This window comes from Phascolarctos cinereus, unplaced genomic scaffold (genome assembly GCF_003287225.1).
Source record: "Phascolarctos cinereus isolate Bilbo 61053 unplaced genomic scaffold, phaCin_HiC Scaffold_4;HRSCAF=312, whole genome shotgun sequence".
In the NCBI taxonomy this organism is placed as follows: domain Eukaryota; kingdom Metazoa; phylum Chordata; class Mammalia; order Diprotodontia; family Phascolarctidae; genus Phascolarctos; species Phascolarctos cinereus.
The window spans coordinates 497687107-497759195 of NW_027555847.1; the positions used below are offsets into that span (position 1 = coordinate 497687107).

Genomic DNA, 72089 nt, shown 5'->3' on the forward strand with positions numbered 1-72089 from the left:
TTTAAGAGATTGCAAATTTCTCTTAGGAGTCTATGAAGTGATTCAAGGTTTGATGCAATCTGTAAAATGTCATCCATACATAGGAGTACCATCCCTAAGAAATCCCCTTAAGCTTAGAATCTACACTGCACCTCTTCCACAATGGTGACAAATACTTTCGGTGAGCATCATCTCCCTGTTTTGTGTCTCTCTTGATATTAATAATTAGAAGACCAATAGCATTAGGTCTTGTTATGTCTTTCAAGGAGTCGGTATATATTTTTTGTATACGCACAAGAGAAAACTTATGGAGAGAGACTTTGAGGAGGTAGTTTCACTTTAATTTTAATTTACATTGTTGTTGTCATTGTATGTACTGTTTTCCAGGCCTACTTTTCTATTTCTCAATTCATTCAAATCTTCATGTAGTTCTCTGTGTTCATTATATTTGTCATTTTGTACAACACAAAGATAATCTACTAGAAGTACAGCAGATAGAGTGCTGAGCATGAAATCAAAATTACCTGAGTTTCAATTGTGCCTTAGTTATATGACCTTGGGCAAGTCACTTAATATCTATTTGCCTCAGTTTACTCAACTCCAAAATGCGAATAACAAGAACACTCGACTTTCATGGTAGTTATGAGGATCAAAAGAGATAATATTTGTAAAAACTGATTAGCATAGGGCCTGGCACATAGAAGGTCTTATATAAATAATTATACCTTTCCCCACCACTTCATCTATTATCTTGGTGTACCATGACTGTTTAGCCATTTCACAGTCAATGAGCATCTGTTTACCATTTTTTGCTGCCACATGCAAACAAAAATGCTGCTATAAATATTCCGGTGTATATAAAGCCTTTATTTTTTGTCAGTGACTTCAGCATCTATGTCTAGCAGTGGCATCTCTGGACTAAAAAGGTATTGATAATTTAGCTACTTTATTTTTATAATTCCAAATTGTTTTCCAGAATGGCTGTAGTCATTCACAGCTCCAAATCAATACATTAGTTTGCCTTTCTTTTCACAACCCCTCCAACATTGACTATTCCCATGTTTTGTCATACTTACAAATTTCCTGGGTGTTAGGTGAGACCTCAGGGTTTTAATATGCACCTTCCCTTATTATTGGTGTCCTGGAGCATTGTATCATGTGGTTATTTGACTGCAATTCTTCTGAGAATTATTTTTTCATATCCTTGGATCACTTATCTATTAGAGAATGGGTTTGGGTCTTATGTATTTCTTTCAGTTTCCCATATACTTGGTATTCTAAACCTTTATCATAGGTGTTTGATACAAAGATTTTTTTTCCCTCATCCATTTCTCTTCTTATTCTAGATATATTAATTTTATCTGTAAAAAAAAAAAACTGTCCAATTGTTTTTTCTGATCAAAATGATCTTTTTTTTCTTTTTGTATTGTTTCAATAGTCCTCTCTACCACAGCTATCAAGGTATATGGTTTGTTTCCCTTCTATATGTGGTATCATCTTTAATATTCAAGTTGTATGCCTATTTTCAATATATTATATAGCATAATATATTGTTCTAAGCCAAATTCCTGCCAGATTGTTTTCCAGTTTTCTCAGAAGTTCTTCTCAAATAGGGAGTTAGTTCTTTCCTAAGTAAGCTGTATTTTTGATTTGATCAAACACTGGATCAATTTCCATTATTCCTGATTCTCCATTGCCTAGTCTATTCCATTAATTGACTTTTCTATTTTCAGTCAGTACCAAATTGTTTTAATAATTGTCACCTTATAATATATTTTTATGTCTACATGTGTTATATATCCCTTCATTTCTACATTTCTTCATTATTTTCCTTGGTATTCTTGCTTTTGATTCCTCAAAATAAATTTTTGTTTTTATTTTAACCAGCTCTGAAAGGTATCCTTTTGGTTGTTTCACTGACATAGCATTACATTTGTAAGTTAACTTTGGTAGCATTGTGATTTTTATCATATTGACATAGTCAATGAACACTGAATATTCCTCCAGCTATTCCCATTTTCTTTTATTTCCTTAAAGAAAATCTTATAATTGAATCTATAAAAACACTGAGGGTGCTTTGATAGAATGGCTTCCAAATATGTTATGGATCTGAATAGGATTTAAGTATAAAACAAGTTATAGATACTTATGGTTATTTGTTTATTTTTAACATCAAGATCCAGCTATCCATAATAGAATATGAGCTCTATGAGAGGGACTACTTCATTTTTTTTTTACATCTTCAGACCCTCAGGCTGGCAAAAGATTTTAGGAGAGATAGCAAATCAAATTATTTTATTAAAATAAGCTATAAGTAACTAGTGTTCATATTACATACAAGCCATATATGATAATTGATGGAGTAGAAAATAAATTTACCTATTACAACCTTATATATAATAAGGAGATTTTTACATCCAAAATCTCTGGGGAAATGTGAATCTGTAAAAAGATAAGTAAATATTCAGAAGACGAGAGGACAAAGGACATAAGCATAATTTTTAAAAAAGAGAATTCAAATTATCAACAATTACCGAAAAGCATTCAAAATCACTATTAATTGGAGAAAAGTACATTTAAATAACTCTTAATTATTTCCTCACATTCATCAAATGTAGCAAAGAAGGGAAAATTCAATGGTGGAGGCACTGTGGGAAGACAGGTATATAATTTTGCGCACAGTAAAGCTGAGAATTGGCCAACTTTTCTGGAAAACAATTTGCGGTTTTGCAAGAAAAGTCACTAAATGTTCATATTCTTTGATCCCAATGACCTACTGCTGGATTTATAGGCACAAGGAAGATGAATCCTCCAGGGTAGCATGAAAAGACTCATACGTACCCACATATCCTTCACAGCATTATTTGTGATAAAAATCCAGAAGTAAACAAATGCCCAACAACTAAGAGAATGAACAAACTGTAGCATATGAATGTGATAAAATATTATTGCATTTGTGATTTGGAACATTCTTTCATATGGTTGTTGTTTGCCATCTTTTTAGAATTATTTATTCATATCCTTTGACCATTTATAAGGAAGGACGAATAAAAGTGGTACAGAATGAGGAAAAGAGAGAAATGAAAATACAGTGACTACAACAATATAAGTAAAAGTTAAATTGAGAAGCACCAAAACTCAGATAAGGTATGACACTTTGCTTTGTTCTCACTATCAGAATTAAGAGATGTATTCTTTCATTCTGTTAACAATTAGCAACCTTCAAAAGTGGAAAATGAAACATTATCAGTACAATCATGCTTACCATTTCAGGAATATACTTTGCAAAGCAGGATTATTTGGTTACAGATTGTAAAGTGTACATTGCAAAAAGTGAGCAAAGAAGGATGTATCAATAAAAATAATGTGAAACAGAAAAATAAAAGAAAAAAGGGAATGATGTTTAGAGGAGAAAGAAATTGGAATTGGTAGATTTGGGTAGATCTAATGAAAATATTAAACCCCAACAGTATTTTAACGTATAATATATTTTGAGGATTAACTACAACCTATTTTTATTATTAGTTAACATACATAATAATCTGGGTAATATTTCTAACCCCACAGTGACATTATGAGAGAATTAAAACTTGGACTAAAGTGAATGAGGAGACACTTTTAGAAAATGCCTATAATCTATAATATACTCAATGACATTTTGAAATTGTTAGTGGCATTTTTATGTTGAATAACTTTCTGAGGCAAAGATGAAAAACACTTAGTTGCTGCTGGGTATAAATAATTTCAAAGGGTATGATGAAATCCATGGAAGTACCAATTCAACTGCTGAAGGAAAATTAAAGTATTGACAGTTTCTTATAAACAGAGGAAGAGAATGAAGCCCACAGGGGCTTGTCTGTTGTGACAGATCATACCACAGATTTGGTGACAGATCATACCACATTCCAAACGTCAACAAAAGAGAACACTACTATTGATAAGGGCTCTGTCCAGATTTGATCTCTACAAGCCCATGAAATCAGTATATTTTGATCTTGTATACCTCTGAATTCATTTTCAGAAAAATGTCACAAAACATATGACCAGGAAAGCTCTAATTGCATTCAATCTCCTTTAGGTCAATCATGCTGAATATACATTTCTGTTCAATTAAAACTGCTTATCCACTTTTTCAGGCTGAACAGATAATCCATTATACTGTACTAAAATCCTTTTCTTTCAACCCAAAATTTGATTAATCTATACCACAAGAAATATAAATCTTTGGTGATCTTGTCACTTTGATGGTATGCAGAAGATGAATCCAAACAGGGTTTCAATATTATCTGGGCCTCTGGCCCTGAAATAATATAGCTCTGTCACCAGGACAAAATTTGTGGGAATGCATTGCACTGTAATAGTTTACAGATTCATAAAATGTATTGATCAGTCTTCATCCCCTGTAGTTCTAAATAGAGTATTAAAGGATTTTATTTACTATAGTCTAGCCATTCAGTCACACTAGTGGAGGCAATAAATACATGAGAAACATATACAGAGAATCAACATACAACATCTGGCCTTTTGTGTAACTTGACCATCATCAAGTTAATGGTGCAGTCATGTAAAACTTCTCATTTTAATTAAATAATTAGTCCTCTTCTGATTGACAGTTTTATGCTTGGGTACACTGGGTATTCATGGAGTCAGACCTGGAAGGCATGTTTGGCAGCAGTAATTCTTCCAATCTCAATAAGTTTGCAGACAGAATCCATCCACTTCCTCTCACATTGCAATATGTGGTCCACTTTAATAAATTTTTCCTAAGGCATGAAGTTTGTTATATTATAATACTTTGATAGAAAAGATTAAAATGTTACCTAAACACAAAAAAAATCATCCTGGAAATTTAAATTAATTTGAATTCTTCAGGATCAAGTCTTGTCTTAGCTAGAATTCATATTTCCTTTTTCATTTGTTTTTCAGAAATATGTAACAATGGAATCATTGTTCCATAATATTTCTCATGCTATTCATTTTTTCTATTTCATTTATTTTTAATTAATTATCTTCTAAAGATCTTCTTTCTCTCCTAAAGGTTCTCAAAAATTAGGATGATGATTAATAATAACTAGCATTTATATAGTACTTTAAGGTTTGCAAAGCACTTTACAAATGTTATCTTATTTTCTCCTCATTACAACCCTGGGAGGTAGGTGCTATTATTGTCCCCATCTTATTGGAAACTGAGGCAAGAAAATGTAAAGTGACTTGGCCAAGGTCACGTAGCTAGTAAATGTCCAAGGCCAGATTTGAGCTTGGGTATTCCTGACTCTGGGCCAGCTGCTGTATCTAGTACACCACCTAACTGCCTCAAACATTAATTATAGCTGACATTGATACACTTTTTTGACAATTTAAACAGTAGATTACAGAAGCTTTACTTGAAAGAGAACTTAAAGCTTATCTTCATCTAGGAATTAACGCTTTCATGTTTACTGATGAAGATGCAGAAGAATTCATAGAGTTTATGTGATTCGTCCAATATACTAAGTAGAAGAACTAGGATTTGAACCCGAGGATTTTGATACCAAACCTTATGCTCTTGCCAGTGAACCAAATACTTGCTTTTATTTCAGTTGATACAGCAACACTCTGGAAGCACAGGCTCAGGAGAACAACCTGCCCCTGGTGACCTAGCCAAGGAGACCTCACCAGGAACTAACAGAGCTGAAATTTAAATTTAGCTCTTCTGACTCCACATTCTATGCTCTTTCCATTAAGACATAGCTGCCTCTTAATAACAACAATTCTGTGTATTGAAATAGTACCTTTCAACAATCTTTTGAGTACATTACCTAATACAATTCTGATCAAAACCTGGGAGGTAGACTCAGTTCTCTTGGCTGCTAACTCAGAGCTCTTTTTCTGACATTATCCTGCCTCGTCTGTCCTTTATTTAACAAGAAAACTTTAGTTTTTTTTCTTTAATACTTATAAACCAAATTGTATTTCTAGCATTGTCCACTTTTATAAATCCCTTGGCTGAAATTCATCTTTATTGTATTTGGGTTCATGAGCAGAATCACTTATGAGGTGGATTGTTACAATCATACATGTATTTCTCACCATTTCAAAGGGAACACCATCTATACATATTATTTGGTTTATGTCATCAAATCATAGGATTTAGAGCTGGAAGGGACCTTAAAGATCAACTCTGTGACCCTGGATAAATTATTTAACCTCCTTGGGATTCAATTTCATCTGTAAAATGAGGGGGGTGGGCTTCCTGGCCTCCAAGGTCTGTTCAAGCTCTAAATCTATCATCCTATGATCCTATTAAACTTTCTCCTTATGCAAATGAGGAAACCAAGGCCCAGAGGACTATATTGACTTACAAAGCTACCTGCTGACAGGAATCCCCAAAGGGCAATTTCCAGATTGATGTAAGGACGAGCATTCTAATAAATAGACAAAATAACTAGAGCTATCTATCCGAAAGTGAAACGAGCTACCTCGAGAAATGGTGAATTTACCTTTGTTAGTGATCTTCAACAGAAGTGTACATGCATAACCATTTCTTGAGGATAGCATAGAGAGAATTTTTCAGTCAGTCATAGGTTGTACCAGTTGACTCCCTTAAGGTCCCTTCTAACTCAGAAATGTTGTGAATTCCTGTAGCTTGGGGTTCACATCCAAGTCCTTTAATTCCAAATCCAAATAATCCAGTGCTATTCCCACTACTGAACACTACTTCAATTAACCTCTACATAGCCCAGTTATATTAATGACCATTAAACTACAAACCAATGGTAATTTCCCTGAAGCTCCCACCTTCCTTCTCCAGATTTCTCTTTCTAACATAAAGATAGGATAATGTTATACAGACAGAGGTAGAACTATGAGAAAGACTGCTTTATTTGATCTCTTAGGCCAGGCTGCTCCAGAAAAAAATAAAAAGGTGAATGTGCTTCATTTTCTTATTGAGGAGAAATTGAAAGTCTCATAGCTAAAAATTTCATTTCCATTTTTCTAGCACATTACACAAAGTTGATTAATGGGTATTTGAAAACTACTATAATTAAATGTGGGAAAAATTAATCTACATCATTAATAAATTTCTTACTGAAGCTTTCTACATAGTAGTTCAGCATTTAATAACAGTTTGCCAAAGATGATACAATAGAGCGATGCAAGACAGCCCCTTCCTAAAGATGTAACTGTTTTTGGTGTATGTCTTAGGGCACTGGGAAGTCATTGATACATTCTTTATATTTTTAGGATTTTATTACTTTTTCGTTCTTGCCCCTGCATATTTTGATGAGTTTGAGGATGAGATATTGATCAAAATATTTATATAACAATAGATTTCTTCCCTGATTACTGATAGTCCCACTACTTTTTTGTTGTTGTTATTTTAGGCAATGGGGTTAAGTGACTTGCCCAGGGTCACACAGCTAGTAAGTATTATGTGTCTGAGGCTGGATTTGAACTCAGGTCCTCCTGAATCCAGGGCCGGTGCTCTATCCACTGCGCCAGCTAGCTGCCCCTGATAGCCCCACTTCTTAAGGACAATAAGATCGTGTTAAAGCTGAATTATCTCTAGTGGCTTCACCTTGTTCATCAAACATGTTTCAATTGATTATTGTTTCTAACCTCTAATTTGGATATACCTGTGATTAAAAAGACTATTAGAGATATATTGAAAAGTTTGATGAGAGTGAGCCAATGTCCTGGGATTCTTATTGTTATTATTATTAACCATTATCATTATTATTAAAATTACTTTTTTTTCTTTCTTTTTTAAAAATAAAATTTTATTTTGCTGTTATTTTTTTATTTTTTAAATAATGTTTTATTTTCCCCAATTACATGTAAAAACAATTTTTAACATTCATTTTTTTAAAGTATTTTAAGTTCTTCCCTCTTTCCCATTTCATCCTCCCTGATACAGTAAGCAATCTGATAGAGGTTATATGTGTGTAAGCATATAAAACACTTTCATACTAGTCATTTTTGTACAAGAAAACTCAAACAAAAAAAAAGAGAGGAAAATAGTAGTACACTTCAGTATGTATTCAGACAACACCAGTTCTTGCTCTGGAGATGGATAGCATTTTTCATCATGAGGCTTCTGAGATTGTCTTGGACCATTGTATTGCTGAGAATAGCTAAGTCATGCACAGCTGTTCATCATACAATATTGTTACTGTGTATGATGTTCTCCTGGTTCTACTCACTCCACTTTGTATCGGTGCTTGTTAGTCTTTTTTTTTTTGAAATGTAATTTTTTCACTTTATTTTTCTTGCTTTTAAAAATTGCAACTTGCTTAATATGTAAATATGTTTTGCATTGTTTTACACATATATTGCTTGTCATCTCAATGGCTGGTGGAGGGGCTCTAGGGAAGGAGGGAATTTGAACTCAAAAGTTTTTTTTTAAAGAATGTTAAAAAATAAATAATCTTAAAAAGAAATTATATTACTCATATTGTTTCTACTGGATTTTTTTCCTTGTGTATTTTTCCTATAATAGGAAATATTTTAAATCAGAGCCACCATTAGAGTTTATCAACAAAGCAAGCTGTACTGGTCATTTTCATGGTGCCAGCCAGAAATTACCACAGCAAAAAGCTAATCCCATCACTTTAAAGAGAAAATTATCCCCACAAGCAACTAGATCTCTTTTAGATTGTTTCCTGGAGTTCTCTAGCAATGAACATATTCATAGAACATGGCCCAAGTATCCTACCATATCCTGTAGGGTGGGGTTATTCAAGGTGGCTCTTTCCCTTCAGGGAAATGCCCCTCCATTATGTTCTAGCACATGCCTATTAGAATTGGTATTAAGGGTGAGGAGGTAGCCTTAGAGTCAGGAAGACCTAGGTTTCAAGTACTGCTTGTAACACATACTTCCTGTGTGACCCTTGGGAAGTCACTTCTCAGGGCCCTGTACAACTCCAACTCTCTGAGATAACATTTCTTTTTTAAAAATTTTATTTAAATATTTATTTTTATTTTTCAATATTCACTTCCACAAGATTTTGAGTTCCAAATTTCCTTCCCATCTCACCCTTCCCCCACCTCAAGACAGCATGCATTCTGAATACCCTTTTCCCTAACCTGCCCTACCTTATATCACCCCCCAATTTCTCTTATCCCCTTCCCCTTCTATTTTCCTATAGGGCAGGATAGATTTCTATACCCCACTGCTGGTATATCTTATTTCCCAGTTGCATGTAAAAACAATTTTTAACATTTGTTTTTAAAACCTTGGGTTCTAAATTTTCTCTCTTCCTCCCTCCCCACCCACCCTCATTGAGAAGGCAGGCAACTAGATACAGGTAATACATGTGTAGTCATGCAAAACACTTCTATATCAGTCATGTTGTAAAAAACTAACTATATTGCTCTTCATCCTATTCCACTCCCTGTTTATTCTAGTTTTTCTTTTTGACCCTGACCCTCCTCAGAAGTGTTTGCTTCTGATTACTCCCTCACCCTATCTGCCCCTCCCTTCTATCACCTTGCCTTATCCCCTTCCCCTTTATTTTCCTGTAGGGTAAGATAGACTTCCATACCCAATTGAATGTGTATGTTATTCCCTCCTTAAACCAATTCCAATGAGAATAAGATTCACTTATTCACTCTCACATTCCCCTACTTCCTCTCCACTGTAAAAGCTTTTTCTTGTCTGTTTTATGTGAGATAATTTACTCCATTCTACCTCTTCGTTTCTCCTTCTCCTAGTGTAATCATCTTACTCCTTAATTTTATTTTTTAGATATCACCCCTTCATCTTTGACTCACTCTGTGCCCTCTGACTCTCTCTTTCTGTGTCTTTCTGTCTCTCTCTCTCAGTCTCTCTCTGTCTCTCTTTCTGCCTCTCTCTCTGTGTCTCTCTCTTTGTGTCTCTCTCTCCTCCCCCTTTATCTCTTTCTCCCTCCCTTTCTCTCTCTCCATCCCCTCTTTCTATATATATATTTTTCCTTCCAACTGCCCTAATACTGACAAATTTCTTATGAGTTACAAATATCATCTTTCCATGTAGGAATGTAAACAGTTCAACTTTAATAAGTCCTTTATGATTTCTCTTTCCTGTTTACCTTTTCATTTTTCTCTTATTTGTATTTGTATTTGAAAATCAAATTTTCTATTCAGCTCTGGTCTTTTCGTTAAGAATGGTTGAAAGTCCTCTATTTTACTCAATGTCCATTTTTCCCCCTAAAGGATTATACTCAGTTTTGCTGGGTAGGTGATTCTGGGTTGTAATTCTATCTCCTTTGACCTCTGGAATATCATATTCCAACCCATCTGGTCCCTTAATGTAGAAGCTGCTAAATCTTGTGTTATCCTGATTGTGTTTCCTCAATACTTGAATTGTTTCTGCCTGCTTGCAATATTTTCTCCTTGACCTAGAAACTCTGGAATTTGGCTATAACATTCCTAGGAATTTTCCTTCGGGGATCTCTCTCAGGAGGTGATGGGTGGGTTCTTTCGATTTCTATTTTACTCTCTGGTTCTAGAATATCAGGGCAGTTTTCCTTGATAATTTCTTTGAAGATGATGTCTAGGCTCCTTTTTTGATCATGGCTTTCAGATAGTCCAGTGATTTTTAACTTCTCTCTCCTGGATCTATTTTTCAGTCAGTAGTTTTTCCAATGAGATATTTTAACATTGTCTTCTGTTTTTTTCATTCTTTTAGTTTTGTTTTACAATGCCTTGATTTCTCATAAGGTCATTAGCTTCCATTTGCTCCATTCTAATTTTTAATGAAGTATTTTCTTCAGTGAGCTTTTGGACTTCCTTTTCCATTTGGCCAATTCTGCTTTTGAAGGCATTCTCCCCATTAGCTTTTTGGACCTCTTTTGCCATTTGGGTTAGTCTATTTTTTAAGTCTATTTTATTTTCTTCAGCATTTTTTGGGGGTCTCCTTTAGCAAGCTGTTGACTTCTTTTTCTTGATGTTCTTGCATCACTCTCATTTCTCTTCCCAGTTTTTCCTCTACGTCTTTTATTTGCTTCTCAAAATCCTTTTGAAGCCTTCCATGGCCTGTGACTAATTCATATTTTTCTTGGAGGCTTTGCATGTAGGAGCTTTGACTTTGTTGTTTTCTTCTGGTTGTATGTTTTGATCTTCTTTGTCACCAAAGAAAGGTTCTATGGTCTGACTTTTTTTTGCAGTTTCTTCATGTTCTTGGCCAATTACTTGAGTTATAAACGCTTTGTTAAGGTAGGGGTCTGCTTCCAGTGTGGAGAATGTACTGTCCCAAGCTTCGGGGTTTTGTGTAGCTGTTTTCAGAGATACTTCTAGGGACCTGTAAATTTTCAATTCTTCCAAGGTGGTTTGATCAAAAGTGAGGTGTTTACTCCTTTTCTGGCCTGTGCTCTGGTGTATGGTTGACCAAAAAACTCTCTTTTATACCTTGAAACTGTGAGGGGGATTACTTCTTCACCACTACCACAAGCTCCATCACCGCAGCACTCCTCCTTGCCCCAGAACTGCCATCCAGAACTATGAGTCATATCCAATCATGGGCAAAGCATGAGAATCCTGTCTCAGTGCCAACAAAGAGATGCCAGCAACCCCACTCTGATTAGTCACTTGATCCCTCCTCTGTCTGTTGGCCAAGAACTTCAGAAGCAGCTGCTACCTCAGGGCTGAGCCAGGACTGGGGCTGGATGGAGCTCCTCTCTCACCATGGTCAATAGACCTTTCCTACTGACCTTCTAAGATGTCTTTGGCGTTTGTGGGTTAAGATGTCTGTAAACCATCACAGCTGCCCATGATTCAGTCCCCTGAGGCCTGCTCCAGGGTCACTGAGGCCTGGACTTTGCTGAAACCATCCTCCTTATCATTTCTTATTACAATCATATACTACAACTTGTTTAGCTATTCCCAAATTGATGGGCATCCCTTCAATTTCCAATTCTTAGCCACCACAAAAAAGTAACGTGCTATAAATATTTTTGTGCAAATAAGTTCCTTTTCTTTTTCTTTTTTATCTCTTTGGGAAACAGACCTAGTAGCAGTATTGCTGGATCAAAGGATACACACATTTTGATTACCCTTTGGACATACTACCAAATTGCTCTCCAGAATGGTTGGATCAGTTTACAACTCCACCAACAGTGCATTGATGGCCCAATTTTTCCAAATACCCTCCAATATTTATCATTTTCCTTTTCTGTCATATTAGACAATCTGATAGATGTGAGGTGGTGCCTCAGAGTTGTTTTAATTTGTATCTCTCTAATCAATAGTGATTTAGAGCATTTTTTCATGTGCCTTTAATAGCTTTGATTTCTTCATCTGAACACTGTCTGTTCATATCTTTTGACCATTTTAAATTGGGAAATGACTCATATTCTTATAAATTTGACTCAGTTCTCTATATATTTGACAAATGAGGTCTTTTTCAGTGATACTTGCTATAAAAACTGTTTCTCAGATTTTTCAATAGTTTTACTTGAAAGTTCTGCCATTAACTAGCTGCATGACCTTAGGAAAAATTATTTCCTATCTTTGGGCTTCTCAGTTCTCTCAGTTGTAAATGTGTATGTAAAAAGGAGAATAGAACAAAATTATCTCAAAGGTCTCTTTCAACATACTACATCTGGACCTTCAAAAATTCATTTAGGGAGATAGGAGCATCTTGAGTGTTGACACATGAGAAAAGCAACTTGGACAATCTCTGAATGGTATAATTATCAAAGACCCAGCTCTTATTAGACAGTTGATTCATTTTTTCTCCCCCTCCCCCACTAGACAATGGAGAATGAGGAAGCCTAGTCATTCTTGATCCTTTTTTCCTAGGTTGGAGGAAGAGGAGGAAATTGGCGAGGGGCATATTCACAGAAACATATGAAGTGATTACTGGTTCTATAGTTGTCAAAATTAAGTGCCAAAGAATTTCTTCTATCCTTTGGTGCGTCTTTATCTAGCTTACTTCTGAGTACAATATTCAAAAATGATTGAATTTTGCTGATCATGTGTTTGAATATTGATAAAGCTTGTTGACTTCTCTTGATTATCAAGATGGAAGAATGTAGGGCTCACCAAATGCCAAACTCAAAAACTGTAAGAAATAAAACAAATTAAATTATAAAAGTTCGACAACCAAAATGAGCAAAGAAAAGAAATTATGGAAAGATCATGCCAACAGAAAATAAAAACTGAACAGTAGAGGGTACACTATTGGTTCCACGTTGTATCCACCTGCAATTTCAAAGTAGTCACACAGAATACTCTTCACTTTCCTGACTCAAAGTGATACCTATTGCAGCTAGATTGAAATTAATTGGAAAATAAATATCATGGTCTTAGCCAACCATCCCTGGATTCATTAGAGTCAGTGACTCCCAATCTCCTCCTGTACCTCAGGTCTCTGTTGAATATTCATATATTCAGGTTTCTTGCTTAGAGTAATGACTGCAGTACCTTGGAACTAGCTTCAAGTCTGGAATACAATCAGCAAATTCCAAAATATAACTCCTAAAAATAACTCTTCTCAACAATGATTCAAAATCATCAAGATGGTGAAATTCAGAAAACAAGGAAATTGCTAAGACAAATAAAATTAATGAAATTGAAAAAAATACAATGAAATAAGATAATTCCAAGATAAAAATACAGAAGAGAATAATTCTAAAGTTACATGGAACAGCCATAAAGACTCTTACAGAAGTTGAAGATCCAACAAAAGAAAAAAAAGGGAGAAGTGAAATAGAATTAAAAAGAGAAAGAATGCAGTGGGGCACCATGAAAACAATAATTGGGGGAAATAATTCAGAAAATCAGTGATGCAACATGTATTTTTTTAAAGGAGTAAAAAAAACAAAAAAGTGAAGAATACATTACAAGCCTACTGTAGAAAATACCTTAATGGGGAAAAATAATGCAAAATAACATGCAAATTATCAGGCTCTCAGAAAATTCTGTTAATATTATATTTCAAAAAATCATTAAAGAAAATTGCCCAGGACTATTGGAACAATAAGACAAAGTACAGACTGATAAATACATAAAACTCCAGATGTAAAATGGGTGGAAATGTGATTTCAAAGATCCAGAGGTCCTAGGTCAAAAAGAAAAAGCAAAACAAAACATTAGATTAACAACTAAAAAGATACAGGTCAAATACCTTGGACTCCTAATCCAAAGACCTTAGAATCCTGACTGAATCAGACTGACTGAAAAAAAAAAAAAAAAAGGAAAGCAAACTTAGAATATGATATCTGAAAAGAAAGGGGGATGGGATTTTCTTGCAATCAAGAAGAACTTTCTCTGAAAATCTGAACATAATCCTATTAGTAAAATAAATTAGTTTTAACAGAATTGATGACTTGCAAGAAGTTTTGTTTAGAAACCCAGAACTGTCCAGAGACTGTGAAAGGTAAACAAAAAAGATAACATTAAAAAAAAAAACTGGACACTAGATAACTTCATTATAAAGAATTGAGGATGGGAAGGAGAGAAGAAAATATAGAAATGATAAATAATTTCATTGAAGATAATGCCAAAAAGAAGACAATCTATCAAAATTTGTGGGCTGCAGCCAAAGCTATCCTTCAGGGAAAAATTAAATCTCTAAACACTTTCATCAACAAAGAATTAAAGAGTTTATCAATGAATATGACATACAAAAAAACCCTTAAAAATCAACAAGTAAAAACAATTAAGGCTTATATGAGAAATTCTTAAAATTAAAATAGAGATTAACAAAATTGAAGGCCAAAAAATCCATTGAATGAATAAATAAAACTAGCATTTATTTAAAAAATAAATAGATGAAATGTTAGCAGTTTGATTTTTTCAAAAAAAAGTCAAATTACCAGTTTTAGACATAAAAAGAAGTCATAAAAATGTAGAAGACATAACAGATGTTATTATGAATTGTTTTCTGACTATGTTCCAATAAAACTGACAATTCAAATGAAATGCATTGACATAAAAATATAAAATACTCAAATTAAGCAAGTAAGAAATAGATAACTTAATCTAATCTAAGAAAAAAGAAATTTAACAGGGCATAAACAAAGTCTTCAAATAAAAAACAAAATCAGATGATTTTTAAGCAAATTATATCAATGTTAAAAAATTAATTCCAGTGTTACACAGTCTGCAAAAATAAGAAATGAAGAGGTTCTACCAGATTCTTAACAGCAAAAAGTCTATAACAATATATCACAAAGATTGTAAACTATTACTCAGTTGGATTCATACTGATAATGCAGAATTGGTTCAATATTAGGGAAATTATAAACATGATTTACCTAACTGATCATAAGGATAACAAAAGTAATTTTATCTTGTTACTAGACACAGAAAAGGTTTCTGTCAAAATATTATACCAATTTCTGTTTTAAAGAACATTAAAAAACATAAATACAGACCTTACCTTAATATGATTATATAGCATGTATCTCAGTTCTAGAACCAACAACCTAGAGTTGTTTCCAATCAGATAAGGGATGAAGGTTTTCCATTGGCATCACTACTTTATGCAGTTCTAAATTTGTTTGCTCTAGTAGTATGTCCAAAAAAAAAAAAGTAAAATAGGTAATATACATAGCCAAAGAAGAAGTAAAATAATCATTCTTGGCAGAAGATATGATAGTAAACCTTGAAAACCTAGAGAATTAGTTAAACAATTAATGAAATATTTAGTAACTTCAGCAAATTTGAAGTATGTGAAGAAAATCCACATAAATCATAAGTTCATATTACTTATAAAATTGAGCATAAAGAGGTAGATAGAAAAATACATTTGTAATAACTGTATATTATATAAAATATTTTGGACTCTACCTACCAAGATACAGACAGGAACCATGTGAATTCAACTACAAAACACTATTATAGAAATAAAGATAGACAAATATTTGGAGAAATATTAATTGTTCATCAGTAGGCTTAGCCAATATAATAAAAATGACAAGAGAACATAAATTAATATACTTTTTCAGTCTCAAACAAATTGCTGAAATATTACCTTATAGAACTGAAAGAAAATCATCTAGAGCAATGAAAGGTCAAGAATCTTGTGGGAAATAATAAAAAACCAAAGTAGGAAAGAAGAGAACCTGGTAGAAACTGGAAGAGAATTATGGAAGAGATAAATGTCATGAACAAACATGGAGTAGAGTGCATGATAAAAGACAAGATGAACAATTTTGATTACATAAAATTTTAAAAAGGCTGTGTATAACAAATCCATTGAAGCTAAGATTAGCAGGGAAATGGTTGAATGAGGAGTGGGGCAGATTGCAGCAAGTTTTACTGATAAAATTTCACGTCCAACATATAAAAAGAACTGATTCAAATTTATAAGAACAACAAATACTCCCCAGCTGATAAATAATCAAGTTATATGGAGAGGCAAATGTTAAGGGAAGAAATGCAAGGGGTGTATGTGTATAATGATAGATACATATATATGTATGTAAGTGCAACAGGAAAAATGTTCCAAATCACTAATAATTAGAGAAATGTAAATTAAAGCAAGTCTGAGGTTTCACCTCAAAACCATGAAATTGGCACAGGTGACAAAACAGAAAAATGACAATTGTTGGAAGGGCTATGGGAAAATATGGGAAAACAATAATGTAAAATTAAATTAGTATGGCTTTGAACTGATACAGCCATTCTGTAAAAAATAAATAATAATTGGATCTACTCCCAAACACTTGCAAAGCACAAGAGGTGCTAGAAGAAATGACAAAGGACTGTTTGCCACTTCCAGCAAGAAGGGAGACAAAGGGAGAATTTTAAGTGAATTGTACAATTTGTGAATTGTTTTAGTTTTCTGCTACTGCCAGATAATTTGTCTATATTCAAATGCAGAATGGTGTCCCTCTTAGATGATAAGATAGAAAGAACAAAAAGAATAAAAAGAACTAGAAGAACAACATCAAGGGAGAAAAAAGCAAGAAGTGGAAAGAAGAAAATGGAAAAAGTGATATGGGCATAATCAGATTTAGGATTTCTAGATCACAGTTTGATTATAGGAATTATGGTTTCTATGACAGACATATGATGCAACTAACAGAAATGAATTTTTCAGGAAATGAGGCCAAGATGGTGGAATAAAGGTAGTGACTTTCCTGAGCTCTCTCCAAAACCCCTTTGAACAACTTTAAATAATGCCATAAAATAATTCCTGGAGCAGCAGTATCCACAAAAGGACAAGGTGAAATAATTTTCCAGCCAAAAACAACTTAGAAGGTCAGCAAGACTGTTGTACCAGGGTGAGAGTGGAGCACCGTCCAGTGCAGGCTGTGCCAGGACAGCCAGCAAACCAGGAGCAGGTCATGGGGGCCACTGAATCTAAAGCAACAGTAGCTACTTCTGGAGTTTCTGCCCATGGATGGTAAGGGGGCTGAAACAACTAATCAGAAGATTACAGGGGTCTCTTTGCTGGCACTGGGAGCAGGGCTTTTTTGTTTTGCCCATACTCAGATCTGAGTCACAGTCCTGGGTGGCAGTCCCAGGGCAAGGAGCAGCACTACACACCAGAACTTATGGCCTCTGTGGACTGGAGACCCTCATCACAGTTCAAAGGCAGAAAAGAGTACTTATGATCACTCACAGAAGAGTAGTAAACATTTCTCCTTAGATCATACCACCTTAGAACAACTGAAAACTTATAAGTCCATATAAGTATTTCTGAAAACAGCTGCCCAAAACCCCAAAATTTGGGTCAGTGCACCCTTCACCCTGGAAGCAGAGCCCCACTTTAACAAAGAGTTAACAGTCAAAAAAAAAGACTGGAAAAATGAGCAAATAACAAAAATATTCTGACTACAGAAAGTTGCTATGGTGACAATGAAGATCAAAACATACTCAGAAGATAACAAATTAAAGATCCCACAGCCTCCAAGAAAAATATGAATCAGTCTCAGGTCATGGAAGCGCTCAAAAAGGATTTTGAAAATCAAGTAAGAGAAGCAGAGGAAAAATTGAGAAGAGAAATGAGTGATGCAAGTAAGAAATATATCTTACTCTATGGGAAAGTAGGAAGAGAAAGAGGTAAGAGAAGGGGTGGTGATAGAAGGGAGGGCAAATTGGGGAGGTGGTAGTCAAAAGCAAAACTCTTTTGAGGGTGAAAGGAGAGAGAGAAAAGAATAAACAGAGGGTAAAATAGGATGGAGGGAAATGGAGTTAGCAATCTTACTGTGAAAAAATTTTGAAGCAAATTTCTCTGATAAAGACCTTATTTCTCAAACATGTAGAGAACTGAGTCAAATTTATAAAAATGAGAGCCTTTACCCAACTGATAAATGATCCAAAGACATGAACAATTTTCAGATAAAGTAATCAAAGCTACTGCCATATAAAAAATGCTCTAAAACATTATTGATTGGAGAAATGCAAATTAAAACAATTGTGAGGTACTACCTCGTGCCTATTAGATTGGCTAACGGAACAGAAAAAGAAAATAGCAAATGTTGGAGGGAAAAAATGAGACATTAATGCAATGTTGGTGGAGTTGTGATCTGATTCCACCATTCTGTAGGGCAATTAGGAACTATGCCCAAAGGGCAATAAAATCAGGCATATCCTTTGACCTAGTAATACCACTACTAGGTCTGTATCCAAAAAGAGATTAAAAAAAAAAAAGAAAGAAAAGAACCTCTATATATAGAGAGAGAGGTTCTTTTCTGGTGGCAAAGAATTGGAAATTGAGGGGATGCCCATTAATTGGGGTATGGCTGAACAAATTGTGGTATGTGATTGTGATAGAATATTATTATACTGTAAGAAATGATGAGCAGGATGCTCTCAGAAAAACTTAGAAAACTTACAGAAGCTGATGCAAAGTGATTTGTACTGTGTACAAAGCAACAGCAATATTGTAAGATGATCAGCTGTGAATGACTGAGCTATTCTCAGTAATACAATGATCCAAGACAACACTGAAAGATTTATGATAAAAAATTCTCTCCATCCCCAGAGAAAAAACGGATGATATCTGAATACTGATTGAAACACACTTTTTAGCTTTATTTTCTTAAGTTTTTGCCTTTTTTTTTCACAATATGACTAATATAGAAACATGTTTTGCATGGTGACACATGTATAACCTATATTGAATTGCTTGCCTTTTCGGGGGGGGGGTGGGTAGGGAACTCACAGTTTTAAAAATGAATGTTAAAAATGTTTTTATATGTAATTGGAGAAAAATAAAATACTAAACAAGATGAATCAGATAAAAAAAGAAATTAGTTTTTCTGTAAATCTTACAAATGCAGTATAAAAGACTTAAACATAAACAGGAAGAGTAGAAAGATAACTATTTGTGTATATCCACGAAGCTAGCTACCACAGGAAGTAGCCATTGGATAGGAAGAAACAGAGTAATAAGTATGCTCAGAATTTCATAAGATACAAAATCTAAATAAAGAAATGAATTGTAAAAATCCATGGCCTCAGCTGTTGATGCACAAATATATGAAGTATGGATTTCAAGCAATGAGGAACAGAGACCCTAATACAAGGAAGCAAATTTGATATTGTAGTAATCACTGAGACTAGTGGAGTGGGAATATTGATTGGAATTTAGCTCTGGAAGGATGTGAAAATGTCTGTATCCCCTTCCCCCCAATAGAATGTTAACTCCTTAAGGGCAGAGAATATTTTGGATTTTGTAATTTTATTTCAAACACAGTGGACTGAAAAAGAGTAGAATGGGGTGGGGAGATAAGGTGACTTTATACAGTAAGAAAACACACACACATGTATATGCATGTGAATAAATACGTGAAGCAGAATGGGAAAGCATCATAGTGAGAAATAGGGAGAAGTTCAATGGAAGGAAAAAAACAGAAGTATTATCTTTGGAATGCACTGTAGACAAATGGAGAGAAATTGTAAGGAGATGAGGGGTTTGCCCTCCTTCCATCTATCCTTCCTTCCATCTGTCCCTCACCATCCATAGATCTGTCTGTCTTTGTCTCTGTCTCTGTCTCTTTCTCTGTCTATGTCTTTGTCTTGCATATTTCTGTCTCTCTTTGTATCTCTGTCTCTCCATTTATCTCACCTCTCTCCTTCCCTCCATCTCTTCTTCCCTCCTTCTCTATCTCTATAAGAACAGCTAATTATTTCCTGACTTGCCTTAATGATAATTTCATAATAAAAAAAATAGAACGGGAGAATTTCTATTTTATTTTATCATGTGTTCAATTTTTCTTAAAGTAACTCCACTTACCAAGTTTTCCAAGAGAATTATTTTTATAGTGAGTATCTCACTTGTTATCCTAACATTTCAATCTTGATTTTATTCTAATAGTTCTTGTTTTCTCATTAAAGCACTGAGTTCTGATAGATGTTCTTTCACATTATTTTTCTCAGAACCTGACCTCTTCATCATCTTCACTACTTCCCAGACTTCTCTACATCATGTTGCCTGGACTCCATTCATCAAACATATCTCTCTCCCATTGAAAATTTGGACTCCACTCAGGGACATATGGCTTCCTCACCTTTTACAGCTCCCCTTTGTATGCTGTCTTCCCCCATCAGAATGTAATCTCCTTCGAGGTAGAAACTGTCTTTCTTGATTGTTTTGTATCACTAGAGCTGGCACACAGTGAACATTCCTTCCAGCACTTAGCATGGTCCCTGGGACATAGTAAGCACTTAATAAATGATTGTTGACTTTTGGCTAAATTCTCTATCTCTCTATCATCTATCCACATTAAGAGAAAAGGAAGGATAAAAAAGAGAGAGGATTGCTATTTGGAAAGGATAGTATGATGAGAGCAAATAGCAAAAAAGAAAAATGTTCAACTATAATTTTGCTTATATTTTCCCTGTCAAGGAGAAAATGTTGAAATGGAAAGGAAAGATTGCACAAGAATGGCTTACAGAAATCTGAAACCTTTTAAGATTAGTGATGATGTAATAGGAGAGCAAGGTAATAAGAGAGATACTCTAGATAAATTCAAGTCACCAGGCCCATACAAATGACATTTGTAGTACTGAAATAACTAATAGATATTATTGCTTACCTACTGCAAATTAAATTTGAAAGATGGCAAAGAGTGGGAAAAGGTGCTACAGGGGTATACCTAGAACTTAATAGGTTCTTGACAAATTTTACTATCTAATGACTGATTATTGAGTGAGTGGTGCAGTGCCAGTGTTTTATTCTGTTTGTTGATGAAATGCAGTCAGCAAACTGTAGTGAGTTAAACTTCAATTACTGCCAAAATTCTAGAATGTCGTTCCTTTTTAAAAAATATGTATTTTATTTATTTTCAGTTTTCAGCATTCACTTCCATAAGATTTTGAGTTACAAATTTTCTCCCCATCTTGCCCCTCTCCGCACCCAAGACAGAATGCATTCTGAGTATCCCTTTCCATGTTGTGGAAAACTAACTATATTTCCCTTCATCCTATCCCAACCCCCATTTATTCTATTCCCTCCTTTGACCCTGTCACTTCTCAAAAGTGTTTGCTTCTGGTTACCCTCTCCCCCAATCTGCCCTCCCTTCTATCATTCCCCCTCTCTTATGTCCTTGCCCCCTATTTTCCTGTAGGTTAAGACAGATTTCCATATGCAGTTGAATGTGTATGTTATTCCCTCCTTAAGTCAAATCCAATGAGAATAAGATTGACTCATTCCTTTCACCTTCCCCCACTTCCCCTCCACTGTAAAAGCTTTTTCTTGTCTGTTTTATGTGAGATAATTTAATCCATTCTACCTCTCCCTTTCTCCTTCTCCCAGTATAATCCTCTCTTACCCCTTAATTTTATTCTAAAGATATTACCCCTTCATCTTCAACTCACCCTGTGCCATCTATCTATCTATCTATCTATCTATCTATCTATCTATCTATCTATCTATCTATATTTTCCCCTCCAAATACTGAGAAAGGTCTCATGAGTTACCAATAGCATCTTTCCATGTAGGAATATAAGCAGTTCAACTTTAGTAAGTCCCTTATGATTTCTCTTTCGTATCATGCTTCTTTTGAGTCTTATATTTGAAAGTCAAATTTTCTATTGAGCTCTTGTCTTTTCATCAAGAATGCTTGAAAGTCCTCTATTTCACTCAATGTCCTTTTTTTTTTTTCCTGAAGGATTATACTGTTTCACTGGGTGAGTGATTCTTGGTTTTTATCCTATCTCCTTTGACTTCCAGAATATTATATTCCAAGCCCCCCAGTCCCTTAATGTAGAAGCTGCTAAATCTTGTGTTATCCTGATTGTGTTTCCACAACATTTAAAGGGAGCATGGCTGAGAAGGGTTAAGTCTGTCAATATTAGTCATCACACAACGTGACTGTTATACAATAGATTCTTAACCAACCTTCTCAATTCTACTCATTTCCCTTTCAAACTCATTCCTGACAGATTAATTCTCCAGATGCACAGATCTAATTATGTTCTCTCCCACTCAAAACCCTTCAATGGCTTCCTAAAGCCTTTTGAGTAAAATCCAAATTTAGCCTGACATTAAAAGTTGTCTACAATCTGACACTATTATAATTTTATTTATAATTATAAACAACCTAACTATATTATAATAATAATCTGACACTATTATATATGAATGGACTCAAAATAATATTTTAATCAGTCTCTGCTTATAGTTTCTCCCTACACCAATCCATCCTGCACACAACTACCAAAGTGATTTTCCTAAAGTTTAGGTCTGCCTATGTAACCTTTCCTATTTCATAAACTCCAATGATTTATTCTTACTTCTGAGTTAGCTGTAAATTCTATTTGGCATTTTAAAGTCTTTCCAGCCTCATGATACATTATACCCCTTCTCATAACCTAAGTCAAACTATTCTTCTGGCTATCCCTCATACAGAATATTCCATCTTCCATCTTTACTCTTACAAACTTGCTGCTAAATGAAGGTGAAAGAAATCACACAACTATTCTGACTGGGTCCACTGCAAATTTATGTTATACAACCTCAACTGGGCCTTCACTGTTGCTAGGCAATCCTACTAGACCTCCTGTATTAATTCACTATCCCCCTCTCTACAGTAGTTCTTCCAAACCTTTCCATCCCTCCTCAAATCTGCCAAGGCTCACATGATAAAGCAACATTACTCCTTACAAAGGCTAAATCCTCTACTTGTTCAAGCAACCCCATTCTATCCCATCTCCTCCAACAGATCCCCTCCTCTATACTCCCCACTCTTTCACTTATTTTCAATCTCTCCCTCTCTATTGGCTCATTCCCTACTGCTTACAAACATGGTGATGTTTCTGCTATCCTGAAAAAAAAATCCTGTTTTGACCCTTCCATTCCTACTAAGTTGTTTTTTTGATTCAGCCATGTCTGATTCTTCATGACCGCATGGACCATACTATCCCTTCGGAGTTTTCTTGGCAAAGATATTGGAGTGGTTTTTCATTTCTTCTCCAATATGTCCCCATTTTACAAATGAGGAATTGAGGCAAATAGGGTTTAAGTGACTTTCCCGGGGTCACACAGTAAGTGTCTGAGGTCAGATTTGAACTCAGATCCTCCTGACTCCAAGCCTGGTCCTCTATCCAATGTACCACCTGGCTGCCTAATCCCCACTTAAATATCATCTTCTATATTTTATGCCTAGTGTAGCTAAAATCCTCTAAAAGACTGTTTATAATAGGTTCCCCCACTTTCTCTCCTTTCTCTCTCTTCTTAACCCCTTACAATCTGGCTTGCAACCTTATCCTTCCACCAAAGCTGCTCCCTCCAAAGTTATCAATGATCTCTTAATTGCCTAATCCAGTGGCCTTTTCTCAATCCTCTTTGAACTTCTTGCAGCCTTTGACACAATTGATCATTCTCTTTTCCTTGATACTCTCTTTTCTCTAGGTTTTTGGGACTGCACTCTCCGCTGGTTCTCCTTCTACCTATCTAACTGCTCCTTCTCTGTCTCCTTTCCTGAATTGTCCTCTAGATCATGCCTTCTAGCAATAGGTATCCCTGGAGGTTCTGTCCTGGGCTCTCTTCTCTTCTCCCTCTTTAGTATTCCACTTGATCTCCTTTGCTCCCTAAATTTAATTACCACTCTATGTTGATGATTATCAAATCTATCTTTCCTGCCCCAGTCTCTCTGCTGAGCTCTAATCTCACATCCCCAAATGTCTTTCAGACATCTCAAACTGGATGTCTGATAGATATCTTAAACTTAATATGTCCAAAACAAAACTCATTATCTTTCTCCCTGTACCCTGCCCCCTTTCCCTATTACTTATAAAGGTCAAGACCATCCTCCCAATTCCCCAGGCCCACAACCTAGAAGACATCTTAGGTTTCTCATTATCTCTCACTCCCCACACCCAAGCTGTCACCAAAGCCTATAGTTTCACCTTTGTAATCTCTCACATATGTTCCCTTTTCTCCATACTCCCAAGGAGCTTATCTTTTACTGGATATTCCATTTTGTTGTTTGCGGTCTATATTTTACAATGGGAAGCAAAAAAGAATTCTCAAGATAGGTAAATTTACAGTGTCAAGGACAGAGTAGGTAGTTATTAAATGCCTATTTTTTGGATGAAGAAAGGTAGTTTGAGGAGGGAGAGGGTCTAACAGCTTGAGAGGCTCATTAAAGGATCCCCATAAGCTAGTAGCATTTGCTTAAAGTCCTGAAGGAAGCTTAAGATTCTGAGAAGGAAATACATTCCAGATACAAAGGTTAGCCTGAGCAAAGGTGTTGAGGTGGGAGATGCAGTGCTAAGTTAGGGAAATAACATCCCAATTTACCTGTGTCATGAAATGTAGGGAAAAGTGTAGTATGAAATAAGTCTGGGAAAGGCAGACTAGACCCAGAACTCGAAAAGTTTTAAATGACAGTGAAGAGTTTATAATGTATTTTAGAGGAAATATGACAATTCTTTAGCAGGGGGAGGACATGGGCAGACCTATGTTTTAGGAAGATTATTTGGGAAGCAATGTGGTGGGTTAGGTGAAAGACTAGAAGCTGAGAAACCAATTAGGAAGCTATTGCAATGGTCACCCTAATAGGTAATGACAGCTTGAATTAGAATGGTAGTCATGAGAATAAAGAGAAAAGACAGGAGTTAGAGAAGTGATGGAGGTAGAATCAATAATACTTAGCTATTGATTGAATAGAGACAGCTAGATGGCTTAGTGGATAGAGCACTGGACCTAGAATCAGGAGAACTTGAGTTTAAATCTGGCCTCAGACATTTGTTAGCTGTGTGACCCTGGGCAAGTCATTTAACTTCTGTTTGCCTTGGAGACAACCAGATGGCTCAATGGATAGAGTGCTGGGCCTGAGTTCAAATCCAGCCTCAGACATTTATTAGTTATGTAACCCTGGGCAAGTCACTTAACTTCTGTTTGCCCTAATTTACTGGAAAATAAGATAGCAAAGCATTTGAGTATCTTTGCCAAGAGAATTTCATTGACAGTATTGGTGTGCCATGATCCATGGGATCACAAAGGCTCAGACACAACTGATTAGATATGAAGGATGAGGAAGGATAAAAAAGTCAAGTATGACTTTGAGGTTGTGAACCTCAGTGACCAGAAGGATGGTGATTCTCTCCAAGATGTGAAGCTGTTTGGAAGAGGGGTATATTTAGAAGCGGGAAAGATGAGTTCTACTTTGAACATATTGAATTTGAAGTGACCGTAGGACATCTAGGTAAAGGTGCTTAGCAGGCATTTCCTGACCAGGGAGAGGTCCAGCTCAGGAAAGAGATTTGAGCTGAATATATAGATTTGGAAGGCATCTTTATGGAAATTATACCATAATTCCTGGCACCTGAGGGACTTCCAAGAGTGGGTGTAGAAAGAGAAAAGAAGTCACTGGCTGAGTCTTCTGAAAAACCTATAGTTCAGTCAGGAGAGAAAATATAGTCTAGAAAAGAAGACCAAGAAGGAACAGTCATACATGTAGGAGGAGGTCAGTGTCAGTAAAGTAAAAAGGCAGTGCCCAGTAGCACAAGGCAGTCAGTGCCAAAAGCTATGTAAAGATAAATAAAAAAGATAAGAAGTAAAGAAAAAAGCCGTGGGATTTATGAATTAATATATCATCTGTAACCTTAGAGAGAGCAATTTCAGTTGAGTGGTGGTCAGAAAAGTCAGCTTGCCAAGGGCTGAGAATTGATTATAGTCTCTAGAGTGTGAGCTCTTTGAGAACAGGGATTATCTTTTGACTTTCTTTGTATCTCCAACATTTAGCACTGGAAATTTCAAGCATGATATGAAGGTAGATAGTTCTAAAAACCATGCTCTGTAAGTGACATGAAAGGTACCATGCTATAGTGGCCAGAAAGCCAATCTTGGAGTCAGTAGATCTGAATTTAAATCTCAAGTGACCGTGTGATCCTGGGCAAATCACCTGACCTCTCAGTTCACCAGGTGCTCTCAAAGACCACAAAGCAAAGCAGGTCATCATCTGCATTGACAGAAGGAATTTTTCTCATTGACAATTCCCTATACCAATGAAATTACAGATGACCCCTCTCCTCAAAAAAAAAATGTAGGTGAAATAAAGCTGGTCCTTACACAGTAAAATATTAAATTGCTTTTGTGCATCTACCATGAAAGGTAATATAGATAGATCACTTAAGAGATCATCAGTGACTGTGGAAAGAAATTCTAATTTAAGATATGTGTGTACTGTACATACATACCTTTAATCAGAATATATTCTGATTTATTCTAATATATTAAATTAGAATTTCTTATATTAGAACTTCTCTCCAAAAATTATATATATATATATGTTTTATAATATATCTTATATTAGAACCTCTCTCCACAAAGTTACTCTCTCTCCACACACACACACACACACACACACACACACACACACACACACACACACACACACACACACCCTACCAGTTGTCTTGACTTATGTCTTGCCACTAGCCTCCAAAGACTCTGAGGCAGTAAAGCTGATAACTTCTTTCGCAGAGTTCTGCTTCACTTCAATCTAATTCATTTGCAAGTCAAGTATCACCCTTCTGATGTCATTGGTCCTCTTCCAAAGCAAAGGATGAACAACAAGAACACTTAGCACAGTGCCTGGCGCAGAGTAGGTACTTAAGAAGTCCTAGTTGAGGCAGCTAGATGGTACAGTGGATAGAGCACCAGCCCTAGATTCAGGAAGACCTGAGTTCCAATCTGGCCTCAGACACTTGACACTTACTAGCTGTGTGACCTGGGCAAGTCACTTTACCCCATTGCCTTGCCAAAAAGAAAAAAGAAGTCCTAGTTAACTGGCCAACTGTCCTTGGCCAGTTAGTCTAAGAACTAACCTTCTTGGAAGATAGAAAAGATATGCAAATAATTATGTTACAAAATTAATACATTACAAGTGCCTAAGAGAGGGAAAACATATTTTGTGATGTGGGAAGAGAGGAGGATTCTTGCTGTCATGGTAGATTGAGGAAGGATGCAAAAAGATGGCATTTAAACTGCGTATTAGAGAACAGAGAAGATTTCAGTAGGTAGAGACATGGCCAAAGGATATTCCGGGCAGTGGGAAGAAAAATGTACAAGGGCATGTAGGCAGGTGAACATATGAATTGTATGGCACAGAAGGTCAATATTCCAATTCCAGATGGAGGTCAGAGCACACAGAAGGATTTAGCAAACCAGCATTTAACTAATACCTATGTTTCAGACACTGTGTTAGGTGCTGAGGATGAAAAAATAATGGAAACATTGCATTCCCTTTCCTCAGGAAGCTTACATTCTATGGAGGGAGAGGACATGTTTATGTTGAAGTATATGCACATGTCTCCACCTCTTGAAATCTGTCCTGAAATCTTGGTGTCCTCTTCCACTCAGCATCGTCTCTCAAGCCCCCATATCTAATCTTTTGCCAAGGCCTGTCAGTTTTACCTTTGCAGCATCTTTTGAATCCTCTCCATTCTCTCCTCTGACCCTGCCCCCCCCACTCCAGCGCAGTCACTCATCATCTCATGCTGGGCCTATTGTAATAGCCTGCTATTGAGTCTGCCTGCCTCAAGTCTCTCCTTAACGGAATTCATCTTCCATTCAGCAGCTAAAGTGGTTTCCCTAAGATACAGGTCTCATCATGTTATTCCCCTACTCAATGAACTCCAGTGCTCCCTCTTGCCTCCAGGAGCAAACACAAAATGCTGTTTGGCATTCAAGGACCTTCACAACTCAGCCCCCTCCTCCCTTTTCAGTCCTCTTACTCCTCACTCCCAAACGTACTCTTTGATCCAATAACACTAGCCTTCTGGGATTGCTGATAGGGATTAATCCACAACTACAAGGACAATGAAAAGATTGCCTTGCAAAAGGCAGTTAAGGTTGCTCATTAAATAATTATGGATTATGATGGAGGACTATTCCACACTCTAGGGGATGCTGTATGTTATGTTTGTTTTTATTCCTTTTTAGATATTTAGAAGTTTTTTTCTTTGAGTAGTTGTCTGCATCAGTGTTATCTATGATGGGATTATGATAGTAATATCTGACAGGTATATAGTCCTTTGAACCTTACAGTAATTCTGTGAATTAGGAACCACAGGCATTATTCTCATTTTATCATAGATTTAGAAATGGAAGGGCCATCTGATATAGCACACTCATTTTACAGATGAGGAAACTGAGCCTGAGAGAAATTAAATGATTTCCTTGTAGTCTATAGCTAGTGTGTGTCAGAAGCAGGATTTTAAATCAAATTTCCCTAACTGGGGGCAGCTAGGTGGTGTAGTGGATAGAGCATTGGCCCTGGAGTCAGGAGGACCTGAGTTCAAATCTGACCTCAGACACTTATTAGCTAGTTGTCACTTAACCCCCCTTGCCTCAAAAACTAAAAAAAATTAAAATTTCCCTAATTGAAGGTCCAACAGTCTATCTACTCTGCTACCACATACAACATCTCAAAGCAATTTTGCAATAATGAATTTAAGTCATATTGAAGATCCTATTTTCCCTTGCCTGTTAAGCAACATTCAATATCATTTTATCTGCTCTTAATTTTACAGACATAATGGGAGTCTGGCACAGGTAGCTAAGATGACATCATCTATATGGAAGATACTAGAAGATACTTCTAAGAGAATTGTGGAGACTCAAGTTTCCATGGATACTTTGTTTTGATCTACCACGTCATTGAGAAGAACCTTCTTCCATTATCTATAAAGCCAAATCTGTAGGCATTTTCAAATCAGCTTACATTAGCACCAAATATGACTTTGCTGTATTTGCATCTGGGAAGTGAAATGACTCCATCACTAATGTCTGGCAAAATGATGCAGTAAGAAGGAGACTCTAAGGTCCTCTTTTCCATATGGTCTCACCAGGGCATGAGTGAAGGAATCACCATAGATGTCCCAGTCTCAGAACTGATGGTAGTTATCTGCACATGTGCCAACCACGAATTACACAGATAACAAAACTAAGACTATATGTACATGTAGGAACCATTTTTCAACCAAGATCTGAAAAACTCTAACTGATAACATAAGCAAATAAAGACCATGTAGTTTAAAATGCCCATTTTGGGCCTAGAGGAAGGCAAAGCAACATTAAGCAATAAAATGTTCATCCTAATGAAATTACTGTGTAATGAAATATACTGGAACTAAAATAAATGATTACTTAATGGTAATTTTGAGCTCCATCATTACAAAGTTATTAGAATGTATGTTAAAATCAATATGACAATGTTATATGCAATTATAGAATTGAATCCATAGAAAAGGGTGGCTAATTTTTAAGGTGAAGTTTTCAATATTTCTGAAAATAAGTATAAAGTTTAGCATGTATAGTAGAGTATAAGCCAAATTATACAAAACCAAAAGGAGGTAAAGGGAACACGTGCCAGGCACTGTGCTAAGCACTTTAAAAATATTATCTCCTTTGATTCCAAGCGGATAGGTGTTATTATTATCCCAATTTTACAGTTGAGGAAACCAAGGCAAACTTGGGTTAAGTGACTTGCCCAGGGTCACACCAGTAAGTGTCTGAGGACAGAACTGAACTCAAGGTTTGTTGATTTCAGGTCCATTGTCCTATCCATTATGCCACCTCACTTGTAAAAGAAGCTTGTATATTCTATACATGTGCTGTAAAAAAAAAAAAGCTATTTAACCCTTCTGAATTTCCACTTACTCATCAATAAAATGAAGCATTTGCCCTAGATAATCTCTGTCTATCTGTACATTTCTCCAGATAAATCACATCCACCTGCTTAACTTTTGTCAAACTACAACATGTAGTGAAAATAACACTAGACTTAGAGTCTCAAATTCCTCATCTATAAAATGGGAGTAAATTATATTTACTCTACCTTTTTGTGAAAGGAAGTATTTTAAGCCTAGAAGTGCTACATAAATTTTAACTATTATTCCACATCTAAGAGTCTACAAGTCTACAACTAACCTTGCTTTAAGAGTATGTTATTTCATAAGTCTGAGTAGTTTTCCCAATTATATCTATTATAGTTGCTTTACAATTTAGTAGATATTTTCAAGAGATGCTGTCCTTAAAAAACATATTACCGTGTGGCAACCTGGTGATGAATCTCTTTGTACATGGCTAGGCTGGTCTTCAGACAATAGACATATGGCTTGTCACCACTTGCCGATTTGACTTGATTTTCCAGAGCTTACTCTCTGTTGGCTTAACTTTTTCTATCCCTGGAGAACCTCCACACCTTGATAGAATATCAGAGATGTACTTATATGGACAATGGCTAATTTTACTACAAGCAATTCTCTGGATCCTCTCTAAACCTGTGAGTAAGCAGTCAATGACTGGGCTGACTCTCTATTCCTAATTCCATTTTTGTCCTTTTTTTGTACTTAGCCATGGATCATCTTCCTAGCTATACTGGAGAATCCATCCATACACTCTGGCTGTAGAAGACTTATGTAGTAAAGAGATTCCTCTGCTCCTCATAAGGCTCACTGTTTCAGGAAAAAAAAAACAAAAACAAAAACATGATGCAATGGAAAGATTTAGAAACAGATTTAAAATTGGAGGACTGCTTCAAATTGCATCCCATCCCCTTTTGACCTATCTGACCTTATGGAAGTCACTTTTCTTCTCTGGCTCTCAGATTCCTATAAAATGAGGAGGTAGCTGATCTCTAAGGTCCCATGTAGCTCTAAAGCCATCAACCAGTTGAGCCCTGGCCCTAGGTAAAGACAAAGAGAGGAGCTCTGGCACCCCTCACTTCAATCTAAGCCTCTTACCTTTGTGTTTCTGTATCTGTGTCCCAGGGCTTAGATGGAGCAAACCCAATTATTTCAGGGTGAGGCCTGGCATAAGAGTACCCTAGGACTACCCCTGTAATTTTCTTTTAAAAACGAATCACATCTCCAACTGATGGAGATAAAAATTCCATTGCCTCAAAATTTTCTTCAGGCTATTAACTAATCTCCTTAAACAAAAAGCATACGTTTCAGTGCTTGTTTCAAGGCTTCTGGGACATTCTTGGGCTAATTCTGATCCTAACTGCAAGGCTGAGGCCTTCTTCCTAGGTCATTAGTGAGAGTTCAGTGTGAAAGCTTTGTATTATTTCCAGTGACTGCTATAAGTGGTACAGTCATGGCATCCTATAGGTTTAGTCAATGCAAAGAGTTTCCTGCCATTTGTCATCCTGTTTCATTTATTCTGAATGTTTCTGATTTTTTGTTTTCTCTTGGTCTAATTAGAGACTCCAGATCCTCCTTAGGCTCCCAAGTTAAAGCACTTATTTTGTTACTTAGGCCGATAAGATGTTGTAGACCCTTTAACCTACAGTCAAATCCAAGTTCTCATCAGCAGACTGATTGCCCCACAGCTTGTTTCTGGATGGATGATTTTTTTCTAATGCACAATATTATGCCTAGAAATGAAAGCACAGCAGGGAGTGCAAATTCACCTGGGGAGAGTTTTAACCATTCTGTGTGGCTGCCCAAAGAGTTAATGTGACTAACAGAATGGAAATGTTTTATAGAACAACTCATAGTTTGGGGTATGGGTATGCATTTTGCATTTAATAGAAAGATTAAGTTCATGTTCAATTTTTTTTATCTCTTTCTTTTAAATTGGCTAAATCTGAAATGCTGCAGGTAACCTCTACATGACCAGAAGCTATTTCCTCTTATCCAGCTGATGAACTGTTCATTTACTGCTTAAGGTGGAAGAGGGGGAAGAAATGACATCTGTCAAAAATTTTCTGTTTAAATAAAATGACATTTTATTTGCATCAGGAATCACACAAGAGAAAATATCAAAAAGAACTAAAAAGTAGCAATGAAAGTGAAAACGTAGCTATAAAAACATCTGTGACCAGAAGAATTAGGAAACATGGAAAATGAATCAGAAATAGTTCTTTATGCCTACATTTTTAACTATTTATTCTAATTTGACAAATTTAATTTGAAGGGTAAACTTTTAAGATCACATTCATCTTAGGCAAGGATTATCTTACAATGAAGGGTTTTTTTTTTTTTTCAGTATATGACACAACTTTATCCCCCTATTAGACAAATAATTTTGTGCCCAGGAAAACACAGAGCTCCATTATTAAAATGAAGTCTTTATATTAAAAATGAAAAGACAGTGGCACAGTGGATAGAATACTGGCCCTGGAGTCAGGAGGACCTGAGTTCAAAGCCAGGCTCACACACTTAACACTTAATAGCTGGGTGACCTTGGGCAAGTCACTTAACCTCATTGCCTAGCCAAAAAAAAAAAGAAAGAAAGAAAGAAAGAAAGAAAAAATAGCATTAAGTAGCTATTAATAAGAAACACGTACATCATCTACAAGAAAAAACAGTAAAAGATGAACTGATATAATTCAAACATTGTTAACATTCTTAAGCAGGCCTGCACAACCTGCCATCCATGGGCTGTGTGCAGCAAGCCAAATGACTTCCTCTACATTTTCTTCTACATTTTTGTGGGCCACTTGAAATTCTTTCACAGGTTGCAGGTTGTGCAGGCCTGTTCTAAGGTATTTAGATATTATCAATATGCCAACTTTTGTCAATATTTTTAATAGTATTTTTCCCAGTTACATGTCAAGACAATTTTTTAGCATTCATTTTCATAAGATTTTGAGCTCTGATTTATTTCTCCCTGCCTCCTCTCCTCCCCTCTTCTGAAAATGGCAGGTAATTTGATATAGGTTATACATATGCTATCATGTAAAAGATAGCTGTGAAAGAAGAAAGATCAAAAGGGAAAAAACATGAAAAAGAACAAAGTAAATGAAAAAAAAATTCTTCTATATGCATTGAGAGTCCATCAGTTCTTTATGTGGATGTGGATAGCATTTTTCTTGATGAGTCTTTTGTGCTTGTCTTAGATAATTGTGTTACTGAGAAGAGCTGAGGCATTCATAGTTGATCATCACATGATGCTGCTGATACTGTGTCCAATGTTTTCTTGGTTCTGTCTCATTTCGCTTTGCATCAGGTCATACAAGCCTTTCCAGGTTTTGCTGAAATCCGTCTATTTATTATTTCTTACTGCACAAAAGTATTCCATTATATTCATATAATATAATCACATGACATATATTGCATATAATATAAAACTCTTGTTCAGCAATTTTGGGCATTTTCAGCCATTTCAGCCAATTGATGAGCATAACCCCAATTTCCCATTCTTGGTCACCACAAAAAGAGCTGCTTTAGATATTTTTGCACATACAGGTGCTTTTCCCTTTTTGATGATCTCTCTGGGATGCAAACCTAGCAGTGGTATTGCTGGATTAATGGATATGCACACTTTGGTTGCCCTTTGGGCATAGTTCCAAATCGCTCACCAGAATGGTTGGATCAGTTCACAACTCTACCAACAGTGCATTAGTGTCCCAATTTTCTTAATCATCTCCATCCTTATCATTTTCCTTTTTTGACATATTAGCCAATCTGACAGGTGTAAGGCGGTACCTCAATGTTGTTTTAAGTTGCATTTGTCTAATCAAGAGTGATTTAGAGCACTTCTTCATATGTCTATAGATAGCTTTGATTTCTTTATCTGAAAACTGCATGTTCATATCATTTGACCATTTATCAATTGGGGAATGGTTTATATTCTTATAAATTTGATTCATTTATCTATATACTTGAGAAATGAGGCCTTTATCAAAGATACTTGCTGTAAAGATTATTTCCCAGCTTCCTGCTTTTCTTCTAATCTTGGTTACATTGGTTTTGTTTGTATAAAAACTTTTTATTTTAATATGATCCAAATAAACTATTTTATCAAATCCGGCCTCAGACACATAACACTTACTAGCTGTGTGACCCTGGGCAAGTCACTTAACCCCATTGCCTAGCCAAAAAATAATAAAATAAAATAAAATAAAATAAAATAAAATAAAATAAAATAAAATAAAATAAAATAAAATAAAATAAAATAAAATAAAATAAACTATTTTATATTTCATAATGCTTACTATCTCTTCTTTGGTCATAAGTTTGATTTTACTTTGTCTGAGATCAGCATTTCTCCCACTGCTTTTTTTTTTTACTTCAGTTGAAGCATAGTAGATTCTGTTCCAGCCCCTACCTTTACTCTGTGTGTGTGTCTGCTTCAAGTGTGTATCTTGTAAACAACATATTGTAGGATTCTGGTTTTTGATACACTCTGCTATCTGTTTCCATTTATGGGAGAGTTCATCCCATATGGTTACTAACTGTGTATTTCCCTCCATCCTATTTTTCTTTGTGTTTGTCCTCTCTCTCCTTTCACTTTTTCCCTCCTATCCCCTTGGTTGTGAGGATCAAAGGAGATAATATTTTTAAAGTGCTTACCACAGTGTCTAGCGCATGTTCCCTTTACTTCCTTTTGGTGTTGTATAATTTGGCTTATACTCTACTATACATGCTTTATTTTATACTCACTTTCAGAAATAATGAAAGCTTCATCTTAAAAATTAGCAATCCTTTTATCCAAGTGAGACAGAACTTTCCTGTAGATCTTCCAGGTTTCTTAGGCTCAAAGATTGTTTCACCCCATCTTTTTTGCTGGTTCTGCTGTTCCAGGATTTGTTTGGGGGCATTATTTTATGGTTGTTTGGAGATGAATATGGGAATACTGCTTACTCCGCCATCTTGGCTTCTGGAAGTCTCTTTGTAACTTATGTCAGTATTAAGGTTACTGTGGGGGAAAAAAGCCTTGAATTATGATATTTGTTTTCTATTCTTTCTCAATCACTAGTTTTCCTCCCTAATGTTTTTAAAAGATAAAGTGAGAGGGAATGTCACTCTGTCATCCTTCCCATGCCTTCACTGTTTCATCTGCAGGTAACAGTCATTGATTTTTGCCTCGAAGTTCATACTTTGAAGTTGCTGAGTTCTCTACACAAAAACAGATTTGCCAAAGCATAGGGGAGTTGTATAAGAGCAAGCTCTCAGGATGTGCAGAGAAATAATTTGGAGCAATAATTGCAAATAGTAGACAATCAATAAAAATTGTTAAATGACTTTTTTTTGTTCCTTGTATTGAAATCAGCTATTTCTTCCAAACAAAGGATTCAAATATTGACTGTTCAATGCAGTTAGTTTTGAAGCCATTCTTTTATCAGTCACATTATTTCCTCTTGATAAAGAGACAGTCATTGCTTCCATTAATTTTAATGGAAGGGTAGAACCTAGGTCTAAATGGGAAAATAAACATAATGACTTTCAAACCTTTAGAAAGTCACATAATTCATTCAACTGATCAACAAATACTTATTAACTAATTAGTGCATTTCAGACATTGTACTTAGTGATGGAGATAGAATGATAAAAAAAATAAGAATGCCTGCTCTCAAGAAGCTTATATTCTTCATTTACTCATTCCTTAGAGAGAAGGATCTTAGGTCTCACCAGTATAAAAGTATGATTTTGTGAAAGTTGTTCATACTTATCCCACCTAGATGAAGATCAAATAGGCTGATGGAATGGGAGATTAATACAATATTTGCATTAGACATAGGTTGGGGTATATATACTCTTCAGGGTTGAAATGCCCTTTGAACTGGCTCATTACAAAGGATAGAAAGGTATGAGCAGGTACATTGTTTATATCCAACCCATACAATTAATGAGATAATAAAGGAAAAATATGCCAGGGATATCTTCACCATTCTCAGGGGATTTTGACTAGTTTTTCTTTAATAAAAAGTACTTACTCATTGAAACGGCGCTTTGAATGTCTTAATCACTCTACTGGTTTTTTCTGGGGATGTCTTTGCTGAAGAGGGGCTTAACATTAAGAAAGCCTACCAATCTTATAGACCTTCCCCAGCCCTTGTTGCCTGCCCTCTCATCTCTTAGACCTCCAGGCTTGTATGAGGTCTCTTTCCAAACAAGTTAAGATGACTGGTTGGCCCAGTGCTTCAAGAGACTTAAAAGTCATTTGATGAGGGTTTGTTCTCTACCTTTACCTATCCCATTCTTCTGGAATCTACTGCCTTCACTCTGACTTTCTTCTTACCGTAGACTAGCTCCCAGGAGCAGTATGTGCAGAGACGAAGAAAGGGCCCCAGAACAATTCTGAGAGGGGTGTTCTGAGAAGCCTTACAAGTGGATCTCATCTCCCAACCGTGGCTGTTTCATTGTTCTTATCTACTGTTTTAAACCAGTGTTGTCAATGCTGCATTCCTGGTTTCTATTCTCCTCCACTTGCTTTTCACCACACTCCACTGTCCTCCATAACTACCCTTCTTCCTTCTTTAGATGCTCGGATGTTCCAATTCAGGAACCTCAATCAAAGTGGGATTCGTCCTGGCACACCACCATGAACCAATCCCAAAAGCATAAAGGTGGAGAAAATTGTCCCTAGCACTAGTGTTGCAGGTCTGCCCCTGACTCTGGGAGTAGCAAGGAGACTGAGGACAAGAACTGTGAGAGTATCATCAGAGATAAGCTGAGTTCTAGGGAGCTTTTTTTCTTTAAGAAGCACTTCATGCCAGGTTCTCTCCTACTTTCTCTTCGTATCATTGCTGTGCTATTTGCATTTAAAAGCATCATACTTTGTATTATTTTGTGAGGTGATAGAAGTTGTCCCTAGGATACCTCTCATTGGACCAGTGCATAGCACAGGAACACAAACAACACTTGGGTCCTCACTGACAGAGACACCCCAACTCCCCTGATACTGTTCCCCAAAGCAGGACCAATGACATCTCCACATAAAGGTGCCCACAAAGAAAATACATGCAGGGACCCTTAGTGCCTACTGCTTGGGTTGTGCTACAAAGATATTCCTAGAAACCCTTCTTGATTCCTTTTCCCCATCTCTCTGTCTCTGTCTTGTCTCTCTCTCTCTCTTCTCAAACAAAGTCTTTCTGCAGAATGCTGCTGTTATTTTACAAACGTTTTTTGTCCCTTTCCTTTAATATCCTAAGTACTAAAGCCCCAGTCAGACTAGTAGTATCGGTACCCCTGGCACAGTGGTAACCTCTCAGGTCCCGCACATTTGGCACATTCCACCTGAATTATTTTATACGTTTGTTTCTCTCTGGGCTGTCTATTTTGATTAAATTGGCAAATTAGCTGTGTGACCTTTACTAGGTACCTTAACCTCTCTGAGTTTCAATTTTTATCTTGTGTAAAATGAAGGGGTTTAATCTCAGGGTTTCATTGATCATTTCAGCTCTAAAAATTCAATATTACTCTTCCTGACTGTATGCCTTATGCTACTTTAACTATAAGTAACATAATTCATATAAGTAACATAATTTAATTCAACAAATGTTTGTTAAGAGCTCCCTTGTGTAAGGCACTGCACTAGGTGCCACAGATACAAAGAGGTAAAATAACACAAACTTTATTCTCCAGGATTTTATAATCTAAGAGGGGAGGGTGAAGGGATGAATGGAGTGCTGTAAGAAATTTGAGACAGAACATAGCACTTTTACCTGGGGAGGTGAGCCTCATACTGCAGCCTCTCCTTCCCAGCACATAATGGAAGGGATTTGTTCTCCCCATAGGAGAATAAGTGAGTGTGAGAGCAGAATTAACAAGAGTGTACAGGCAGAAACAGTCAAGCAGGATGTGCCAAGGAAAAGGCATAGAGAACAGACAGACTTGAGGGAGGTGAAGTACATTTTGGCCACTAGCAACTTGAATTATAAGGTTAAAGGTCAGGGATATCACAAGGATAGAAGAAGCAAGATGGTGAATGGGGCAGGGTTTCTGACAGTATCTGGCTTGCCATTGATCCCACCCCTCCTGGTCCATAAGTAATGTGCTAGCCACTGTAAAACATGGTTTGAGATCCACAAGGACACAAAAACACAAAAACACTGGCCATCAGAAACTTCAGTCTACACAGATGCCAAGTACATGTTCCTGCATCATGAGGAAGAAAAGAGACATGGATCCAGGATGCCTGAATCTTTACCTAATGATTAGATGTCATATTTGAATCGCAAGCCAAATACTAGCTGGGGACTGTGCTGGTTCCTTCACTCCTTCACCCATTCATAGGAGGAGAGACTATGTGGAACTAAATAAACCAAACAATGTCTCCCCTAAAAATTCTGGGTTTGAAGCCACATATGTACTACCTGGGGGGCTATTTTGGTCAAGAAGAAGTTATAGGTGCACAGCCTTAAACAGATGTTTTAATTTTTATTGCTTTATTTCTTTTATTGATTCCATGCAAAGAGTACAATATTGCCTACAGTTAATAATTACATTCTAATGAGTGAGTCTATTATGTCAAGGTCATGTGTCTAGGGTTCAGTAAAATATAGGAAGCACATACAGAGTGTAGGACTCTGCCAGTAGGTAGGACCTTAGAGCTAACCTGTTTGGGAAAGTCCACATTAAAAGCATCACTAGACTGAAGAAATGGCCTGGGCACCCTGAGAGAAACAGAATTGCATGATGGGAAATCATCCATTTCTGAGAACTATGGAAAACTGGAGACTTGCCCAGCATTTCTGCTCAACAGGCTAGAGGGCCTAATTGCCAGGATGAGTATGGATTATCTGATGCTGACCTTTTATGTGGTGGTTTAATTTGTGTTTAAAAAAGAATTCATTGGGGGATGACATCAGAACTGGCAATGATAAAGAGTAGAGGGTCCATTACAGCTATAATAATAATTCCATTACAGTTATTAATAGGTATTCTGTTACAGGTAATAAAATCCATTGCAGGTAATGATGATGTTAATAATCATTGCTAACATTTATATAGCATTTACTATGTGCAAAGCACTGTGCTGATCCTCAGAATGACCCTGGGAGGTAAGTGCAGTTATATCTCCATTTTAAAGATAAGAAAGCTGAGGCAGAAAAAAAGCTAAGTGACTTGCACAGAGTCATACAGAGAGTAAGTATCTGAGGCTAAATTTGTACTTAAGTCTTCCTAAAGCACTATCCACTCTGTACCCCTAAGCTGCCCCAATGAGAGTAAAAATATCAAGATGGAAGAGAACAGAGGGAAAAAATGTGATGAAGATTAGTTGTTTAATTGGAGCCTGGAGTATAAAGGATAACAGGTTGATACTGATTTCAGATGATTCTACATTTTGAGTATAGTCTCTTCTTTTGATATGACTAAATAATGTCTACTTGCATTTTATAGAAGTAGGTTTGTTCTGCTTGGTAAAGAGTGTTTCCATGCACTATGGACCTTTCAAAAATGTACATAAAATACATTCCCAAAAAATAAATCATAATAAGTTTGGAGAGAGTAGAGTTTAGGCCTATGATTTCAAAAATCCATTTGGTGAATTGCCAGCCTGGAAACTCCCCATACCAAAACAAAACGGTACCTCATTTGTAACATAGACTCTCAGATAATTGACTTCAGCATCAAGAGGTTAAGTGACTTACTGCATGTCTGTCACAGCTATTTTTTATGCCAGAAGCTAGACTTGAATCCAGGTCTTTTTAACTTTGAGACTAGTCTTCTATTCACTACACTGAGATGCCTCCTATGACTTCTTTTGCAAACTTTTTAAACTTGGTGCAAATCATTAAAGAATTGGGATGAAATAACATAATGCAAAATATTGTCGTGGGAAAAAATAGGGATTATAGGCATAAAATAGGTAAAGAATTATTTTGGTAATGCAAATGAAAAGCTTTAACTAGACCAAATTTAGTGGTGCTAAGCTCTGAAAAAAAATTTGACTGACTTTAAAAGTGCAGGTTTAGTTCAAAGTAGAGGTTTTGTGGTAGGAAATAAAATAACTTTGAATCAAATTTTTATTTCCCCCTAGAAATTCTGTTAATACTATAATCTAAAGACTGAGTTATTTTGGAAGCTCAGAATGAGTCAGTAGCATGACACGGCAGCAAAGAAAATGAATGATTTCAGTTCTCTGTGTCCTTGCATAAACTAAATGGGCCTCTCCTCTCCTCTCCTCTCCTCTCCTCTCCTCTCCTCTCCTCTCCTCTCCTCTCCTCTCTCTCTCCTCTCCTCTCCTCTCCTCTCTCTCCTCTCCTCTCCTCTCCTCTCCTCTCCTCTCCTCTCCTCTCCTCTCCTCTCCTCTCCTCTCCTCTCCTCTCCTCTCATTTTTTATACTGAATGCAGATGATGACTCCCCTAGAGGCCTTCTCTGATCCCCTTCTTATCATCTCACAATCCATCCCCCACCAGCCATCTCTGGTCAATAACAACTTTCTCCCCCAAGTCTGACATAGCACTTTGTTTTGGGAGTCTAATGCAATTGTTACATAACATCCAATATTATAGCTCTCTGTAACAATCTCATATCCTCTCTAGACTGTAAGTTCTAGAAGTATAGGGGCATACCTTCTTATCGTTAAGTTCTCTGCACATTGTGGTAGTTTAATAATAACTTATTGATGATCATCCCCTTATTGCGTATGTCATTACATCTTAGAATTCAAATTTTACACTTAAAAAATGTAATTTTATTTATGTAACATACAACACATTAAATGGAATCCTTACTCCATTTCAGACTTTCCAAAACTTCCTAATTAGTGATGTAGGAGTTACAATGGCAGCATGTTAAGTAAGTATACAGAAGGTTCTCATTTGGATACAGCAGATGCCACTGGAATTTAGAGACTCTCCAAAGGGACTTGGATCATTGGTAAGAGCTAAGAAATTTTAAGATTAGTACATACAGGATAAAACTATCTGATACATAAATTGTCAGTGGGTAGAAAAATATGCTAAGAAATAATGTCAAGAAAAACAAATGGCACTAGGCTAGTAGGAAAAAAAGATGAATGTGAATTTACAACGGTAATAACTTAGGTTCATATTTTGTATTACACTTTACAAAATGTTTTCCTGTCTGTTATCTCTTTAATGAACAAGCCTGGACATTACAACTTGGAATAGAAAATGAACCGGGTCATTTCCTGAGAAACCCCCTGGAGTAATGGAAAAAGTCAGAATTGCCAAAGTTGCTTAACCTCTCTCAGATTCAGTTTCTTCATTTGTGAAATGAGGGAATTGGATTAGACGATCTCAAAGATCCCTTGTACCTCTAAATCTACTGTTTAAGCAGAGTGATCTGGAATCAGCCTAGTGGAACCAACTTTGAATGGAAATATATTACCCATTTATTTCTCTTTAGACACTAATTTTGGAATATGGTTATTTTAGCATATCGCAAGCAACAACTCAGAGTGATAAAATGATTTTAGTAAGGGGGCAACTCTTTAGCAGGACTGCTAGTCTCACGAAGGAGGTATTAATAACTTAATGAGGCATATTTTCTCAGTCAAAACCATTTTAAGTTCTGGCTAAATTTACCTTTTTTAAAAATTGTTCATGCCACCATTTTAAATTATAACTCCTACTGATCTAAATTATCTCTTTCTAGCCCACAGAGCCAAATATTTTTGGTTGATGGACACATTTCCAGTAGCTGTAAGTTAAGCACTTCTGGAAATGCTATCAACACTTTCAAGTCACTAGGGTGCCAATTAGTGCAAATACTTAGTAATTTACTAAATGACACCCTTGTGGCTTGGAAGAGGTAATACAACTTTTCAAAAGTGCCTGATTTAGTCTGCCTTGTCCTACGTGAATAAGTGACATAAAGATCACTGAATAAAAGGTCTTCCAATGCTTTATTGTGGATGGATGGAGCACCGTATATGTTCCCAGAATACCAAAAGACTAAGGAAGGAAAAATATAATTGGGCACTGATGATTTCTATATTAAGCTGGTCCAAGAAGAATTTTTAGTTCTCCATGAAACAGGAATCCTAAAAAAATTTTTAAAGATATTGTTTCGATGGCAATATTTCTGCTTAAAGAATATTGTGGAATGTGTATTGTTAAACTGTGAAACACTGTATTTTTGTTCTAGTTTAAGGCTGATGATCTTGTTAAATGAAAAAAAAGTGGCATTGAAAAAATATGGAATATAAGCCTAAAGTCACTTAAGAATTAGTATAAGAACTAACATAAAGAAACAGAAAATTAATTCATTTAGTAAATGTGTAGCAGACCCCTATGGTGTACAGAATGCTGTCCTAAGCCCAGGGGAAGAAATCTGTCACCAAATTCCTAACCATGGTTATCTCAGTAATGTTTTTACAAAGCACCAAAATTCTTGAAATACTACAGTAAATTAAAATCCAAAATTACCTCTGATAAGTCAGTTCAAAATGTTCAAAGTTTTGTATGAATATTTCACTAACTATGTGACTGGCCATGGACAAATCACTGGAGCTCTTTGAGCCTCAGTTTTTTCATCTGTAAAATAAATATTTTGCATTACGTGGTACCTAAGTGTTTTTACAGCTCTGAAATTCCATTTGTCACGCTCTCTGTCTTCTCTTTGGCTCTTGTAACTTTATCTCTCTCCATGTCTCTGTCTCTCTCCATCTCTATCTTTATCTCTCTGTTTCTCTCCATCTCTGTCTCTGTCATATATGTGTGTGTATACATATAGATATAGATATGTCCCTGCCTCTCTCTGTCTTTGTCTCTGTCTCCCTCTAATTTTAGAAGTTTGCTTATAATAATGAATACTATAAAATCAAGCAGTAGCACAGAAAAGGGCTGAGGAGGCAAAATGGTAAATTAATTAGAGATAAATAACATCAAAAGAATGGATGAATACAAAAGGAATAAGACTTTTTTCTGTGTAGGTTCTGAGGGCAGGATTATAATCAGGGTACGGAACATACAAGGAAACAGATTTCAACTCTACAGAATATAAGAACAAGCATCCTAATAATTAGACCCCTTAAAAATGGAACTAGTCATCTTAACAGGTATTGAGTACCCTGTCAATAAAGTATTCAAGGAGATACTGTATGCTATGTAGCACTGAATGGCTTCAGAAACACCTAATGCCATGACCCTGTGAGTCTAGCTACTTGTGCTAATGAGTATTTTCCAACACCCATTAACATAGGTGATCCAAGGCCCAAAGGTAGTTGCTACAATTCTTTCAAGGTTCTAGGGGTAATCCTGAGGGGTTAGAATTATGCTATCATTCATCAACCACAAGAGTAGAGATGCATAAGCAACAGTACCAGAAACACAAGCTCCTTAGGGTTACCTTAGGACTTTGGACTTTTTGGGGACCCAACTGTCTGGAGCTACGTCTCCAATTTCTACTTGCACTGATGAACTGGGTCTTCAGAGGACAGCTGAACCGATTTATAAACAAACACCCTAGAAAACAGACTGCCCAGTTACAATCTAAAGCAAAAGAGGAAAAGGCTCATTTTGTTTCTCCAGGGGATCCCTACAACCTAGAGTAACCTAGAATAAGGACTTGTGTGGGGAATCTTTCTACTGGATCCTTGCGCATGTGAGTAGCCCCCATATTATCCTGGATCAAATCCTATCGGCTTCTGAGGCCACTCACCCACCTGCACTTTCATTCAAAGGTTGGGGTTCCCAAAAGGTTCAATGTCCTAAGGGGTAACCTTAAGGGACTGTGTTTCTAGTAATGTTGCTTATAAATCTCCACTGGTGTGCTTTACATCAACAATAAGCCAGCCTTAATTTGTTTTTAGAAAAGCCATTTACCAAGAACAATAATTGCAAAACATTTTCCCCAAATAGTTTTGGGCACACTCTCCCCAAAACCCATAAGTTTGATGGGGAGAGCAGGCACAAAATACAAAGATAATGAGACATTTGTGTCAAGAACACAAGTGGCAAAGAATAACTCATAACTCCTAGTTACTGGATGTCCTTCCCTCCATCCCTGTTCTGTAGAGTTCTCATGAAATTTCCCTTAGGTAGAGCTCCAGGATCAGCTTTGAGAGCCTGTTTCTTTGTTGAGGTACTTCTACGCACCATAAAGGGTTTTTCTACTTGAAACTACCTTTCCTCTGATGATCACTCCCATCTGGATGTCTAGTCAATCTCTTCTGATCCCAGCAGGATGTACTGTGTACCACTGATTCTGTCTGTCCTATGACATAACAAATGATGATGAAGGAAAGAGAGAGAGAGAGAGAAATTTTCTTCTCCTCTAAAAGAGTCATTCCTTCTCACAGGCTTGGCCTCACCTTTCCAACTAGAATCATGTGAAATGGAACTTTCCCTCTACTCCTCTCATTCACTACTTGACTCACTACTATTTTTTTTTTTACCACTAAGCCCATAGATGTGTCTGACTTAGCCAATCACTGGATCTTTCCTGTGTGGGATTATCTGCTTTTAATGTAGTAGCCCAAACCCTATAATCTTCTCAAATTTATTAAAGACTATTCACACTTACTTAAATTTATGATTGATTAATGTTTGTAACTGGACCTTACTGCAATTTTTCTATATCCTTTCTCTGATTATGTTAATTGGGGTACAGATAGGATGCCGATCTTACAAGTATGTACTGAAGATCTTTGACTTTAAGAAATCTGTCCCTGGAGATGAATATGGCTGTACCAGCCCAATCACAAAACTATATACAACCATAGTTTCATGATTCAGATGACACACTCTATGCACTTAGCCTCACAAGCCTAATTTTACCCACTTTACATATTATCACAGTCTACATAGAGAAATGAATTCTTATCAGTCCTGAAATGACCTCACATCAGATGAAGTGATTAGAAGTTAGTGCTACATCCCTGTTATTGATAAGGGAAGTCCTCAGAAATGATGTACTTCATGAAAGCATCCAGATAGGTACCTGTGCTATTGATGGAAAAGAAAAAGGAATAATTAGGGGTATTTGGTAGTAACATAGTAGGGGAGAAAATTTTGGAGTTTAGATGATCATGTTTTTAGGGTAAAATGTGGGAATTTGGTCTGTATAGTTATAGCTTTTTAAGCTATAAATAGGATTGCTTTTAATTTTTTTAATACCTCAGATCTCAGCTGAGACTTTCAACCTAGTAAGTCAATTCTATCCAGAATTTATTTTCCCAATGAAACTGAATTTAGATAGCTCCAAAAGGATTGGTTGGTGGTGGTGGTGGTGGTGGTGGTGGTGGTTGTTGAGTTAGGTAGTACAATTAATTGAGCACAAGACCTGGAGTCAGGAAAACCAGAGTTCAAATCTAGCCTTAGAAACTTGGTGGCTATGTGACCTTGGGCAAGCCATTTAACATCTACCTGAGTTTCCTCATCTCTCAAATAGGAATAATAGTAGTACCTGATTCCCAGGGCTTGGGGGAGGATGGAATGATATAGTATTAGTAAGATATTTCGCAAACCTTAAATAACTATATAAACTCTAGCTATTATTTTTGGTGTTGTTTACATTTACATTGTTGTAGTGATATATATTTTTTCCTCACTCTCCTTACTTCACTTTGTATTAGTTCATGTAAATATTTTCATGCTTCCCTGTTTTCATTATTTCATCCTGGCCTCAGACAGTAACTGCGTAACACTGGGCATATCACTTGACCTCCTTGCCTCAGTTTTCTCATCTCTCAAATGGAGATAATAATAGCACCTATTTCCCAGAGTTATGAAGATGAAATGAGAAAATAATTGTAAAGTGCTTAGGAGAGTGCCTAACACCATATAAATAACTATGATGATGGTGTTCATAGTTTCTCATACGACAGCAATAGCCTATTACATTTGTGCGCCACTGTCATGCATTCTCCAATCAATATGTAGCTACTTTGATTTCAGTTCTTTGCAACTACAGAAACTGCTGTTATAAATATCTTCATGTGTATGGAGCCATTCTTTTTTATAAATGAGTTATTTGGGGTATATGTCTAGCAGTGTATTATTAATCAAATGGTAAAGATATTTTAGTCATTTTATTTGCATAATTTCAAACTGCTTTCCAGAATGGTTACATTAATTCATAGTTCAAACAATTTATTAGCATGCCTATCTTTACACAACCCCTCCATCATTGACTAGTTTCAACTTTTATCACCTTTGACAATTTAAGCGTGAGGTTAAAACTCAAGTTTGTTTAGATTTGTATCTTTCTTATTAATGATTTAGAGAATTCTTTCAGAGATCTGTCAAAAAATTATCGGTTCATATTATTTAACCATTTGTGTATTGAAGAATGGCTTTTAATCTATATTTCTACTAGTTTTCTATATATCTTGGATACCAAGCCCTTATCAGAGATATTTAATACAAGAAATTTTCTCCAGTAAGCTGCATCCTTTTCTATCATAGATGCATTAATTTTGTTTGTGCAGCAGATTTTCAATTTTATGAAATAAAATTATCTATTTTATCTTTTATCATTGCCTCTATACCCATAGCTCTCAGAGCAATATGATTTGCTTCTCCTCTAATTTTTTTAAAGTGTATGATCTTTGATATTTAGGTTGTATATCTATTTTGAATTTATTGGGGAATATGGCATAGAGTATTGGTTTAAGCCTAAGTTCTGCCAGACTGCTTTCCAACTTTCTTAAAGTTCTAATCAAATAGGGACTTCTTTCTCAAGTAGTTTATGTTTTCAGGTTGACCATAACTGGGTTATTAAGTTCCATTATTTATGATTTTCCCTTGACTGGTCTGTACTATTTTAAAATCAGCACCAAATTCACTATCCTGTCTTATAAGAGTTTCTAAGGAAAAGGTAGTAAAGTCTCCCTAGGCAATTAATATAAATGTTTAATAACCATCCTCACTCTCAAGAAAGTCTTCTTCCTATCCAACCCAAATCTCTGGTGCTATAATTTTAGTGCATTTCCCTCTAATCTATCCCCAACGAAAAATTAGAACAGCTTATATACTACTTTGTTAAAAAGCTATTCACATAAATGAAGATCAATTTAAAACTATACTTCTACACAGAATGAGAAAGCATGAGAAAATTAAAGTCCTAGTGAGAATTAGATAGGTTCTTAGAGGTCATCTAGTCCAGTCCTTTAATTTTACCAATGAGGAAATAAACCAAGACTAGTTAAGTGATTTGTCAAAGATCATACAGGTACTAAGTGGCAGAGTCTGAATTTGAAGGTCAGCCTTCTGGCTCCAAAAATATCATTCTTCCCACTACACCTCATAAAATCCCCCAGCTTTCCTTCCTTCCCTTATTATTTCTTTTAACAACTTGGAGGAGTTAATGAACCAGTGAGATATATACTTTTAACTTACAACTTTTGGGATACAAATTTTAAAATGCACCCAAGATTTTGTTTCCTGTTTTCTTCCTTTATATTCCCAAGAGAAGTAATTGAAGCAATTCACTTGGTCCTTCTTCCTTGTGAATAAGGCTGCTACAGATTAAAAAAAAAAAACCCTACCTTATCAGTAAGCTATTTATACAATGTAAGTAACATCTCTCTGTAATATATAACAAATGTAAAATGACATTATTTAGAGCAATTTTATATTGGATGTGACTCTATTCATATTTCTACATCCCAGTCCATGTTTTTCAAACTAATATGATATATCAGAAGAAAATAGGGACATCTCCTTTTCTCCTTTCTTCCCTCTTCCTCCTAAAGTTGGAGGATATGGGTGTGGAAAACTACAGAAGACATTTGATGTCTTGGTTATTTTTGCTGAACTGTCTTTTGTTGTTGTGGATGTACTTGCAAGAGTGTGCCTTTTTAGGCTTTGGAAATTTCAATGATTTAAAGGGGTAAGACAACAATAAACGTGAGACTTATATGCTCATATATGTTTGGATATATCCCACAGTTGTCACAATCCACGAAGTGCTAGATTTGCCATGAGTGATGTGCTCTACTATATTCTAATCACAATTCTGCTTTTACAGGTTGTCTCAGGGTAGGACAATGAAGATCTGGAACAATGGTCTTCTGGAACAATGAGTGACTGATAAAGTAGATCTATATGACATCAGTGGCTAGACAGCCACTGGATTCTCTACGTTGAGAGGGGCCTGATACTCCTGTTATCCGTTTTTAAGAGAGTATTCTGGAATGGAGGATTCTGTTCAATAGCCAAACCATTCTCCAACTTACTCATGGTGTTTGTGATGTTAACATTTGAATTTGGTCTTGAAAGCCTGTAGGAGGTTTTGCATTTCTATCCATGTGGCTTTTTCAGGTAGCAGTCCAGTGCTAGGTTAATAGTAGCAGATATGAGGGATCGGATCAAGCAATGGTGAAATGTCATGTTTTGAATAGAGAAATGAACGAAATTACAGCAGATTTCAGCTAGTCATATAGGAAAAGGCCTAGCTATGACTCCAACATTCTTTCCACTTGGCCATTGTCAGACTATGCATGATGGGTGATAGAAAGATGGGCCTTGATGTGCCTTGTGAAGAAAGGAAATGGTACAAATCAGGAAATATATCATTGTTTGGGAAGAGACATAAGGTGAGCAGGTAGGTCATGTAGCTAGAATGTTTCCTGGAGAAATTCTTACTTTGCTTTCATGGAAATGGTGGTGTCCAACACAAAAGAGCAATGAGAGCTCTATAATGTTTACCAATACCATACCAAAAGTTTACCAGTGCCATAATGGTGTTGACCTTAATGGGGATAGATCAAAGAATTCTAATCTTACGCTCTTTTTTGAGACAGGGTTTCACAATCTTTCCTGGCTTGCAAATGTAATAGCCACTCCCAGACCTGATCCTGCTGCTGACAGGTGTAAAAGTTCTAGCCTATCCCATTTCTAATCTGGGCCAGTTTGCCCCTCTGTAGAGAGCCTGATGGCCCTCTACTCTTTAAATCTCATCATATTCCTGCTGGACTTAGTGTGGACTTAGTGTAAACACCCAATTAGCTTTAGCCCTACTCCAGCTCAGATATCCTGATCTCAAGTGTTCCACTAGCCTCAGCCTCTACCAATGTCAGAGATTATAGGCATGGCTTTCAAGAATTAGCAAAACGGGGAAGGGCTGAAGCAGCAATTTGGAATTGGCCATAAACTCACAAAATCACATAATCTCAGTTATCTATACCAATTCAAATCTGAATGTGCACCCTCTCTATGGTAATTGAAGCCCTCTTTTTTTACAACTTTTTTTATTAATTAATTTAGTTTTAGTTTTCAACAATCACTTCCATAAGCTTTTGAGTTTTAAATTTTTCTCCTCCTCCTTCCCTACCTTCCTCCCCAAGATGGGGTGCAATATGATATAGGCTCTACATATACATTCCTATTAAACATATTTTCACATTAGTTACATTGTAAGGAAGAATTAGAACCAATAAGAGGAACTACAAGAAAGAGGAAACGAAACAAAACAGAAGAAAAAAACAAGAGCAAATAGAATGTGAAGCCCTCTTCTGATGATGAACCCACTACTTCTCACTGTGGATAGTTCTAATTGTTGGGAAGTAATTTTTCCTATCAAAAACTAAACTTTTATATCAAAAACTTTTTTAAGCTAAAATCTGTCTTTCTGTGGTTTTCACCCAGTGTTGACAATTCTATTTTCTAAAGCCACGCAGAACAAATCAAATCCCTCTTCCAAGTGACAGTCTCCCCTATACTTGAAGACAGCTATCATGTGCCCCATAAACCTTCTCTATACCAGACAAAATATCCCCAGTCCTCTCAATTGATTCTTGTATGGCATTATTCCAAGTACCCTTGCTGTCCTGGCCACCTTGCTCTGGATTTATTCTATTTTATCAATGTTTTGTCTTAAATATGGTACACAGAACTAAACTTAATACTCCATATATGGTCTAGCTGGGGGAGGGAAGAGCTGGAATGTCAGCTCAGTTACTATCTGTGCTTCTATTAATGCAGACAAAATGGCATCTATGTAGAGGATGGGTTGGATAGGGAGGAAGATATAAGTAAAGAGCTTAAATGGGAGACTATTACAACATATAAGGCAAGAGATGATGAAGATGTGAACTAGTGCAGTAGCTGTGGGAAGCAAAGGGGATACGTATGAGAGCTGTGAGGAAAGGAAGAACATAAGCGTTTATTAAGTGCCTACTATGTGCCAGGCACTATGCTAAAAACTTTATAAATATTATTTCATCCTTACAACAACTCTGGGAGATATGTGCTACTATTATTTCTGTTTTACAGTTGAGGAAACAGAGGCAGACGGGGGTCAAGTGATTTGTCTAAGGTTGCACAGTTAGTAAGTGTCTGAGGTCAGATTGGAAGTCAGGTCTTCCTGATTCCAGACTCAGCACTCCTAGCTAGACTTAGTAATGGATTAGATATGTGGGCTGAGGGAGAATAAGGAGTCAAGGATGACACCTAGGTTATAAGTCTAGGTGACTAGGAGGAGGGTAACACCTTCAACAGTGTAAGGGAATAGTTTGATGGGATAAACAAAGGAGTTCTGTTTGTGCAGTTTGAGTTTGAGATGTCTATAATAAATCCAGTCTGAAATGTCTTATAAGCAGTTAGTAATAATGAACATGTACATAGTGCTATAATTTTTTGTAAAGCGTTTTACATGCATTTCATTTGATTCTGATAGCAGATACCTTGCATTTTCTTCTATTCATTTTCCATATTTTACCTTATTTTAATATTTCTCATTGTCTAATGGAGTCATCAAATTCTATTTGGTCCCTTCTAAGTTTCAGGGACATTTTAACTTGGCTAATTTTTTTTTAACATTTGTGATAAGTTGTTCTCTCTCTATGTCTCTCCTCCATAACTCATTACTTTTCCAATTCTTTCCTGTAGCACTCTCATTTTACTTATAATTTTTATCTCTTTTATCTCTTTGTTTTAAACTCTTGCTCAATTTCTTTCACTAAATGACATTGTGGTCAAGCTGTGTTTTTCTTACAAGCTTTGTTTATAGATGTTATAGAGGAGGAGGGTATTGTCTTCTTCTGGGAGTGAATCTCATGCATCTCTGATCTCTCATTACATTTTATCTTTTTATATTTATTCATATTTCCAGTTGTCCTCCCCAGATTGCGATTTTGTATTAGGGCCATATTGTGCCTTTCTTGCAGGACTCTCATGGCTTTGAATAGTCCTGGCCAGTTTTATCTGGTGTCCTGTCACTATATCCTTCAGATATATATGCTCTATTCTTCAAGAATAACAGGGTGGCTCAGGCCAGTCAGTTTCAAACTCTTAGCGGACTCTAGACAGTCTCATCAAAGATGTGGTCTAATCTTTGACCTCTTGGGACTTCCAGGCTTTGGTACCTGGTTTGGGTCTAGACTTGTCTCTAGATAGAGCCCCAGTAGACAGTTGCTGCCCCAGCTCTTCTCAGCTGCCTGAAGGTTTAAAGCTTCAGTAGTATTGTTACCTCACCCCTGTTCTTCATCTTAGTACTGAATCTGGGATGTTCTCTCCAGAGTCAGGGCAACAAAGCTTTGATCCTATTCTATTCCAATGGTCTGCCTCCACAATCCCTTCTCTGGAATTAGAAAAGCAGTGATGTGGCCCTGTTATGGTGTGAGATCCAGCTCCTTTCTCCAGGACCAGAGTAACAGTACTTTGTGCCCTGTCTGTGGCCTCCTCAACCCTAGACCACTCCTGTTCTATAGTTCCTTTCCTGGTCATTTGTATGTGGGTAAAATTTGTGAGTTTAGGTTGGAAGGATGACCAAGTCCTTAGACCTGCAAATCACTACTTGGTCTGCTGACCTTTATATCTGTGTTACAGTAGTTATGGGGAGAACTCAGATATACTGCTTCTTCCTATTGTGCTGTCTTGTCTGGTTTCATCTCATTTGGTTCTCAAACAACCCTGTGAAGTAGATGCTATTATTGTCACCATTTTATAGATTAGAAAACTGAGGCTTAGAGAGATTAAGCAACTTGCCTACAAGTGCAATAATCTATCCACAATGCCAAATGCCTTCTCACGATGGGGGACTTGATCTCAGTAGAGAGGGAAGATATAGATGAATAATTTAATAGTCATCTATATAGAGACGGTAATTAAATACATGGAGCTGAGGAGACCATCAAGTGAGAAAATAATAGAAAAAAAAATAAAACAGAAGAGAGCCTGGGATAGAACCATGGAGTAGACTCAGTTTTAGAGTGAATGAAACAGCAAAAGAAATTAAGAGGAATAGTAAGACCAGTTGGAGTAGAAACAAGAGAACTTCTTTGGCTGTGTGGAATACACATTGTTGCCCCCAAAGAAGCAAACAAAATAGATCCAGGAGGAGGAAGTGGTCAAGAATTTCAAATGCTGCAAAGAGGTCTAAGATAAGGATTGAGCAAAGGACATTAATAATTTAAAATCATTGATAACCTCTGAGACCACAGTTTCAGTTGAGGGATGAGGTTAGAAACGACATTAGAAAAGGTTTAAAAGAATTACAGTAAAGGAAGTAAGTATAAGCACTACACAATGTGGTAACATATTTAAACCTGTCTGAGATGCACAAATGTATTGTCCAGTTCTAAATGTAGGCCATTCTGTCTTCATTAGTATTAAAGGGCTTATATGCCTTCTCAGATTTAAGGCCAAGAGATAAATGGGGAAACGAAATCCTACTTTCCATGGGGCCCCAGATATTTTCAGACGATTCCTTTTTTCTGACCTGTCCAAGTTGTTAATGCATCCTCACTCATGAAATTACTTTGCATACCTTTTTTGTTTATTTACTTACCTGTGAATATGGTATATTCCTCCCTTAGAATGTAAACTCATTAAGGACAGGAACTATTAATTTTGTTTCTTTGTATCCCCAGAACTTAGCACAGAGCTTCATCCTCAAATTCTTATAAATGGTATTGTAATTGGATTGACTTCTCCTTTCTATCCTTCCTTTTCCTCCAGAGATTCTTCCTGCTGCTGAAAATAGCCAACTTTTAGGCTGTTGACCTAAAATTACTTTCTAATAGATTCAAACAGAACCAATACCCTGGGGTAGCTAGTTGGCCCAGTGGATAGAGCACTGGCCCTGGATTCAGGAAGACATGAGTTCAAATCTGGCCTCAGACACATAACACTTACTAGCTGTGTGACTCTGGGTAAGTCACTTAACCCTATTGCTTAGTCAAAAACAAACAAACAAACAGAACTGATACCCCCATTTATTCTTTCAATCTCATTTTCTAGGAAAATGTGATTTGAGACCAAAAAAAATTTTCTCATGCATATGCAATGCAAAGAAAAAAGCAAAGGACCTGATGAATGTATAATTTACTGTTTTTCTAATAAAAGTGACAATCTCGCTGAAATATGTATTGGAGTAACTACAAATGTTTAATAGTTTTCTTTCCAGTAATAGATAGGGTTCTTGGATATTAAATACAGTAGAGAAAGAAAGGCAAGAATTGGGTTTTTTCTTTCCCCTGTTACTTCCATGTCTTTATAGTGCTTATTGAGATGATTTCTTCATTGATTTCATCTAGCTCATTCTACAAAATAACATGCATTCTTTCTTTCACTCATTCATTCACCATATACATTGACCCACAATGGATAAAAATAATGCCATTTTTATTGCATGTAATTTTCTTCAAAGAACTTAACATTTTACACATGAATAGAGGTCATCTATTGGACTTGCCCTTTCTGCACTTTTCAACCTGGTAGTAGTTCTTAAGTATAAAAATAAATTAAGTAGAAATTTTCATAAATCATATATTTACATTATATTATTTTTGTTTGAAAAGGTTGTGCATAGTGTTATAACCAAACTGAACCAACCACATTTCACTTTGCCTCAGAATCAATGGATACAGTCACTTTGACAATTGACATGGCAGCTGTCATATCTGTGTGTCCTCTGTATGTCTGACATGAAGGGATACACAGTGATCAAAGGTTAATATACAGGTATTTTGCCCCTCTGATTTCAGTAGTTGCTTAAAAGGGTAATAGGAACTCTCTAGTTTAGGAAAATTTGCATAATGTGTAAGAGATTTAGTGCCTCATGAAGTGCAGTCAAATGTGGCTGAAAAATGCAGATTAGTTAAAGTGTCCCTTCAATCAAAATGGAAAGGGAAGCATGAAGAATATTCCTGCTATGGTTTTGAGAGGGCTTTTAAAGTATCTGCCTAAAATGTTTAAAAAGTGCATCACATCAATATATCACTGTACTGCATGTGCATTTCTAAAAACCTGATCATTAAAATACCAAAGTATTTTTGCTCTCTGTATAATGGATACTCAAACTAATTACTATTACATACTAGGCTGTTACACAAGCAAATAGAGAGTGTTACATTTTAGATACTAATATATATAGGTTTAGATATATTTTTAATATAGGATAGATATGTAATAGATGGATACATATATATATATACATATATATATATATGGCTGATGATAAATAGATGGTAGAGAGATGATCAAGTTAGATAGATAGATAAATAGATAGATGAAATACACATATGTGCTTTATTATTTTCATTTATCCTTGGTTAATTTTATCAGCATTTAGATGAACGAGCAGAAAAAAAATGTACACTAGGGGGAAGCTAGGTGGCACAATGGACAGGGTACTGGCCCTGGAGTCAGGAGGACCTGAGTTCAAATCCGGCCTCACACACATAACACTCACTAGGTGTGTGACTCTGGGCAAGTCACTTAACCCCAATTGCCTCATTAAAAAAAAAAAATCTACACTAGGATACTAGGAAATAATCTATCTATCCTTTAAAAAAAAGATTCTCTAACACACATGGATTTTCATTGAAGTTTTGAATATATTCTTCATGTTAATCAGAAGATCTTAAAATCAGATAAGATCTCTCATGAACTCAAATCCAGTGCTCTTCCATATAAACTTGAAGCAAAGTAAACTCTCTATCCTAGGTGCTATAATGTGTGAAGAGCAATGGAAGAAGAAGAAAGAGGAGGAATTCTATTTGGTAGCTGTTTATTTTTGTCCTTAAAATCCAAGGTTTCAAATTACTTTACTATTATTTGCTAGAAATAGTGCCTCTTTTCCTCTAAAATGGGATAGTCTTCCAAGTTTTAAAGCACTTTGTCACTTTCTACTCCTTACAAATGCAAGAAGCAGGTAAAAAAAATCTAATAAAATGTGCCCTTTTTCTTCACCTCACCTCCTAAAGATTATGAAAGAGGAATTGTTTTCAGTACTTTCTTTTATTGCTGGAAGGAAATGCTTTTAAAAAGACCAAATATCCAAATAGCAGTTTGGAATGACTCCATGTTGACATCAATTCAAATGGTGGTAAAAAATGTCTGAAAAATATGAAGTTGATTTTTTTTTCTGGTTTTCAGGTTTTCTCCAGTATGTACCTGTGAGTATAATGTCTGAAGAACTTTACTGATTTTATTTCAGTTATACAATTCTAATGAATGTATGGGTTCTCTGTATTTTGGTCATCCTAAACTCTGGCTTTCAGAATATCATTTTTATCATCATTAAAAGTAAAAGCCTCTGTTTAAACATAATATGTTTTGAACAAGCAGTCAATAAAAATCTTTCTTTTTCCACAAAGGCTAGGATGGTCACCATAGCCTATGTCCCTCTAGGCTGAAATAATATTAGACTTGGTAAAGTGAGCTGTATATCACAAATACTCCCGACACTGCACAAGGAATATTTCATTGCATGATAGGACCAAATTTAGAATTATTCACTTACCCACAAAAGCCGTATTTTACCTAAGGATGCATAGTCGACATGCTATCCAGATTTTTTTTAATCAAAATACACATACACACACAAACACAACATATCATATAAGGCAGAAAATTGAGTTTATTTCTCCCCAGTTTTTAACTTACTCACAGAGACCAAGTCACTGAAAGAGAAACATTAACATTTTTAGGTCAAGAAGAATACCATTAAGTAAATTCCAGGGAATAATTTAATGGATTAGATTGCTGATTGAGGATTCTGCAACCCCAAGAAATTCATGCTGACCCAGTCTGGGAGAGACTTGTTCAGTTTAATTCAGCATAAAGTCTTCTTTCTTACTCTTTCAATTTTTTTACATTGCATTAAGACAAAGAGATTCATTATCAATACAAGGGCTTCAAAAAGTCAGTTCAGCTTTAAACTGTTAAAGCTTAAAGGTGCATTAAGATTTTCGGAACATTCCATATTTATTTTTGGCCATTACTAGCCATTGTTCTGTCATTGTAAGTGTGTTATAAAATAAACCAACAAGCAAAAAAAAATACCAGAAGGCAAGAAAAACATTGAATTATGGAAAAGCAGCAAGAGTTGGTTTGTCATATTACTCAAAAAAAAATCCATGTCTTATCCAATAAAACCAATGTATTATATTCTCAAACGATACCAATCAGCAGTAACATAGAAGAAAATGGGAAATATTGCCTTTGACAATACTGAATATATTCCTATCAATATAGCTTAATTTATCTACTAATATCATTCTCTAGTGCATCATCATGGCATGGAGGAAACTCTGAGTTCTCAAAGATTATATTAGTGTTATTCAAGCTCTGGAAAGTTCTGCCATGCTGGACATAAACATTTGTTGAATAACTGATTCATTGTAAAGTTTTTTTAGATGGGACTAAAAATGGCTTTTGTAATTATCATCCAAGGACAAGATTGGAGACTAGCTCATATTGGAGACTCTTATCAAGAAATGGCCACCAGATAACATTTTTTTTTTATCCCCAGAAACTCATTAAATCATCTTCTAAGGAATAGACTTTAAAAAAAAAAGACAACTGTCTTTGTGTCTCCCATGCCTAAAATGGTGTCTTCACATGGAAGGTCCTTAAGAAGTAAGAATAGAATAAAATAAAAGAGGAGTTTCCAATCAATATCAATGAAGAGCACTACAGACTGATGACATCATGAATCTTTGAAATACTGACAAATAAGTTCAGTTTGCATATTTGTAGGTTAAGTGGGTCTCAGAAATTTTATTGTCCTGTAGTTCTTACCCTCATTTCAGTTACTGATGAATGAATTTCTTCCTATTGAGTTTTTTTCCCATTCCACAATTACCAAATTGAATAGTTTCCTACAGTCATCTAGTTCAACATATTTATTATATAACACTATTAATAAATTTGCTTATTAAGCAGGCTTAATGAAAATTCTAATTTTAAAATAATGAAACAGCCCAACTGAACTGTCCTTTTGTGTGAGATGATCCATGAATTGAACATTCTTTATAAACCTTAGTTCCCTTTGGCATTTTCTTTCAAAAACCACATGGAAAAGAAGAAAAGGTGTACCTGAAGTAAAAAGATATCTCTCTGAACCCCAAACAACTTGTGATCTTTTCCATCTTGTTCCCACACCAGCCTGCTACTATTATATGTTGTTTTACTTCCTTGATGTTCAATAAGGCCTTGGTTTATTTTAAAGGAAGACATTTATTTTTACACCACTAACTATATGGAACTCTATTTGAACTTTATATCAGCAATAGTATCTCTGTGTGATTGCACCACACTGCTCATTCACTTGCTTTGTTCTATATTCTCCCTACATGGATGTAGCATGAGTGGTTTTCATTTTGCTGCTGCCAGGTTGCTTCTCCTGCCATATAGACAGCCACAGTCTGGTTTTTGTTCTCTATTTCAGAATGAAGAAAGAAGAAAAAGGACCAGGGACTAGATTGGTGAAAGTCACCTTGAGCAATAATATTCATACATTACCCTATCTTCGCCTTTTGTTTTACATCTTTTTGTTCTACCAGACATTTTCCACAGTATTCCTTCTAATGTCACTTAAGCTTTATGTTTGGCTATATTCATCCATATGGTGCCACAAAACCTGGATATTTGTCCCATCCACCAAGAACTTACCAAAACTCAGTAGACCATAGACGAGTGGTCAAAGGATATGAAGTGTTTTCAGAGGAAGAAGTGCAAACTCTAAATGACCATATAAAAACATTCTCCAAGTCACTAATAGCAAGAGAAATGCAAACTGAAACAAATCTTTACTTCCACCTCATGCTCTGTACATCAGTAAATGTGACCAGAAATAATGGGCACAATCAACGCTGGAGGAACTATGAATTGGCCTTTCTGAATACAAATTTTAAAACCTTTAAGAAAAAATGATTAAATTTCCCATCCTTTAAAACAGAAATCCCATAGCTAAGTTCACACCTGAAGGAGTTAGAAAACAAGAAAAAAGCACCACAACATTCATAGCAGTACTTCTGGTAGCAAAGAACAGGGGGGAAATGTTGGTGAAAAAACTGTGGTATCTTGACATAATGGAATATCATTGCACAGTAAGAAATGATGTGTGAAGAATTCAAAGAATTTTAAGATTTGTATGAATTGATAGAAAAATGAACAAAATCAAAAGAGCAATATATGCAGTGATCAAAATTATGTAGATGAAGATTACTGAAAGTCAAATAATGGGTAAGTTAATCAAAGCCCGTTTATTAAGCCCTAATTATGTGACAGGGGTTATATAATTGAAAAGCCAACAAAAATCTCAGAGAATAGATCATTATACCTCCCTTCCTTCTCATGGTGAAAGGTGGCAGACTAGTAGGACTGAAAAATGTAGTATGCATTTTCAGATGTGGTCGTTTCATCAGATGTATTGTCTTAATTGTTCATCTTTATAATAAGGAAGGGTCCTGTGCGGTAAGGGAAGTGGAGAGGGTTATTGTTTGTCCTTCCTAAATTGACTCAGTTAAAGAAAAAAAGTGTGTCAATAAAATGTAATAAATTAAGTAAAGTAAAAACAAAATAGGATGTTTCAAGCAGACCAATGTAATAAAGGAAACAAAAATAAAAATAAAATAAGGTTTCATATAGACGTATCTCATGAAACACCAGTAGAATGGGTTGCCTTATGCTAAATAAGTTTCAAGTAGAACCAGAATGACCACTTCTCAGGGCTTCTATGAAATAAATTCATACAATAGTGTAGGAATTTGAACTAGAAAACTTTTAATATTTTTTCCCTAAGAATACTTTAAAATGCTCTATGTTTCTGTGATTCTACCGATCTACTTCAGCAAAGTTCTGAAGAAGCAATTATTAATGATCTGCTCTATGGGAATTTCTACTAGATAGTTAACTTGCATTTTTCTCTGAAATTAATCTTATCTGTTGTATACTGACCCTGCTCTGAGGTTCTCTTTGTTTTGTTCCCACTTCTCCCCAGTGAGCTTAACACCTCTGAATTCGGTATCTTGTGTGAGTTTAATTAATTGGTTGTTTACCACTTCTTCTGGGTCATTAGTCTGGGTCATTAGGAAATGTTAAGTGAGGGAGGCCCTATCACTGATCCCTGTGGCGCTCAGGGAAGATTTTCCTCAGATTCACAAAGCTGCCGTTTATCTTTGTCTTTTATTTGTGGTCTTGCAGCTGTTCCCCTGTCCCTGTGACTGCCCACATTCAAACTAGAACTCATTTTTAAGGAAAGATTTTAGAAGAGAATCCATTAATTCAATATTTATTGAGCTCCTACTATGTGCTAGACGCTAAAGGAAAAAAGATGAAATTATGTCATAATCCCTTTCTTTAGAGGGTTTACAATAAAACAGGTACCAACAAATTTAAAGTATTGAATTTGCCTCAGACTGTTTACTTAGAAATGTATCTTTCCCCCAGCCAAAAACATAAAGGCATATACACCAACAGGAAAAAGGACATAAATTGTATTCCAATACCAGCTTTGATTAACACTTATTATTTGTATCTTCTTGGTTTTGAGTATATACAATTAAATATATGCATGGCTTTATGATTAGGGCTAAGGATACATATTCTGAAAGACTTTATTTTCTCTTTTAATAATTTTCACTTACTTTAAAAATACATATTTACAGAATAACCAGCATAAACCTATGAGGATTTGAATTCTGGGTCCGACATTTCACATTATTTCTGTCACCCTAGAGGAGTCCCGAATCCTCTCTGGGCCTCAATTTCCTCATCTGTTAAGTGCAGGTGATGACGAGTTGGGTTCTGAAGATCCCTTCCAGATAGAAATCTACTATTATAATCAATCAGCTTTAATTCATTTGCTATAATGTAGTCTAAAAGACAAAAGCCATAAAGCCATCTTCATCATTCATAGAATTATAAGATCATTGACAGAACTAGAGGAGATCTTAAGGGCCATTCCCAACCCCCACATTTTACAGACGACAAAATGAGACCCAGAGAGGACGTCACTTGCCCAAGTTCATATAGATAGTAAATAAAAGAATTTTAATTGCTAGCACTTCAGGATAGTGTTAGTTACAACAATCAGATCTCTATATTTCTTTTATGCTTATAAACATTTTTATATTGCTTAATGTTTTGATATTTTTCTATTTTTTCCCCCTAGACAAACTAGAGATATTTTCTTTCTTGAATTCCAGCACTGGAATAAAATATATAGCATTCTTAATTCCTTTAGGTCAGCTTATGGACATCAGCAGCAGGTTTCTCTATTATTCTCTCCCACATGGTTTGAGTTTTTTTTTTCCTAGCAGTAAGAAGTTCTTTCAGATTCTTTCCCTTAAATTCTAGACATATAAGTAAAATTAAGTGGAAAGTTGAAAAAGTATCTACATAACCTGATCAAAATCAACAGTCAACCAAAAAACCAGATAACTCTCATAAGTGGGAAAACGAAAGAAAACAAAACAAAGCAAACAAACAAACAAAAAAAAAACCTTAGAGATCATCTAGCTTCATTCTTTACTGATGAAACCAAGACCCAGAGGAACCCACTTGTCCAAAATCATACAGATAGTAAGGGCAGATGCAGCATCAGAACCCAGATTTTCTAAGTCAGACTCCTATTCATTATTCAGTCATATCCAATTCTTCATGACCTCATTTGCTGTTTTCTTGGCAAAAATATTGGAGTAGTTTGCCATTTCCTTCTCCAGCTCATTTTATAAATGAGGAAACTGAGGCAAACAGTTATTTGACTTGCGCAGGGTCATATAGCTAGTGAATGTCTGAGGCTGGATTTTAACTCAGGTCTTCTGCACTCCAGGCCTGTCACTACATCCACTGCACCACCTAGCTCACCTATGTCTACTATGCCACATTGGATAATATAGGCTCTTAAGAAATAAAAATAAGAATAAATTCTTCTTCCTCTAGTTTTATTTTGTTCTGTTTTAATCTAGAATAGATTATCTCAGAAGATGTTTCTATTATTTCCTTCATTCTACTGATTGTTCCCTTTGGGCTCAAGGGAATCATAACTATGACGACTCAGCTTGAGATGTGAGATGAATCTTCTATTATCATTCTACTCCAACCCACCGGTTTTTTGTTTGTTTGTTTTTGTAGAAGATTCTCTGGATAGATGGAGGAAATTGTCATGTGGCAGATGAAGCAAACTACATTTTCACAGTACACACTCCTGTGGAAGAATGTCCATCTTGAAGGAAGTAATCATTCCTCTAAAGGAACTTCTTAAGCTATGGAAGATATGGTATAAATCCAGAACAGTGGATTTGGAAACAGAAGATTGGCCAATGGAAAGTACACTGGCTGTAGAGTTAGAAATCTTTCTTCTGATCTTTCAAATTTTTCTTCAGATGCTTACTATCATAGACTTTGTTGCAATACAATGAGTTAACCTCCCTAGTTTTCAGCTTCCTCATCTGTAAAACAAGGAAGTTGGACAAAATTGCCTTTAAGACCCATTCAAGCTATAAATCTATTATCCTTAGACCTAGGTTCAAATTTTACCTTTCATGCGACTTTGGATATAACTTTCTCTGGACCCCAGCTTCTTTGCATGAAAAATGAAAGGATTGGGCAAGGTGATCAATAAGGTCCCTTCATACTTAAAAATCTAATAATACTAACAAATATAATTTTATCCTCCACAAAGTCTAGCACATACTGTGTATCTAATACTTACGAATAGCACAAATATTTTGTAGAATATGATGGCTTATGCCCAAATGGAATAACCACTCTACAGGTAAATTCTCACTGAGAATTTGTAACCCAGGAAAGGCAAAGGTATATAGCACTGTTCCATGATGTTGTTATACCAACATGTAAGAGAAGTAATTCTCTCATTCCCCACACTTCCACATCATCCAACCAGGAGACTTCCTTTACATATATTTATGACAGTTTTCCACAACCCCTCTAAATCTCACTCAAGATACATAACTTTATTCTTCAAATTATTAGCAACAGTTTCAAGGCCAAATTTAGTCATACTTATCTAACATGTGAATCAGATTTTCAATCCAGTGAATGATCACATTGATGGTATTCTGTAAACATAAATTGATGGTATTTTCCCAAGGTAAAGGGGATCTTGCAATTTTATGTGCCTTGAAATCTGATCCAGGAATTGTTGTCACACTTGGTAATAAAAATATCAATGTGGCATAAACTGTATTGCCTACCTTAAACTGGTTGATATCCAATTGCTTGAATTTCTAAAAATATTTAACAGAATTAATAGACCAAAGAATTTTGGTGAGTGCTGTGAAGCAGTATTTGAAGGACACTTTATAATGCAAAATCAAAATTAGGCCAAATACCAAACTGAAAAGTAATGGTTTTCATTCAATTACATAACCACCAAATTAACATCCGTATAGCAATATAATAAAAATTCATTTGCTCTAGAAATTTAGTGTATATATATATATGTATATATATGTATATATATACATATATATACATACACATATATATATATATATATATATATATATATATATATAGAGAGAGAGAGAGAGAGAGAGAGAGAGAGAGAGAGAGAGAGAGAGAGAGAGAGAGAGAGAGAGAGAGAGATTACTTTGTTTCTTGACTGCATGGTTTTCTCAAGTATCTAGTTTCCTTGAGTTTTCCTTAGATAGGTTAGGAAAGAAGACCTGGATGTCAATAAAGAAATCAGTGACAACAGCTCTTTTTAATTTACAAAGCACTTTCCTCACCATGGCCTTCTGAAGTAGATAGTATTTTGTTGGTCCTCTTTCATAAGTGAGGAGACTGAAGCTCAGAAAGTTCAAATAATTTGTCCATGGACATACAGCTAATAAATTCTCTTTGCACTGTACTACTTTGCTTTCTTTTGTTTTCATGGTCCACTTGATGTTACAATGACTGAAGCACTTAGCATCTGAAGACTCAATACCCTATGGGTCTGGAAAGCACAAGAAAGCATATGGGAAACACAGTAGCCTCATGACAAACTAATATATTATGGTGGCCACTCATAATTGAAGCTAATTCAACTTTTAAAAAATCAGCCTGACCACACAGAGTATCTTCCTATAAGCTTTATTTTGAAGAGCTAAAAATTACCTTAAAAATAGTTTTATTTTACAACAAAGAAACTGAGATCTGGGTTCCACGACTCCTAGTCCACAAGGTCATAGATTAAGCATGGGTTGTACTAATATCAAATACAGAGGACAATTAAACAGGCTATTAGGACAGTGCAAAAAACAAAATAATACTTAAAAGGAAGAACCAGTAGTTAGTCTGCAAATAGTTTGCTAAGGGTGAATTAAGAAAACTCATGGAATTAAGGACAGACATACTGTCTAGGTTAAATGTTAATAATAAACCAGTGGACATGCAAATCAGTAAAGGCCTTAGGCCTAGGGGGAAAAAAATCAAGCTTCATTCAGGAAAAAAAAAATCAGAATAGGGCAAGAAAATAAAGTGATAGGATTTCTTCAGACTACAAAAACTCAGTGCCATTTAATGCATCATTCTTCTGACTCTGGAAAGCATAAAGTCTTCTGAAAATATGATGGATTGATGACATTTCCAGCCAGAAAGAGTTTTACACGTGTACATTATATATTATCATATTGTGCATGCTAAAATTCATATCTATGTAATTATGGGACAAATATATTACAAATTATTGCTTTGATCTTTAGCATATTTTTGCCCCATATCAACATTTCACAAGTTATATGCCATAAAATGTGGTGTTCCAATAGTGTAAATAAATATGAGAAAATTGCAATATTAACTCCTTTTTTCCACTGAAATATTACATATGAAATCACATAAACATCAGAAATATTCATTCTGGGCAGCATTTAGAAATCTATGGAAATAGACCTAATGTCTTATTCCATATTTTCCTTGACTCTACTTTTGTCTTCAAAGGATAGCCTCTAACTCTAGGCTCCAGACCTTTATTCATGGATTCAGTTAATGTGTTTTAAGCCCAATAAAGTTACTGGGCCAAATTATGGTTGGATAGAAACAGATCTAAGACCTTAACTTATTTGTTCTTCAAACTATACAGAGAGCAATTTTCATCATCAAAGCAAATAGTGGCATATATATATATATATATATATATATATACATTTATATACATTTACATACATATGCATATGTGTGTATTTACTTAAAGTAAAAAAAAAAGATTTCTGTGAAATAACAGAAGCGTATGAGTCAATGAACAGAGAGTTCACACTGGTGATTTATGCATCTTGACTGTCACCTTTTTGGACCCAGAAAAAAATCTACAAAAGGAAACTGGAGATTAATAGAAGAAGTGAAATCCAAAACCAGTGAAGGAAAACCACAGCAAAGATGTCAGGAGTCTTGACAGGGACAGAGGAAAGAAAATGGAGGTGGCAAGCAATGTGAGGGCAGTGAAGTCTTGAGATTGGGATGATGGTGAGAGGCAGGAAATTGTGGGCTGAAGCGAGGAAAATAAGTCTTGGGAGAAGGAGCAAGCAAGCAAGCAGAGGGAGAAGAAAGAATAAGCTCGGAGAAAGAAAATAAAGGAGTTTGCTGGGCAGAGAAAGAGAAGGAAGATAAGGAGAGAAGAGAGGAGAGAAATGTGAGGGAGACAAAGAGTAAAAGATAGTGACTGAGGGAGAGAGATAGAGAGGAGAGAGAGGGGCGGGGCTGGCCAGAGTGGAGGGGCCACCGCACTGCTTAGCAGGCTGCGCTGCAGAGGAGAGGGGAGCCAGGGAGGGAGGGAGAGAGAGAGTGACGAGGAAGGAGGCAGCTGCCAGAGTCCGGAGCTGACTTTAGGCGAGATAGTGCGCCTGGAGGCTTCCCGTTACTGCTCTCCTGAGCAAACTGGGGCCCCTGCAGAGGGCTCGCCCGGCCTGCGGACCGACCTGCCCGTGCGGTAGAAGGAAGAGAGGAGAACTGTCTGCACAGAGGGCTGGGAAGTTTCCTCCGGGAGCTGCGCTCGTGCAGGAGCGGGAGGTGGAGGGGTGCACTACCTGGGGCTGCCCCAGCGCAGACAGGTCGCTTCCAGCAGCAGTTCCCGCCAGGTAACGGGCTCTATGAGGAGGTCTGGCGGATAGGGGGTCTGGAAGGGAGGAAGGAGGGAGCCCAGGTGCAAAGCTCCACTCCTCCAGATCTCAGCAGGAGGGCGTGGAGTCGCGCTCCTGCTGCTCACCTTCCAGGTGACTTTCTACTACCTTCTGCTTGCCAGGGAAGGCATCCTCTTCCTTTTCACTATCCTGGGGAAGTTTAACCAAGCATTGTTTTTTTTTTGGGAGGGGTCTATGTTTATTGAGGAGAGGTGAAGAAAGACAGAGTAGGGAGGCAGGAAGAGTGGTAGAAAATTGGGGGGGGGGATGCCGGGAACTTAGGAGCCACCTGTACTGGCATTGTGGGCGCTGGGATGTCTGGGTCTGGCGCTCTTGGAGCCAAACGGAGCTTGGCAGGGGAGGGAGGGAGGTTCTTTGGAGTTTGGGTGGTGGTTGATTCCCCACTCCTCACATGGGTGGCTGCCGAAGTAAAGGAGCTAAGTCCTCCCTCTCTGCCTCTTTTCTTTTGACATCTTTCCCAAACTTCTAACTCTGCTCTCAGCTCCTGTGTTTGAGGTTGCATGGTAGGTTGGTCCTGGAAGAGCTAAGGGGTCAAGTTTTCAGAGTGGGCTTGGGAAAAGGCGAATGGGTAGTTGCTGTTGTTGCTGCTGCTGCTGCTGCTGTTGCTCGTGTGTGTGCGTGTGTGTGTTTGTGCGAGTGTGCGTGTGTGTGTGTTTGCTCTGTGAGTGCTTAAAACTGTTTACTCTCCCTTCCACCCTGTCAGTCAAGTGCATTTTTTCCAGGCATTTTCAGCTTGTTTGAGCCCAGATTGTGCTTGATGTCTGTCACTCCATTTCCAACTAAGTTCATATATTGTAAGCCCCACTTCTTCCCGTGTCGGCCCCTAGCTCCCTCCCACAAACAAACTGTTCCCCACTGGTTCCCAGAGTTTTGAGAGCCTAGAAAGCAGTTGGGGGAAGGGGTGCGCTCGCCCTCTCTCTCTCTCTCTCTCTCTCTCTCTCTCTCTCTCTCTCTCTCTCTCTCTCTCTCTCTCTCTCTCTCTCACACACACACACACACACACACACACACACACACACAGTTTTTAGAGCCAAATCAAAACTCTCCTAGTCATTGGATTCTCCTTTGCAATTTTCAGTTAATAGCATCATGTTTCTTCCTACCCCTAAACATTTTTATTCTATCCCTTTTAGAAACTTATTTGTATTCTCAATATTTTGCTGCTTGTATCTTTTAGATTAACATAGGCACTGCAAACTAAAATAATACCTAACGGTATTAATATTCACTTTGTCATTCTAAGTCAGGGACATTAAATAGGGCCGTCCTTGTATTCTTAACCCCATGCAAATGATAGGAAATAGTGATGATCCAATGAAATTCCACAAATATTTATTGTTTAATTATAATGGTCCACAAAGTGTTCTGAACTACTAGGCTCCATCATGCTTCAAAGAATTTAAAGAAGAGTGGTCCCTACAAGTGCATTATGGGAAAATGAACCATACCATTTTCATTGCATTTTCCAAGTGCAAATGGATGTAAAAATTAAAATTCTATAGGCTGTTTCTTAAATAGAATAGAGTACTCAGGCCCTTAGAGTTGGTTACTTAACTTAGTGAGGGGAACTGCAAATTCTGTTGTCATTCTAATAACATTTTGATTTAATGTAGTCAATAAGCAAGATGTCACATACGAATTTAGTTAGATGAGAAAAATTTTTCCTCTTGGTTCATTTTATTTTTATCTCCACTATTACAGTACCATCCTTCAGAAGATGAACACCTTGTAGATAGATGTTAGTATGTAACAACAAAACATCATATTTTTTAATACAGCGGCTTGGTGACAGTCCAAAAACATAAATGTTTTAAACCATTACCAACCATCTGCTCTCTTCTGCTCATTTAAAATACAATGTTTTATTATCACAGGTATCAAAAAGCATGTACACATTTCATACATTTCCATGAACATCATGAAAGCTTTTATGGTGTCTGATGTTGACCCAGGTTCAGCATCTGTTACATATGGGCTCTTTGCAAAGAAACAAAAAAGAAAAAAACCCTTTGTCCTCCCTCCTCCTCATCCCTCTTCCTTTCTCTTCTTCCTTCCTTCTATCTCAGAAAAATAATTTTTGTTTTAAAGTTTGAAAGTATTTAAGAGCTGCTGTTTTGGATGTCAGGCCATTAAAATAATGTGAAAGTTGCTTGTTCTTTATCCTTCCCCTTTTTCTTTTTCTTTCTTTTCCTCAGAAAAAAAAAGGCTGGCCTTATTTTTGAAGTTGAGTATTAGGATAGATATGGGATGCACCTGGTTTCATTTTAACCCTCTCTTTTTTAATAATCAAGGTAGGATATTGTGTTCCAAAGGAATATATTAAATGACCTTGTAATATCATAATATTGCTCCCAAACAGTTAAAATCTCTTTCCTGAAATAACTTACAAATTGCTTGAATCAGGCTTCATACAGTCCAAAATAAGTTATATAGTTGATTACTAATCAAATATGTACTCTATTTCAGTTGTATTGTTACATAAGCCTTTGTATGAATGAGTTTGTATACATAATACTTGTACCCTTAATCTCCTTAGAGTTGTCATCAAAATGCTTAAGAACTATTCTTTACTTAAAAAAATTCACATTAAGAGATTTTTGAAGTACCAGAATTATATCCCATTGCAATACTTGAAAGAATTCAGATTTTTTTTTCCTTCTTCCACTCTAAATAGTATTTCATAGTTAACATATTGACCATACATTTTAGCCAGAATGTAAGATTTCTTTCAAACAATCCAGTTTTGAATAGAGTGCCTTCAAATACCTCATTCACATTATGAGGAAAATATAGCTGTCCGGCGGATTGGATTCACAATTGCAAATCATTAATACAGACATGTAGAATGTCAAAATACAAAATGAAAAGACATTAAGTTGCTACCTAACTACTGTGGTCCTACTGTAAATAGTGCCCCTGTGGCTTGGATGAGTTAATGCCTAACATTGCCAGAATGTGACTTGGATGTTGAAGAAAATGGACCCCACTTACAGACATGCTTCTAAAATATACATTATAAATTTTTACTATATCAATTCAGCCATTCTAGTTTAAAACTTTAGATGTTACATAGCATCTGTGTGAATCTGGATCTTTAAATGTTTCTCTTTTAAAACAAGTTTGAATTCATTTTATTCTTTTTGAAAATACTGGATTTGAATTATTGAGGAAAAATAAATTCGCAATATATATTGTCTATGAGATCACAACTGTTCATAATTCATGGCAATAGGAGTATAGTAGTTTTAATTATTATTTTTAAATGATTTGCATCTGTTTATGGAGCATAGTGAAATGACTTCTAAAGTTTAGGGTTTTTTTATTTAGGGGATGTCTTTTAGAGTGAAGTTGTTTTTCCTAATCTTGTTTTGTTTGGTTATTATTAAAAATAATCTTGCATTCTTTGAACTCACAAACCTATTCATGGGCGGGTTAGGAAAGAAGACAATCTCCCCAAAAGTGGCTTGGGTGACTAAAAGAAACAAACCTATAATCAAAATTTTATGAGATATGATCCAAATTGAAGAGAATAATTGAGTTTTCATGGGGTAACTCTTAGATTAGTGCACATATGTATGTATATGTTTATGTTTTCACGTACTTTGTATTTATACATGAAATTGTTACTGAGATATTCATTCAGTTATATGAAATTTTTGTCAGTTGAAGCCTATTTTAAACACAACCAGAAAGCTCAATATAAAGAGAAAAAAATAGAGTGAGTCCTTTTATGATTCCCTACTGTAAATCTGGAATTATATAATTAGAATTTTCCCAAAGTGGGACACACCTGCACACACATATCTACAAATGCACATGCTTCAATAATATTCGCATGCCTGAAATAGAGGTCTGTATAAAGGCAAAATAATTCCAACCTACTTTGATAAGGGATTCTGTCCATTTGCTCTTTGTACCCAGATCCAGGATCAGAATACATTTCACAAGATGGATCTTCTTTTAAGTATGTGCTATTTATGTGGAACTAATAGATAAGATAGTCAAGGTGACTGCCAGTTTGCCAGATTTCTATTGTGCTGCTCCAGAGCTCTAGGGCAAAATTTGTTGTGGATGAAACAGGTGTTTGAACAAGAAGTTGCTTCACACCATGATGCTTTGCTGTTTAACGCCTTGTTTATGTCTGCAGTACTTTAGGTATATACAGATTGTGTCAAATTACCAACTTTATGGACTCATAGAAAGAAAGTAAAAACCTCTGTGGAAAGGATGAGAACTACAAAAATGGTTGAAAATGCAAATGAGGTAATTTCCACTCTAAGTGTGGGGACCAAAAAAATAAAATTATAGCTTTTATAAAGCACAGAGTATCACAAAAGGATATTAGAAAGTCCCCTTCATTATATTCACTATGTTTTAATTTTGCATATAGTTGCTATTTTAAATATTTAAGGAACTTATTTTGAAGGGGAAATGTACCTTTTGTGGGAGAAAAGGGATTCTCTTTCATAAAACTTGGCTCAGTTACTCAGATATTGTTAAAGAAAATCTTTAGTCAGAAATGTAATTAAACCTTACAGAATCTTTTCTGTGGATATTTATTAAACTAATCTGATCCTTCCTGGTACTTAAATTGCATAGTCAAAATTACATATATTTTTTATAACTAGAAGGAACCACAATATGAGTCCAGTATAATTCCTTAACTATAGAGAAGCCAAATTGGACACCACTACGACTTTATATAAATTCCACATAGAGTAACTATCCGATGTGCCGAGGGCCCTCTTGTAGGCCCTTTATCCTTCTGTGAGCAGCATTGGGTCACTTGGGATAGCCATCTCTTATCTTTTGTTCTTGCTACATAACTAGCCTACCTCCATTTCTGATTATATAAGTCATCAAAAAGGCCACTTCTTATGAGCAAACTGTGGTTGAAATACACTGTAATCTATTCTCCTTAAACTGACAGTGATTTTTTTCCCATTGCCTTTTAGGTTATCCATAATTTTGGTTTTCTATAATTCACAACTATACTAAATAACTGGAAAAATAGTAGTGCTAAAAGATGTATTTATGTGCTAGAGAGAAGTTTGGGATTATTAAAAGTTCTGAGCAATTTCTCAAAAGTATTCCATCCCAATCCTCTCTTCTTCCTATTCACCCATTGGTCTTATTGTCTTTGTGAAGAACCTATACAAAATAGATACACTATTGTGTGTTCATCCACCTGCATAAAGGATATAATCAATTCTATACTGATTATAGACTGAAATCTTTTAAGTGGTCGTGGTTTTGTTGGTCTGGTCCTATAGAATTCTCTGGATTTATCAGTGCATTAATATCTTCAAAAACGCATCTGGAAGACCTTACTATCTATAGAGGCTCCTTATTCCTTTTGAACTGTGCACTGGGTATCCCTCTTAAGAGAGTAAAACTACTTCTGTGACTATGCATCTCCCTGTCTTACACTCAATAATAATAACTGACCTTTATATAGCACTTTAATGTTTGCAAAAATCTTTGCAGACATCATCTCAAATGAGCCTTGCAATAGGTACTACAGTTTTCATTCTTCTAATTTTACAGATGAGGAAACTGAGTGTCGGAAAGGTTAACTGGCTTGCCCATGGTCACACATCTAGTAAATACCAGAGGCAGAATTTGTGACATCGACTTCCTCACCACAAATTCAACACTTGACTGTGTCATGATGTTTCTCCAATGTACCTATTTAATAGCTCCTATATTGTGTGCGAATGATCTATGCCTGGGTTGATTCAATTCAATTCAACAAACATTTATTAAGTGCCTACTATGTGTCAGGAAATGTGCTAAATGCTGGCATGGAAGATGTCTTTGTGGAAAATATGAGAAGAGAACAATCAAGCTTTCACACACTATTTACTATAGCAGAGCACATCTTCACAGCTACAACTGATTAAAACATAGAAATAAGACATAGCTAGGTGGTGCAGTGGACAGAATAGTTGCTTTGAAGTCAAATCTTGCCTTACTTACTTGTCATATGGTCTTGCACAAGAAAATCTCTCTGAATTTGTTTCCTCATCTCAAAAATGAAGGGTACAAATGAACAGGATTCCTGAATCTCTTCCATCCATCTCTAAATCTATGGTCTTATTGTTGAACTAGATCTCTTCTAGGGTCCCTTTTTAACTCATTCTCTGATGCCAGCATGAACACCATAACATAGAATCTCACTGTGTTTATTATTTGTAGGTTATATTAAACAATAATTTTTCAGGTGAGCAAAAGCCCACCCTTTAAGAATCTCTACCTAACTAGGTGTCTGTCTTGCATGTGTTAAAATCATGCATGATGCCCTGATAAGTGCAACCATAGAGATAATTTGGTTCCATGGTCTTTTGCTTATCAAAATCAAGTCTTGGACATAGTAGGAATTTAATAAATGTTTGTTTAATGAATAAACAAAATCCCTGAAGAGCCTAGATGATCATTTGCTGTGGATGTTGTGGAGGAAGTTCCTATTCACAGGAATTATGTTTGGCCAGGAGGGAACCGAAGCTGTGTACAATTCAAAATTCTCTAAGGCCAAGAGAAAGATCATACAAATATTGTCAGAGCAGTGTAGTGTATTGGAAAAGCATTGAATCTGGAGTTGTTCAATCTTTGTTATTTGCTATTTATGAGACATTGGGCAATCAAATCAAGAAGCATTTGTTAAATGCTGAACAATTTATTAATGGCTGAACAAGTTGTGGTATATGATTATGACGGAATACTATTGTGATATAAGAAATGATGAGCTCAATGATCTTAGAAAAACATGGAGAGACTTGC

At 36.1% G+C, this 72089-nt stretch overlaps 1 long non-coding RNA gene across 1 annotated transcript; it reads left to right on the plus strand.

Moving 5' to 3' along the window:
* The first annotated feature begins 20280 nt into the window (after positions 1-20280).
* Positions 20281-29504, plus strand: LOC110212585 (uncharacterized). The gene is made up of 2 exons (XR_002325709.1): positions 20281-20463; positions 28879-29504. It is a non-coding gene; the product is annotated as an uncharacterized LOC110212585 (long non-coding RNA).
* Positions 29505-72089: the final 42585 nt, after the last annotated feature.